The 72,089-nt window shown below is 41.0% G+C and overlaps 1 protein-coding gene across 1 annotated transcript; it reads left to right on the top strand.

Annotated features, from left to right (window-relative positions):
• Positions 1-15,047: 15,047 nt before the first annotated feature.
• On the top strand, positions 15,048-26,760 carry ATP6V1G3 (ATPase H+ transporting V1 subunit G3). Its single transcript, XM_068406910.1, has 3 exons — positions 15,048-15,129; positions 23,320-23,420; positions 26,587-26,760. Exons 1-3 carry the CDS (start codon positions 15,048-15,050, stop codon positions 26,758-26,760), a joined length of 357 nt encoding a protein of 118 aa, XP_068263011.1.
• Positions 26,761-72,089: the final 45,329 nt, after the last annotated feature.

Below are 72,089 nucleotides of genomic sequence, written 5' to 3'. Positions count from 1 at the left end.
TCTGGATGAACAATGCAATTGTGTGTGGGAGGGAAGTGGGAGGAGGAGAGCACAGGAGAAAAGTAGATCAGGAAGTAAGAAGTGGTGATCACTCAGAGCACTGTAGATGAAAGCAAGATGCTGGTAATAATCTCTGCAGAGAAAGCACGAACACTGGTACACTGTGCTTCACTATATCCTACTCCATCTAGGTGTCAGGTTGCTGTACTCTACACTCGGCTCTACAAGCATTTGGGAGGTCCCAAGGTGTGTTCCAAAGGGGCAGTGATACACAGGATCCTCAGTGTGTGTGTAACTGTATATAGAAACATGTACACGAGTATGTACACATGTATGAAGTTGCAAAATAGTTGTCATTTTTAGATGGAAGGGTTATCAGGCTAAGAGGATCCTTTACATGTTCCCTGTTTGTGTAACATGGAACATGGTTTGTGTTCCAAGTTACATGAAAAACTTTGATTATATACTTGTTTTAAGCAACTCATACTGTCCAGCTCAGCAAGGTTAATGTTCACATTTGCTGCTAAAATTAATGTTGATGGCATTTAAAGGGTCACTTCTTGGAAGCTTTAAGCTCCAAGAACCAGAGAAAATACATATCTAGCAAGAGCCCTGATAACTTAGATTTATAGCTTGACCTTGAATTATGAGAAAATATTTTAGAACATTACAGATTTATGATTCTTCTTCCTGGAGACCTCCGACTGTAAAAATGAGGCTGGACTTCAAGAAGCCAAGTTCACTTCTGGTTTTCTTAACAACAAGATGGTGTCCTTGAGCTGTAGGAATCTTGTAACAATTCAACATAAGCCAGACAAGCTTTCAAGTAAACTATGTGCTCCCTTAATTGTCTCATATCTAAAGGCTTTAAATCCAAGATGAGGTATGTACTTCCTTATGTCCACAACTGCATAAGAGACACAGAGCTAAAATTCTAGCTTTTATTACAAAGCTTTCTTGAGATTATGATATTCTTTTCCTACAGAATCCAAACTTTAAAAATACCTTTTCTCCTTCCAGATTTATAGCCTACAAAACCTTTGCACTATAGCATATAGGGAATTTTCAAAGTATATCAAACAAAATAGCCATTCTTAGCTACAGAAGAAATTCAGAGGTAAATGCTTTAAAACCTTATGGCCTCACTCCCACATAATGTGTAAACAGACCCGTTGTCCTGCAATCAATAAAATCTACTAGAATAGCATTTCACTATAAAAACTTAAATACAAATGTTATTCACTTGACAGCTTAAACTGACAATGACAGACACGATTATAAAGAACTATTTCCTCTAGTTAGGAGTCAATATGAAAACCTACCTATATGTTATTGCATCGTTTTCTGTTACAGAGTTTTGCACCTCTCCCTTATTTGTAAAAGTATAGGGAATCGGAACACATGATGAAGAAGCAGAGAATGAGAAAACTAAGTTTGTCAGTCTAGATGAATAAAGAGCTAAAAGGGGGTGTTATTGCTGTCTTCAACTACCTGGTGGGTAGTTATAGAGAAGACAGAGTCAAACGCTTCTCAGAGGTGCAAAATGAAAGGATGAGGAACAACAGGCACCAATTGCATCGAGCAAAATTACGACTCTATATTAAGAACCAAAAATTTCACAAGAACAGTCATCCAGTGGAATGAGCTGCCCAGAGCAGCTGTGGATCATCCATCCTCAGAATCAAAACTCAATTAGAAAAGGCTGTGAGCAACTAACATTGAAGTAAGCTCTGCTTACTCTTGGGCAGATGATGTCCCAAGAGCTTTGCTAGCCTAGGTTATTCTGTTACACCATTGCATAAACACAAACCAGAAGAGTTTCACCAAGTGCTTGGGAAAGGGGATGGGAAGTTGGTTTCTGAAATTTGGGGTTTTTTTGTGGGACTGGGCTTTTTTTGTTTTCAACAGCTTCAAAAATTGAAAGTTTAGTTTACAGTTACTTTCCCTTTCTTAGTTTCTAGGAGTAACCATAAAAATCTCAGGGTTTATTTTATTTTTTTCTTCAAAGTGTTGCTAGGAATAGATTTCAAATTATCAGAGGTTTCCCTTTCTATTTAGGGCCACTGACTGACCCTAAGCAAAATGTATTGAGGCATTAGATGTATTTGCTTGAAATACCTGATATTGAAATTCAAACAGTTCTTCAAGCAAAATTCCTAACAAGAAGTGTTTGTGACAGGGAGTCTACAAGATTTACTTTGAAGAAAAAAATGTGTGTTTAAGAGACCATGAACCTTCAAAAGAACACCTCCTTCAAAAGGCTCCACCTCACAGCTACAAGGGGTTTTCAGAAGTTAATGTATTTACATAAAGTGGAAAGACTTGCAAACTGTACAAGGCAATTACTGAAACAGTGGTGTGGTATTGAACAAAATGGTCCTGATTTTCCTTGTTTTTTTTAAGGAAATCCTTTATTCTTCATCTACACTAAAACTATAGGCCAAATCCCCCAGTCCTTACCAAAAAAAAAAAAAAAAAAAAAAGAGAAGTCATTTTACAGACCTCCTGTCTTCTGTACAAAGAAAATGAATACTCCAATGAGGTGAAGGGAAGGAAAGGAGCTTGAAAATACAGTCCATATGGAAGGAAAAACTGCATTTAAAATGCACCCCATAAACACTAGAGAACTATTGCTATATATTTGAGCAGCTTTTGCTGACATTTATATAACTATTTGTATGTGTCTATACAGACACGTATATGCACATGTATACACACACACTTCATTCCACATATAGCTATCCAGATAAAAAGCCTACCCCTTCTTATTTTTAGTCATAACAGATTGAAACCTACATACTCTTTGGTATCATTACCTAATAGTTCCCTGAGACAGTGCTCCACAGTCTCTTATTGCTACATGTTTCAAATCAACTTTGTGAACATATTAAAACTATATTTCAGGAAGAGAAGGGTAGAAAGATAAAAGATACAGATAAGCAGTAGTGTCTAGTTAGGCAATTTAAAGTGATCATTGCATTTATTTTTGCTTTTTGTTTTAAAATATTTTTTTCCCTTTCTAATTTATGCATAAATACTTCTGCCTTCTGCATCCCACCTTTGTTTCTCCTTATCTCTGGAATTAGTCCTAAGATGCTAATTCCCCTTCAGGGAGAGGGAGAGAGACTTTAAAATTATTTTTGCAGCACAGAGTAGGACTGGTAGAGCTTTTCATCAACATGTGCGTGCACATGCACACATGAGCACATATACACACCAACCACCACACTTCCACTGAGGAGTCTTCCCTGATCTGTAACTGCCAGGAAGGACTGAAAAAAAATTCCACACTGCAAAACATGGTAGAATGAGTATCTGGTATTTTTTGTACAGCAGCTCTCTAGATTTCATCAAGGGAATCTCTTCCCACTACTGTAAACACAGTAGTATCGTTCAGCCCACACACAATAATACATTTTAATCTGGCAATGCTTTCTCAGGTGACAAGAACATCTAAGAAGTAAGATAAGGCTACCCAATATCTTTATTCATTCCCATTCACCTCCTTTAGTAACTAGGAATTTTTAATTAATTAAAAATTTGATTAATTTTTGAAACTATCTTAAATAGTTTAAAAATATTACTAGCCATCAGTTTCCACTAAATCAATTACACTAGCTGAATGCTTCATACTTTTTAAAATCATGTTGCGTATTTGAAAAGCAAAAACACTAAGAATCCATTTTTCTATACATCATGCCCAGCATACAAATGCTATGAAAAAAACAAGGTTCTGTAGCTGCAAATATCTACATAGCTAACTAAGAAGATTACAGACATAAATATCTCCTAATTATTCTCTGCATAATTAACAAGTTAGCTCTGAAATGCTAGGATTCTGAAGCGACATTACTTCTTGTGGACACTTGGATGGTGAATTCTGAGGATGGTTATGACTGAGTAACTGAATCCAGCTTTCTTTTAATATCTACAGTTTATAGATTTGCATACAGAGCTACAACAAAGCAGTGTGCAGAATTGTGCATTAAGTTTGTTTGGGGTACCTTAAATTGATTTATTTTTCTGAAAAGCCAGTCCTCCATAATTAATACTATTCTTTTCATTTTTTTTTCCTTAAACTTCAATTTGCTCTTTTGATTTTTGGATAGATAAATATAGATATTTCCTGCCTATTTGATATGGCGTTTTGGAGATAAAAATATTTCCAGTATTTTTTTGTTTCCAAAAATATAAGTATATATTTCTGATACCATTATGTTATCAATAATGATTCCATAGATGATAATATAAAGACAGCAGAGGAACTTCAAGATACCAGAAACTATGCAGTAGAAAAAAAAAGGCTTTCAAAACCAATCTCTTAATCCTGACATATGATTTAAGATAACAGCCCAATACAATAACCAAATTGTAGGGAGAAAAAAAGATAGGTAACATGATCTTCAAAGTCAGTACCAATCACTGATAGAGACCTAGGCACACTCCATACTGAAACTGTTAGAAATGCTTTCCATTTTCATGGCATTTCACTAGAAAACAAACAACAAGAACAAAAAAAAAACACCCGTGGAATGAAGTCTACGAAGTTTTTTAGTTTATGATTTCAAAAGTGAAGTAAAGGTTTTCATTTGTGCCAGTCTGGAGTGACCCTAACTGCCTTTTATCCCCCAGTCATTCCATCCTTATGGGAATCTGAATTATTTCTGCTTTGAAACATTCTTTTAATGTAAAGGTTTCCTCCCAACGCAGAGCCTACTGACACCTTCTACTAAAACTCTGAGCATTAAGAGTCTGTGTAATCACTGTGGTAAATACAATGAAATCTTCCAGTCATTTCCCAATACTTAAACTTTCCCTTGCTCAAATTTCGATATCTGCCACTTTAAGGTTTCTGTGCAGAGGCTGTGATTTAATAACATTACTGAAAACCATAGGCCTGAAAACATTTGAGTCGGCTCTTGGTGATTTCATAGGAAGAAATACAGCCTCTCAGGCCTCTCCATTTTCCCATGTGGATATTAGTGCAAGCTCAAGAATGCTAGGTCTAGGAAGCATTTAGAGACTAGACATATGCAGCAGTTTTCCGATTTTACGTCCCTTGAACAAATGCTAGAAATGAAACTTCGCTCATTAAAGTAATGTGGGTGCACTGCTTGTTTCCCACTGCTGCCTGCAGCTGTTAGACAACCTGAAAGACACCATGCAGTACAGGAAAGGACAGGCTCATCTCTGCATCCTCTCTAGACCAGCACACAGATGGGCTGTCCATAGACCGTGTGGCAGAGGTCCTTTCATGCCATAGCACCCATAGTTCTTGCCTCTGGGGACTGAGGATGCCTCTTTGCTGCACCACTAATCTGCCCTCTTCAGAGCTCAAGCAAACTGCTGGTAGACGAGGAATTAAAGCATCTTCATCCTCAAATGCTGGTAGGATTCAACAGGCTCAATCGTGTTCCTGCAGAGAACTCTGAAGGTTCCCTTGAAAAATTATTTTTCAGGTCAGTTTTCTAAAATAAACATAGATTCTTTGACAAGGGAATGTGTTAAGATGTTATTAAGATTTGTGAACCCAATAACAGCACAACATACACCTAGCCACAGGCATAAGTATATTTCACACAAACGTTCAGTTTGTTGGTAACAAGCCTATCAGATACTGTCTGGGAGGGGGAAGGTTCCCATAACCAAGTCATCCCTTTATATTTTTAACCTGCAAACTTCAAAACAGCAAAAATTTGTATAGAGGAAGTCAAAGTTACTGTAAAGTGTCAAGTTTCTGAACTTCTTACCGCCAGCTCCCCTCCCACCCTTTAATTCACATACCTATTGACACAACTTTCTATGCTGTAGAGCCTTGTTATTTCTTCAGTATCACCACTGCTGTAATAACAAGCATTTCACGTACTGCAGAACTGCAAAAACAGAAATGTGAGAGGATCAGAAGAAAACACTGATATCAAAGGTATGACAATGAGAGGTAATTTATACTGGGAAATTACAGGGAAATTACACTGTTCTACCTGTAATGCTTCAAAGCTGTCCCCAGTGTAATAACACATATTCCCGTTTTTTTCTGAAATTTATAGGACATAGTATGCACATTATGAAAAAATATATCACCCTGTTGCTATTAGAGTCATTTGCACAACATCCAAAAAGCTTGACAATGTAACACAACACAGTTTTTTGATGTACACAGGCGAGTGCTTCCCACCCCACCTTGCTGCCACTCATGAGGAGAGCGCCTTGTCTTGTCATCACCATTTCTATCCCTGTCCTTCCCAGGTGGGATTCATAAAAATACAGCTGTAGGAGTGAGCGAAAGGGCTGGCAGTGCTATGCATGCAGGTGGGTGCAGAAGCCTGCCTGAAGGTTGTACCAAACACAAGGCTATGGACAGCCAGCGCTGAGAACAAGCTGCTGGCACCTACAAAATGCAAGCGCTTCTCTCCATGTTATCACAGGTTATTTCATAAAGCCAGAGTCGTTTTTGTTCTGAAGGCAAGGAGGAGTCAAGTGGCCAGAAGAGGTAGAAAATAATAATTTCTGAGATTCTCAGTACTTTGGCATAAGGTGTTCAGCCCTACCTAGAAAAGGGGAAGAAAGTGAAATGGACAGCTGAACTGCTGTAATATTCTGAATACTAGTACACATATCTACAATCACCTCTGCTATTAAAAGGAGGATATCTGAGGCGGCTTGGAAGGAAAAGATCCAGTAGGGCACACCAACAGAATAAAAGCTATTACTTGTTAAGCCTTTACTAAAGAATTTCAATGGATTTAATTTAATTTCAAGAGGGTTTTGAGAGCCAATACTGTGTAGCCTTTATCAAGGGTTACCTTACCATAATCATGAAGCTGCTTTTTTTTTTAGTGTATCTTTTGAGGTTTTTCAAAGCAATGATTTTTTCTTTTGAGAGACTTCTATTATACCCTGTGCCATGCTCTGAGAGAGGAGGTTTAATCCATGCTGCTTCTGCTGTTACCCATAGTGTCAAAAAAGAGCAATGCAAATATTCACAATATCCTCAGACAGAAATACAGAGAATACTGTCATACTTTCATAGTAGTCTAATTCCAATTGTTTCTCTAGAAAAAGAAATCTTTCCAGGCATTTATTTCAAGATAAATTAGGCAGCTGCTCAGAATAACCAAATTGATAATAATTTCTCTATATTGTCATTTCTAGGAGCTCCTGTCTGACCATATATTTTACTAGACAAAACTTTTCATATTAACATTAACTGCATGTTAATAAAGTTCTATTTTATACTAAACCATAAATAATTAAAATTTAAAAAGTCATCCACCTTGTTCTTGTGTTGACTCCAGAGCAGCCAGATCAGAGGTCAGACATTCCCCTTTAAAGTGCTGCGTGATACCAGAAATCTCGTGGCTCTCCACGGGGCCAGCAAACACTCCCTGTGGGCAGACAAGGAACTTCCAAAATGTTCCTACTGTACAATACTTTGTTCCTCTTTGTTCTTTGCATCTCCCAGGCAAAGTTTGACCCCAAAAACTTCTGTGAAACAACCACAGAAATACAGAGCCAACCTCTCCACACAGGAGCTGTGAGGGAAGCGTACGAGGAGCTGTGAGGGGAGCGTACAGTGGGCCCTGCTCCAAGATCCACCATTAAAAGCACAATTCCAGTCAGAAACACACCTTTTCAGTCGATTACACTTCCAGGACAATGATACACATCATCTTTAACCTGTCTCTGGATCACCACTCCTGTTATTTTCCATCCCACACAAAGGACAATCTCCAACAACACTGGGCCAGAAGTTTAGAGCCGAGTCCCACCCTTCCTCTGCAGAGGTGTTCTGAGGGCCCCAGCTTCTCTGCAGCTGGCTCCCACCAGCTGCATCTCCCCACCCCAATCCCGCTACTCAGACCAGGCCCGTACACCCGTGTCTCACTGCCTCCCCTCACACCTTCCCCCCAGCCCCATGCCTGACTAGCAGGCGGCCTGGCCACCGGCCTGCGGGAGGCACAAGCAGCCCAAGGAGAAGGGGGGGTCTCTGCTGGGCCCCAAGCGTTACCGAGAGGCTGGTTGTCTCCTGCGTTTAACCGAGAGCAGATAATCTACGTGGTGGCCTTTGGATCCAGTGGCAATGGCTTCCTTCAATGTGCAAGGCCTCGCAGCCCGTGTATGGTGCTGCTTTTCTGTCAGCTGTAAGCGTTAGCTAGCTCTAGCTCTCTGATTGCAGTTCCCTTGTTTTCCTTCACAAGTTCCACCATAGTATTTGTATCTTAAAGAGTACCATATGCATAAAGTAATGCTTTAAAAATGATAGCACTGGATTAGAAACACTGGTTGATGACGCATCGTGCCATTGCCCAAAATATTCACCAGAGCTGGCTTAGAGAAAATAATCTGATGTGATTTTTGCAGTGGCAGCCCTGAGAACATAAGGAAAATCTATCAGGAAGGCCTTAGGTACATGTCCTTGCTGGATAAAGCAGAGAAATTCCTCACAGCAGGAAAACGTGAAGCGTGCTGCACACAGACATGCTGGCATTTTTTACACTCTGCACGCAGCAGCATAAATCAACCAGCTTTTTAAAAAGTCTGACACTAGAAGTCAGGACACATTCAATGTGCTATAACTGTGCTTAGTTTAGCTAAGCTCTGAAATTACTTGCCAGCGAAGTGTTTGAAAGAAATGCAAAACTAATGGTGAATTTCGACCTTTTTTTCCAAGCCCGTAAGAGGAACAAATGCTTTACATAAAACATACGGAGATCCTCACCAGCAGAATCACTTTCTGCAAAGCAAAACTCAAATCCCTATGAGTTACTGAGGGACTGGCTAAAAACAACAACAAAAAAAAAAAAAAGTGTGTTTACTGCATGAAGGCTTGACAGGAAAAGTCCTTCCCCCTCCAAGATGAGGAACTGCCTGACATGCAAGACTTGCTACTCTCAGCCACATGAGGAGCGAGAGAAACCGAGAACAGAAATACTGGAGACATGATGTAAAGTGGTGAATAGGCTAAAATTAGTTAATGTTCCGATTGCTCTTACGAAGGGAGGGTAAGTTCTATATTTTTTTTTTTATTAAATGAAAAAAAAAAACAAAAATCCTAGAAGGCACTGAAAAATGAAGAAATAGAGATTTTAAATCTCAATGCACAACCACATGTTTCTGCATGTACATGTGTATTAGCATAAGTACACGTACAGGGTTCTTGGTTTAGGAAAACTAGTTCAAAAGCAGGTCTTACAAAATAAGGAGAAAAACACCCCCATCACCTTCATAACTGTATCAGGAACAATGCTGGGAAATTTTAGAGGGACTAGAATAGCTAAGGCAATGTCTGATCTTAAAGACGGATTACCAGTATTTGTCATTTTTCCACACCAGGTTTTGTGTCTTCCCTTTCCAAATGATCACTTGCTTTATGTGCACTGAAAAAACACAGCTTTCCTTCTTCCTATCGTAATATTAATATTTTCACTAGAAGAAAGGAAATTCTTCTTATTCCTTTTATTCACTTTCAGATTAAACTGGTGTTGCTCAGAGCTGGAATGAAATACAATTAAATGACTAAGTAGAAAATTAAGATTTTGTCAAAGGTCAGCAAATTGGTTAAACGACCTTGAGCTATATACAAAGCAGCAGCACATAAGTACAGTACAGAGGACTACAGGTTCAGCTCCTCTAGGCTGCAAAGTTGAACTATTTTCTTTGTGGTATCTTTGTTGATCTTGGTAAACCTAATTTGAGACAGCACTGAAATTTTCTGATATACTACACTTGGTTTTCTTCAAGTGAATGTTGAGCTGTGACAAGGATGCAAGTTGCTGGTTAGCCTACATAGTTCAAACTATACTCACATGACTCCCCACTTCCCCTCGCCTCCCTGCCTGCCTGCACACATACGCTGATGAGGCTGCAAACTTCTTTGAGGGAAGGCAGCAATGCTAAAAATCATCAAGAGGATTTAATAAGGGAAGAGGCATGTTCTTTGTGCAGAAGGTTGGGAAAGAAGATAGTAAATAAGCTGCATTGGGAAGAGAAAAAAAGAGGAAACATTATTTGAAATGAAACATTGTGTGCTGGGTCTGGCTGGGATGGAGTTAATTGCTTCATCACAGCCCACACATTGTGGGCTTGTGACTAAAATTGTGTTGATAGCACACCAATGTTTTAAGTGTTGCTGAACAGTGCTTGCAGGGTGTCAAGACTTTCTGTGTTCCTCACTCTGCCCCTCTCAGGGTGCAGACTGGGGTGGGCAAGGGGCTGGGAGGGGACACAGCCAGAACAGCAACCCTGACCGACCAAAGGGATGTTGCATGTCACGTAATGCCAGGCTCAGCAATAAAACTGGGGATTTGGTCTTGCCAAAGTAGCCACTATTTGGAGTCTGACGGCATTGATCTGCATGTGGGAGGTGATGAGGCTTCGCCTCCTCCTACCCCTTTCCCTCACTTTTTAAACTGTTTTTATCTTGACCCACAAGTTTTCTCGCTTTTGCTCTTTTGATTCTCTCCCCCATGCCACTGTGGGGGAGTGAGCAATCTGCTGGGTGGGGGGTTCTCACCATAGAGTAAGAACAGGAAATAATCACAACCATACTGATGGTCAAGTTATAAATCAACCTGGAAGTTTTAGAGACTATGACTTTTTTTTGCACTTTTTTTTAAAATTATTATTTACTTTACCTGAATGTTCACATGGGCAGCAGAAAAAAAAGGATACATATTTTTTCTTAATTTTTCCGCTGGGAGTTGAAGAGATTTTTAAAAAATAAATACACAGTTCACACTGGCTTTCTCTGAATGCTAAACCAACTATAGTTGCAAACATAATCACTCATCTCTAGACACAGGCCAAATTTAGGAAAAAATAGGAATTGATTTACAGATAGATGTTCAATATAGGGTAGGCAGACTGCTATGTCAGCTGAAGCTGGGGCTGTGTGGACAGACTTGGCCAGCAGTCAATAAGCTCATTGAGATGGTATGGCAGCAACCCACCTCTGGCAATATTTTAATACTTATTCATCTTTGCCTACATATTTGTTCCCATGTTTTTCAGGCCTCTGGGTGAAATTCAGGCTGCTGAGGTCAACTGCACTGGTGTCAACAGAGCAAGAATGTCACTGTCAGAAAACACTGTAGCAGGAATCCTAGCTTGCAGACATAATTACAACTTCAGTACAAAGTTCATAAGTATTTTTCTTTTAATATAAGCAACATGGTTGTTTAATTCAGAGAGAAAAGGCCATGATTTTGAGAAATGTGTGATGGTTTTCACTGCATACATTTTAATTTATACACAAAGACCTTCTGACATTAATGTTGACAGGAGCCCACTACTCTTTCTCAACATAATAGATCTTACTCCATTTGAAGGTGCTCCATTTTCATCAGAAAAGCAGTCCCCATCGTGAGGTAGGAAGCTATGCAGGTGTGCACCCTGCTTTTCCTTTCTTAGGCTTTTCTAGAGCAAGAAAACAAAAGGCACGCACTGACACACAAAAGCATCCCCACCACCTGCCCTGCCTAACATGCTGCTGATTTCAATGCTTTATCATTGAATCAATGTTGCTGCTTTCAAGCTGTAGCCTGAACAAACCGTACTATTTAGTAGTCATAGCAGCTCGTTTGGAAAGAATATTTTTTATAATAAAAAAAGTGATCAAAAAAACACGTGTGCTTTGGGAAATACAGCCACAGAGACAATGCATGGGAGACCTTCAACTTAAACAGATTTCAGCAGAAACTCTGCCTGCTGCCCTCCTACATACAGAAGAGCCTGTGCACACTTAAACCACAATAAAAGGATGCCACAGCACTGCCTTTCCTGCTCAGTGGTAGACAGACTGAGAAGTTGCTGTATTCATGCTAGGTAAGGCTCAATCTGAGTAACAGCAAGCAGATTTTCTTCCAAATAAAATAATCACCTGAACTACCTGGGGTGAACTTACCCATTGGCCCTGACCTTCCCGCTGCAGAGAGAAGACAGCAGCTGCACAGCCTCCATCTAAACTAGAAATGCCTGATTTAGTGTTTCTGCTGGTTAAGCTGTGGATGAGCAGGGGGAGCTCAGCAGGATCTCTCATCCCTTGTAAGACTCTTCATTTCCTTGCTCCACAGCTTTGCTTTGGGAGAGCGAGAATGCCAGAACTGAGCCTGGTTTTCCCTTTCTGTCAGTGGGGATAACCAGAAAAGGCCCAGGAAGTTCTGGGGACCGAGATAGCTGGATGAACTGCTGAGAAGAAAAAGAAGGAGTCTTAAAAAAATAAAAAAAAAAAATAAATAAATAAATAAAAAACCACCAACACAAAACAGCAACAAATTTCTCTCTGCCCTCTCTCCCTCCAGTAACACTCTCTTCCCCCCCATCACCAGTCACCACATCAGCTTCTCTTCTCTAATTACATGAGTCTGGAGCTGACTTGGAAAGAAAGCCAGCAAATATGACACAGAGAAGTTTCTTATTAGCTTGTGTGATGAAGTAGGAGCCTGTTTGTTTGGTCATTTGATGGTTTAACCTACTTTATTTTAATGAATTATCCATGAAGTGGAATACACAGAGGTGCCATGTCAACATAGTCTGAGATCATCACTGTCATCATCGGACAAACTTTGAAATTAGTTCTAAGTGGCAGTACTTTGTGTGGAGTCTAACAAACTGTGTATAAGCACCAGCCAGAATAAATTACCGTCTTCTCCCCTGCACAGGCATACCAGTACCTGCCTGATGCCAGAAGGAGTGCCAGCGTGGCATGCCACCACACTGTATATGAACTAACTACAAGGAAAATTATAAACTGAGATTTTTTTCATTCAGAAAAACATTGAAATATGAACTGTGACATCTGCACCTCAAATGACCTGCTTAAGAAACATATGAATTTTTCAACAATGGAAGATTTTGTAATTTGTTCAAGTGTAGATTTTTTTTCCCATAAAAATTCATCATATAGAAAATTTTTCTGTGAAATACTAATTAAAATTAACAGATTGTAAATATCAAAATTCAGATCATTACTGAAGTGCATGTAACAATTTATAGCATTGAGAACTGCTCTGAAAAATCAAAGGGTCTAACCCCTGATGCTTTCAGCCAAATCCAGAAGCTCTGAAACAGTTTCATTTGCTAGCAGTTTTGTAACATTTCTTGTAGCAATAAGATTTGCTTGATAAGACCCTTTGCCTGGAATATACTTTTGATGTCTGAGACAAGTCTGACATTTCCGCTTCCTATTTAATTTTTAAGTAACTACTGCTTTAAAGTTCTGAGCCCAAGTCTCCTGCCCCAAGTAAACCAAATCTCTTCATTTTTTACTTTCATTTTCCACTTCTGCTTTTCTTTGCTGGTCAGATCATTTGGAGCTGAGCCCCAGTGGCACAAGAGGCTTCCTAACCCTACAGTTTCCACATTTGCTGTACAATTGATCATCACTTCCTCTTTTATGTCTGAATAAAATAAACTTCAAGGCCATGAATTAAAATCTTTAAAAATAGTGCCATGTCTGCTCTCTTGCAGCTAGAGCAGACCTTTGATTTCAGCGCTGGAGACGAGGAGGCATCTCACAGTTTCCGGATGAAGGAAGAAACCCGGTGACTAATATACTGTAAGAAACAGCCATTTTCCCAAGAGGGAGCCTGGGTGGAATTTGACTCTGCAACATCACAAATCAGAAAACAAGACAACTTCCTTTTCAAAGTCTCAGTGCTACTGTCATTCAGAGCACAGCTGAAGACAGTAATGGGGTAAGAACCTTCTCCCTCCATTTTCCCTCAAGCCTGCAGCTATTTGGGAGGGGGATTTCATAACAACAGTACACATTTCCTCATAAGGACCAGGTAACAGCCTTGCAGCAAGTAGCATGGCACAGCTGCCCTAGGAAGCCCCAGAGAAGAAAGAGCCCTACAGCAAGGGCCACTATCAGAGAGCACTAAATAATTTTTATATATACACGTACTTTATTTTATAATATATATGCAGAAATCATATCTACATACATATATGTATAAATATATATCTCTCTATATATATAATTGCAGCCAGAAAAAAATCTATTTATATCAGAAGGTCCTGACACAGCTGTGTCAGAAGAACTTGCAATAAATATGCTTTACTCATGCTATGTAGTATTTAAAAAAAAAAATTATTTAATTACGCATCTTGACGTGTCCCCCTCCTGTGCAATGGCCAAAGTACCTGTGACAGTGGGATTTGTTGTTTTTTTAATAAGGATTCAAAATATGAACATGCTAGTTATTCATGCAGTAGCTCACAAAACACTTTTTCCTACTGTAGGGAACGGGATGTGCATCTACAGCCACACTCACGCATTCATTTGAGTGTTGTGTGTGTTAGGACTTGAAAGTAAGACCTAGACCACCAGTCATACCTTCCCAGGGTCTGGATCTTAGGGCCAATCCCACAGCTTCCCACCACTGCACTCAGCTCCCTCATGGCAGATTATAACACAGAGCACAGCTCAACCACCAGGTGCTTTTTTAAACTTTAGTCCCTGATGAATTAATTTCCAATTAAAATTTTTTTTTTAAAGTGAAAAAACTCTAACAGATAATGTTAAGAAGTAACACCAACCAGAAGCCTACAACCAGCTCACTGCGTTCAACCAAAATTACTTGTTAACTGAGTCTGATTCTTCACATTCAGGGGAAATTTTAAATAGAAGAAAATTCCAAGAAACTTTTTCTTTTCTCAGTCATTTTTTTTTCTCAGTTCCCCTGACAAGATTAACTATATTCTGCATCAGCAGTAAAAGATAAAAAAAAAAAAAAATCCCCATTAAACTACAAGCCACTTGGAGTGCTCTTCTTTTCCCAATGTGTTAATCGGACACACTTCAGCTTTTTTGTGACCCTGAGGAGAGAAGAACATTCCTTTCAACCTCACTGCTGTGTTTTTCTGATTGCACTGCCAGGCCTTTTTGCCCAGCAGCAATCCAGGCCGAGCCAGCTGGTTTGGTGCAATCTGGAAGGCTGTTGTAATAACAGACAGAACAAAAGCACAAGGAAGAGCCTGGCGGCTGTATAAAACTCCCTCCGAGCTCCGGTCCCTGCAGAAGTGCACCAGCCTCAGCAATCAGCATGACCAGCCAGTCTCAGGGAATCCAGCAGCTTTTGCAGGCAGAAAAACGTGCCAAGGACAAACTGGAGGAAGCCAAAAAAAGTAAGTAGCTCTCCTGGTTTTACCGTAGTTTTCAACTTACTGTAGTTTTCAGAATTACAGTGGCTCACGGAAAAACAACATGATTTCATCTGTATACATCTCTGCTGTGCTGCTCCTGTTCTCTCTTCTCACTTGCCTGAGTGCTGTGCCTTGACTGCAGCTAGGCATTTAACCAAACCTGAACATTCAGAGTTTGCTTAAAATCCTGTGTGCACATGTGTGCTTGTACACGTGCCTTATTACATTAAACAAGGTTTTCTTTGTTATATTCATCCTGTCAGATAGATTTATTCTTGCTTTATCTCAATGCCAATAACATCATTACGGCCTTCCTTAGCTATTTAAACTAGAAGCCTACATGCCTCTGGCTGCCAGCTCTGGAGGATGAGACTCCAAACTCTCTGTTTCTCTTTATAGGTCTTGTATATATTTTTCAGTGTTCCTCTTTACTTATGAGATCTAGTAACTTGCCTTCTAATCTCAGCTGAGCTTCAAAAAAAATTATATGAAAACAAAGGGAGACTTCAGCACAATGATGGTAATCAAAGTCATGGTACAATCACAAGCACTGTCAGTACTGTAATAGGTCATTCATATAAGTCTTATTACACGGTACAAGTAATCAGAAAGGGATTAAATATTCAACTTAAAATTTCAGTCTTGTTTACTGAATGCCTAAATAAATGCCCAAGGAAAAGCATATTAGATAACCAATAATAATAAATGCAAATATTTTTATTCTAGTCATATTAAGCAAAAAATTAATAACAACAATATAAAAATGAAGGTGTCTGCTAGAATAATTAAATCAAAGAAATAATTCTCCTGGCAGAATCTTTCCATTATCTATTTCCTTCATTTTCTGCATTCATGTTCCAGTGATCTAATGCAAAATATGGTGATCTTACCCTCCCAAATGTAGGTACCAACCACATGAGTCACTGACGTGCATTAGCCCTGAAACATTAATACTGTTTCACGGGGTTATCCTGATTTAGAAACCAGGAGCAGCAAACAACGTTGTCCTGCAGGACTCAACTAAATGCATGAAGATCACGTCACGTGCAGCAAGAGTGTGATGAAGGAAATATTTTGTTTACCATGGAGAAATACAAGCTAAACAAAAATAATTTGTGTAGTTTCTGTGTCCGTTCTACACACAAATCAGCGTTTTTGTGTGTTGATTAATTATTAGCGTGACATGTTAATTTGTACAGCAGCACACAAAAAAATAAGTAGAAATGCAATACCCCTTCCCTGAGCACCCAGCCACTGCCTGTGCCTTGTAAAAGCAACATAGAAAAAAACCCAAATATTCTCCCTCCTTCATAAAACAGAAGGCTCACAAAAAGGTGTTTGGGGTTGCTGTTCCCAGCCTGAAAGCAAGGAATAACGAAGAAGCGATCTGATCCTTATACAGCCAAATGAGGTGCTCTGGTGGGATGGCTGTTCCTGGACAGAGGAAACGCACTGTTCCCCAGAGCAAGAAGCAAGAAAGCGTATGACCTGGAAAGGCACAGCCCCCAGCCGAGGGAGTGGGAGTTTGGTCTGAACACAGAGTGCAGAATCAGGTCTTTAGCTATGATAGCTTGATGTTCATTGCCCTTTCCTTTTGGTTCTGATTTTTTTGTTTTCATTTGGTTTGCTTTTGTTCTTAAAACCAGAAAAGTCATACTAGCTTTTTCTAAAACTGCCAGTTAAAAAGAGGTTTCATAAATTAAGAAACTCAAAAAATGAAAAGCTTCATTATAACATAAAAGTAATAACCAGAGACAAGTGTCTTGCAGAATCCAGACATGGTTACAGGTGCATTTACTCTACTCCGCAAAAAACGCACTCCCTTGTCATCAGCTTAGCCCCACACAGAGTGCTTGTGATAAGCACGGGTCTTCTTACAGACAAAATATCTTCCAGACCCCTCAGAGTCAGAAACTTGTATTAAACCACTGCCTACACTCACCAGTGTATTAGTGTTTAGTAGGAGTTATTCAGAAGCTACAGAAAAACCGCTATTAAGAATTTTGCCATCAGTAAAAAATATTTAGAGTAGAAATATTTCATCAGTATGACCTTCCCTATTACTTTTAAAGCCAAACATTCTTTTGCCTTTACAAAACTTATGAAGGAAAATTAAAATTTCTCATAAAAATTGGGTCGGGGGAGTGAAAAAGATGGAGGGGGGTAAAGAAGACAGAGCCAGACTCTTTCCAGTGGTATCCATTGAAAGGGCAAGAGATAATAGCCCAAATTTAAACATAAGAAAACAACACTATAACCCAGGAACAGGCTGCCCAGAGAGACTGTGGAGTCTCTGAGAGATCAAAACCCGCTGGATATGGCCCCCATCAAGCTGCCCTTGCTGAGCCTGCTCTGAGCAGGGGGTTGGAGCAGACCATGGGGGCCCCTTCCAGCCTCAGCAGCTCTGTGAGCTCCTGTTAAAAAACTCAAGCATTTCTAAGAGATTTTATTCCTAGGTATAGCAGATCAAGGGCAAAAGTTCAAATAACTACTGACGTGCCATATTCATCTACAGCCTAAAGACTTGGGTGGATCTTTTTGTTCATGTTAAGTACTGCCAACAGTTTCTCCTAGGGTGCAAACAGCAAAGCTCTCGTGAATTTTAGATCTCATGGATCACACGAGCAAGGTCAAGCCTTAAAGTTGCTGATTCTTGTTTTTCTAAGGACTATTCCACCCTGGATTTTGTAAACCAAGCATTATAGCTAATCTAACAGAATAATTATACCTAGACAATCATTATTATATTCAACATTACAAGAGGTTTGCAGTGAAGCTACAAAATAAAAATTAAAATTTTTCATGTTGTCCTTAATTTCAATATGTTTCATAGCAACATTACCACACCACCTTAGATACCTAACCATACCAGCATAAATTAAATACTGTGGGACAAGGACAAAAGAGATTCTTTTAGTGTCAAATATGGTTATGCCAAGTCAGAATAAGTCCAATAGCCTCTTCCCCAGAGTGATTCTGCAGTTAGATCAGCATTAGCCTCTTCCCCAGAGTGATTCTGCAGTTAGATCAGCATAAAGGATTGCATAGTTTGTCTCTAAGCGTAAAAACTAAGATAAAAGGAATTACATGAAACACAATCAATATATCCAGTGCAATCGGTTAACCTGTGCACACACAGTTTGGAGAAACAAGACAAGGACATGCTGCTTCACCCCAGGAAACACCAGCCCAGATCCACCTGGTACCAGTTCAGATCAGCAGCTTCTGCTCAGGGCCTGACACTCTGCGGCTCTGGGCTGCAAGCGAAAGCAATGAACCTGAGCAGCGAGTGCTAATGCAGTCCTGTCCCTGCTAAACCGTACACATGACCCCTTTGTCACCGCACACAGCCATTGCACAACACCACCATGCAAATCAACTATTCTATTTACATTGCAACATGAGAAGAATGAAAGGCAGGTAGTTCATGGGACACACCAGGAAAAGTCATTTTCAAGGAAATGTGATTAGCAAAACTACCCTTATGCAAACCCTCCAGTGTTTACAGTTGATACTCACATAACCAGCTCAAAATGTAGTGTGAACACACATAATATTGTATAAACAGATAATGGGCCTAGTTTTTACTGACATATGTGCAGCTATTTGTAATGCAAAATCCACTTTGGAGAACTGAAAAAATAGCAAATAAATAAAATTATATTTATAGACATGAAGCAAATCAAAAATATAGTGCTAAAGCTCCTCTGTACATTCTTTTTCATACTTCTTGATCAATAACCTTTATCCTGGCTTGCCATATCTTTCCTGTGTCATTGGCTGATGTCATTTATACCCAGCAAATTATTAATAGTTTGTTGGTAAATGCACACATGTAAGGCTGCAACTAGTAAATTGACTAAACACAAACCAAAACAGTCTGCAATCCTTTGGCCTTTTATACACAGCACTGCTTTATCTATCATTTTTGCTTTAAGCATAATTTGGATCCCAGGCATAACTGAGCACTGTCAGAGCCAAGGCATCAATTCCAGAAAATCCTTTTGGGTAAAAACAAGGGAAACAAATGTGTCATGAACACTGGGTTTAGCAAAAATTATTTTCCTATAGATTTTTATATCTTGGCTTGAATTTCTAGTGCCTAATAAAACAAAAACTCAGACGAAAGGTTTCAGGAAATCAGATTAAAAACAAATGTTAACCAAAATAAGATATTGTAAACAGAATTATATCCATGGCACTCTCTTGGGTAATATCCAGGAGATATTTTATCTCCTGAAATAGCTATACGTACTGATCAGCTGCTTCTATTGTATTTCATTAAAAGTGCAAAATAGTCTTCTCAAAATGAACATCCCTAAATCCCATTTTGCAGACCACTTAACACTCTTAAAGACAACTGAAATTGTCCTGTTTAAAGAAAATAGGATTAATTTTTGGCAACTTCTTTATATGACATGATTTCTATGCAGAAATTCAGCTAGAAGCCTAGATGATATGTTTGAAAACAGAAAGCAAATTTTAGCACAGCAGTTTTTGGAAATTAAGATAACTTAGTGTTTGAGCAAATCAGAATGCAACATTTTTGCTTTCTACTGTCTTTTTCTTGCAAGATCTAAAAAACTCTAACAACCTAAAACCTCAGCAGTTCTTTTGGAACTAACCAGAGCTCACTATTTCATTAACACCACAAAAATACCTAAAAAGAAGAATACAACCTTTCTCTATACTAATAATGCCTTCCCAGGCTAAATAAGAAAATCTAATACAGGGCTGACTTGTTACAGAAAGTTGGTTAAGATTTGGCCAATTTAACATGATGCCTAGAAATTTATAGGCTATCAGCTACCATAATCATGGATAGGAGTGGACAAGGAAACCAGGCATAGCACAGCCGCTTTGCTGCTCCCTGTCTGCAAGGATGGAAAAGAGGGACAAAGGGGCAGCAGCAAACCTGGCCTGCACATCAAGCCCTTTGGGGCAAAAGTCTCTTCAAACTTGGAGCTTTCTGTACCTTGCCTTTCTGATCCTAGAGGAAATGTCGTAGGGACAGGTTGGTTTGCCCATCCTCCTGTATTTCTTGCCCTTTTTTTGCATGATCTTGGCTGAATTTCAATGCTCTGCCACCCTTCAGTGGGTAAGGTTTGATTTCAGCTCAGCTGTGTTCCGCAGAGAATCCCAGACAGAAGAGGAGTAAGACTTTGAAAAGGCAATCCCATATTGCAACTAAGGTAGCAGACAAGAGGTTAATAACAGACTGATTAATTAATTTTGGTTTGTCTCTAGTGAAACAGCAGGTTAGGCTCTAGTTTCTGCTTAACTTCCTTAATCAGGTGCAGCATATGCACCATCGCATATGTTGGCAGTTGCCGATTCTGTCCACGACGTTGTTGAACTAGCAGTAATTTACTCACAGCTTTTCCACTTAATTAAATAGGAAACGGCAAGTTCCTGCTGTGCCAGTCCTAAAGGCATCATGGAAAAATGAAATGGCTGCCACCCTACAGTGACACCCTATATATTGTGCTTTCTCCAGTGCACTGTCAAGAGCTGACGTGTATATATATATACACTTTTTGGTTCACTAGCTACATTGTCAGGGGCAAATGAACTGTTGTTTTACAGTTAATCTCTTTCCATTTTGTGCATTTTAAATGGATTTACTTATCTATCTGGTGGCCAAATATGCAACATATTTACTACAGATGGCCCCCGCAGATGGAATTTGAAATTAAAATCCCACTGATTTTGAAATAGTTTAATTTGCTATAGAGATCCAGTTCCTCAGCTGGTGAAATTGGCAGAGCTTCATTGTAGTCACTACCCACAACTTCCAGCTCCAGAGAATCACCCCCCCGGCTCAGCTCCTAGAGGAAAACTCTGTAAAAGGCTGAATCAGCTCCAGATTTGGAGAGAAGACCAAAGGAACCTTCAAAATACAGACCTAAACCTGGTCCCAAATTTTGTTGTCCAGACTGATGTCAGGCTCCTACTCAAATCTGTCAGTTCACACATACTGGTCCCAAGACTTTATACAGTGAGCGGCAGAAGCTGAGGGAATCAGGCCTTATCAAACAAGTACAAACTCTAGGAAAGTACACGCTAGGTTTTAAACTGCCTCTCTGCCCCTTTATACATAAGCATAGTGCCTCAGTGGCAGAAGGACTCTGAGAAATATAAATAACTACAGAAGAGAGCACTGCACTGATGAACTGAGAGTCAGTAAAGCTATCTGGTTCCTCACCAGGTTGCTCCTTCCTGTAAAAAGCCTTCATACAATCACACACCCCAGGTACCACTATAAGCACACCTACAAAATCAAACGGTCCAGGAATCAAGACTTTAAAAGGAAATTCACACTTCAGGCATCTCTCTGGTTCTACTCACCAGTCTGCAGATAATGACTTCAGAAGGAGCCATCAACTGGGCAAATAATTTACCACTGGATCAGGCATTTTACCCAGGCTTTTGCTGAATCTCAGATGTATCAAAAACAAGTTTTCCTGCCAAGATTCAGCTTCTTCATTGTGACATGCTTAGTAGCAGGAGGTTGTCATATGCCACACCTGATAAGTCTTCAGAAGCCCAGCACATGTGTAGCCAATCCAGTGTAGCAGCCTAGAGAAAATAAATCAGAAATACTAGTGCTCATCTTTCTAGCCTAGTTGGAGAATGTTCCTTAGGATTTCAGAAAAGGTACTGTCTTCAACTTTTGTGCTTGTATTGAGATTTAAAAAAAATAAACAAAACTTACAAAAGTATTCACATTGCTCAGTGATGTTAATTAAGTAGGTGGTTACAATTAAGTAAATAAATGGATGTTTCACACATCAGATCAAGATGACTTTTTCAGTTGCCTAGCCTTCACTCCCATTCTTGTGATATCCTAATGTAAGCAACTAAGCAATAGCTTTTTCAGCAATTGAAGACAATTCTCCTGTTAAGAAAAGGGAACAAGCTTATCCCCTCCCACTCCTAAAATTCTAGCTGTACAGCAGAAAGAGATCCCAAAAATCAGCATCAGCCCAGGTGTCTCAAATATCACACATCAACTTTCATTCAAGAAGTTTACAGCCCCAGCAGTCAGAAAGTGACTTTTCTTCACAAAGTAGTGTAGCAGAGTCCTACAGAGATCCATGCAACTTTACCAACTTTATACAAAACAGGCAGACAGAGATGCACCACCGTGGAGTGGTTATATGTTCCACACTTGCTTCAAGAACAAACTTAAGCATCACATTCCCATCAAACTTTTTCTCTTATTCTTTACATAACATCCCTGCTAGACCTGGGAACTACCTTATGCCAAGTCCTGCAATGACTTATGTGGGCTTGATTTGACAAACCCTTCGCATTTTACCTAAGACAAAGTAGCTATTTGCAGTGAACAAAATTAAGTATGTAAACAAGCCTGTTGAGAAGGAATGCTGTAGTTTCCACTACAGCCTAAAATGCTACCTCTTACAGATCACCCTCCTGTTCAAACATGAAAAAAAAAAAAAAAAAAGACTTTTTAATCACTTTCATATTTTCTATATATTGGTAAAGAATACCATTGACCTCCTTTTTCTCTTAATCACTCACCTCTGCATTTAACAGATGTTAGGGGAAAAGGGTGGGGGAGAAGAGGACAAAGCCTGAAGGCTGCAACTCAGTTTGGTAGTGGTTAAGACATATCTTGGAGTACTTTGGAAATGTGCCAGCTCTAAGCAGAATCCAGTTGGTGTGGGATGAAGGGATTCCGGCAGCCAATCAATACAGCAAATCTTACAGAATAACATCTTTTCCCATCAGTGACAAGTAAAATCTGTTATCTGGCTGCTACTGCTGCTGCTGAAGGAAAGATATATATTTATTTAAACACCGAGCTGTGATTAAAAAAAAAAATCATTTGTGTTATGAGAAAATGTGTAGTTGCAAAAAGACTTCTGTTGTTAGCAAACCAACAAGCTTTTCATTTGATGTGTGCTTTGACACAGGGAGTTGGTCTCAGGAGATGGGTACTTGCATGACCGGCTTTCAATGAAAAAGTACCCTACCTAAATCACTTCGGCTCTTCTGACCATTCTTGTGCAAATAAAGCTGCTGCTGACTTTGCTCCAAGCTTTGTCCATTTTACTATGCCATGTAAAATACCTCTGATTTAGAGAGATTCATCTTTTGGGATACAGTGACAAGTGTGAAGTAAATCCCTGTTTCTTCCCCCATTAGGAAAGGGAAAGAGGCTGAAGCAGGCCAAAGAAGAAGCCATAGCCGAGATAGACCACTACCGGTTACAAAGGGAGAAGGAATTTAGGAACAAGCAAACAAATGTAAGAAACCTGCATGTGTTCTTTTGTAGTGTAAATGTGCTCAACGGTAAAACAAATTGCTTCACAGTGTTACGTGGAGACTTCTGCAAACCAACGTGATCATACTGATCAGACACAGAAATACCACCTATGATGTGCATATGCTTCATTTTCACTTCTCCTCAGGCTTTGAATGCATTTGTAGAAGATATTGTGGACTTTCACCACCAAAAATGTCCAGATTCCATATTTAGTTCCTGCTTGTTCTTTGAAGATGTATCTCCCTTAAGGAAAAATACCTTTGGATTCACTTTAACTCCAAACAGACCTCATTCCTGTCTTGAAACTGGAGGTTTCAGTAAAAGCAAAGATTTAAAATCTTTCTTTCTATTTCTGTTTCACTTTAGCTGACTTCTTTGACTGCATACATGACTGCATCTTTAATGAACTCAAATCACCAAAACTTTAGAGTTTTCACTATATTTTCATAGTAAAAGTGGCCTGACTGATATTTTCACATCTGAATTATAGTACATTTTATACTTTTATGCCATCTTGCAGTTTTCTCTAGTATTTTCATGAAGGTTCAAAAACCATTCTCTTTTTACTTGGTGACCTTCCTCTTACATTTCTGTTCTTGTTTTTTCCCTTGCTTGTTTTGTGCAAAAGCAAGGAAACTACATGTGCAAAAGCTGCCACAAAAAAAAAGCCAAAGAGGTCAAATAAAAACTGTTTTACAAACCTGTCATGGCAGTCACACTTCACATAAAACATTTTCCAGCCAAGATCACAAGCCTTAGGAATAGATATACACACAAAGTCTCTAACATACACTGCTAGCCCCTCGACACACTGTCACACAGCCAGGCAGAATTGTTTTATATGTACAATTTCAGATGTTTACTGACACTAAAATAAAGTAAAAACACCTCTAAAATTTGTTCACCTTTTCAGTCAAGCCAGACTTCTTGTTTTAGGTCTGAAATAGCAGAAGAGAAGAGATGTTGCTTCAGTGTGAACTCAATTTTTTTCATCACAAACAAAATTAAAGCTGCAGGGAAAGGCCACTGTTTGTCGACTGAACATTTCACACAAGCAGGACAGAGCACATATTGCTCCTCAAATAACAGCATGTTGTACAAGATCATTGCAGTCCTCCTTCACATTCCCTGACCCCATTATGTTGAGCATTTATCTACCCAGACAAACGTCATCATTATTAACCTGTGCCTGAAAGGCAGCCAGGAGTTCCAGCTAAGCCAATGCAGAGGGAAGTCTGATGCCCAGTTCAGTTTACTGGCTCAGATACTCAGACACAAGTATTTTTAATTCTTTGTCACAGTCTCATTAATGCTATTCCTCCTCTTACTTTGTGTTGCTGTATCCAAACTGGGGCAAATTTTCTCATAGTATGAGATGTTCCATATCAGTCCAGAATGAACAGCAGCAGCAACACAAAATAAAGATTAATTTGAGGTTAGAGTGAAAATAAGCAATATCTTTTTTCAAAATACACAAAATTTAAGCCCGGATCTCAAGCCAATTTTGCTAGTGCTCATGGTATTTGTACTCAGTGTCTGAGATCACCAAACTCTGGAGATGTGAAGCCTAGTTCTGAATTTTGTGGCTTCCAAGTCAATGTAACATTTTAGCTACTTTGGAATGATGCTAGCATAAAACCAGTATGGGCGAAATAAGGGACAGACCTCCAAGGTCAGCTGAAGTCATAGACTAAGCAGAACATTGTCTGCATTCTGGCAAGAAAAAGGTCTTCAAATTCAGAATCAGGAAAAGGAAAAAAAAGTGTATAAGAGTAAGAATCTACTATCTCAAGTGACAGCATTAACATAAACTGAGAGAGCAAGTTCCCAGTCTACAGAGGCTCTTCTTAAAATTATAATACTTTTCTTGAGGTTTTTCATAATTATTTAGTAGCTGGATAACATGCAGCCATCTGGGATCTCTAGAAAGTTATTGTCTCCAGTGGAAAAAATCAGCTTTATAAATCTGGTCTAAGCTGTACAGTCTTTCACATATGAGACCCTTACAATATGTCTGAAAGCTAAAATAAAATGCCAGCTAAAAATAGTTCCTATAGAAAACTATAATCTTTTCCTTATATTTACAACTATGTCTACGTCCTGTATTTCTTCCAAATCCGAAAGTGTTTTACATCTGGATACGGACAAACTTCTTACTGTGTTGCCAGGTACTGACAAATAGAATTGCAAAGGTGATTTGTGCAAACATCTTAACTCAGATGCTTTTCCTTCTTTCAAGGACTAAGTTGGGCTGAAATCACATGGAAAATAAAGCTAATGACTCCTCCCCTGTTACTGGTCATCCTCTGAGTATCCCACTAACATCACAGGTTAGCTTCAGCTGCTAGTCTACCCCAGAGAACCACAGCAGAATATGTTACTTACTCCTTTCTTATTCTGCCAGCATGCAGAAATGTCTTCTGCTCTGCCCTGTGGAATTCTTTAGCTGGAAACCAATTTCCCTACTGGTATTTGAAGGACTTTTCCATAAGGGAAGAATTCAAGGGATGTTGGGGCAGTGGGGGAGGAGGGAGCAAAGTCACGGATTTGGAACGCATGCATCTGTTTATAACATAACCTTGCTAAAATGTTCAGTGAGTCCAGAGTCAATTAAATTCTAAGCGAATGTCCTGATATTAACTGTGCCAGAAGCTGTCTGGTATTTCGCCAGATAAGAAAATGTAACATTAAAAGACCTTGTCTGAGGCCTGTTGAGGGTTATAGATCACTAACTGCTGAAAACATTTCAAGTACTCTGAAACTGTAATTATGCACTGTCAGGAAGGCTTTCCCATGTTTTGCTCCTTAGCCGCACTCACATTCATTCTCAGTGAGGCCAAACGAAGCACACTCGTGATAGAACTTAGTTGACTAGTCATTAAAATAGAAAACAAATTAAAATGAGCGATACAAAAGACAAAACATGTACTATGGTGTTCCCACAGTGAGCCGGGAAACTTTCATTGCATGGGGAGGGTTCCCTTTAATCCTGTTTCCACGCGTACAGTTCAACCTAGACCATACCCTTACTGGTAGGAAGCACTGTGACATGTTTGCATTATGTTTATGCTAGATGATGAAGGAAAGTACAATAAACATAGTCATATATAACAATTTAATTTGCTCAGAGGACTTCTGCTTTTCAGGTAATGGGCTCCCAGGGTAACCTCTCTGCTAAAATAGAAGAGCAAACAGCAGAAACCATCAGAAACCTCACTAGCAGCTACCACAAGAGTATGGAGAGCTTGATGAAAAAGCTTTTGAGCACGATATGCGACATCAACCCTGAAGTTCACCCAAACTTCAGACACGCAGTTTAAGATTCATTGATGTGCTGCGGAAGGATGTTTGTAAATAGTAGCCTTCTTTCTTGATAAGCATAAATATTTCCTCATTTATTGTTTCTGTATGTGTGAGAAAAAAAGAACACTAAAGCCAAAAGCACACAGTTCCACATAGGCTTTTGACGTGACAACAATTATACAGGGTTTCACGAGCATTTGTTGGAATATTGTTTCCTGTTGGTAGCTAAGCCCCTGTCATTTAGATGGGGGCAAGCTAACAACAGCAGAATAAATGATTACTTGACACCAGCAGCTTTTCAGTGGGAGTCTTTATTCCTTTTCTCTTATAAAATGTTCTGTACTGGGATGTGGTGTTGCATAAAGTCTGTTTATCCCAATCTTTATTGTACTTCAAGTCATGTGAAATAGAATATCACAAAAACTTAAAATAAAGCATTTCTGTTTTCCTTATGACACACAGAGTGGTCAGGTTATGGAACATACAGGAACTCTGTAGCTTTTGGTCAAAAAGAACAGGTCAAAACATTTTCAATTTTTCTATGCTAATTTAAAGCAAAATATAGCTGACTTGTACAGAATTATGTTCAAAAGCCATACTCAAAGTACTGTCCTGTTGTTTAACCACAAACTTTATACAGCTTTGTTAAGTCTGAAAAATGAGAACAGGAGTAATCATTATTTATGAAATTGCTTTGGTTCAAGGTGCAGACTAGCACATCCATCATTATCTATACAGATACACCGAAAGCACAGGAATCCGTGGGCTCAAACTCTACGCCAGTTACACTAAATAGTACCTTAATCCACAGGTTGTTCACAGAAATCAGGTCATTTAGAGCTCACTTCTGTTACCCTAAGTTACCTCAAGTAATATTTCCCTCTGCAATGGCACAGATTTCCCTTGGAATAAATTCTACTGAAGTTAGGAAAATACAACACGATCTGGTGCGTTCAAGGTGAAGCCCATTAAATCTGATGGGAGGCTGACGGGAAGCACCGATGAAGTGGGCATCTGGCACACACTTGCATCATGAACCCCCTTAATTCCTCACCTCCACTACAAAAATTACACTGAATTAGAAAAGCAGCTTGAGAAACTGCAATGACTAGCAAACAATAGCCATGATTTTCAGTCCACGTAGACATAGACAAATCATTTCAATTTCACAGCAGCTAGTCATAGGCAATCTCCTGTTCCAGCAAGGTTTACACAGCTGACATGCTGTCGTGTGTAAAATGACCATAAAGCTGTAGGCAACTCAATGTCAGCAAACATGACTCCTCAAGGCTGTGCCTGATGCCACATAATCTCCAAGCCCTGATTGTTACAGTCTCCTGTGCTTGATTATGTTCTCTGGGGACACAAGGATGCTGAGGAATGGGAAAGAGACTAGAAATCCTATTGACATCAGCTGAAAGGCTCATTTATTTAGGAGTGCTTTGAATCAAGTTGTGATAGGCTTTGATTTACTGGGCAGATGAAGGAACTCCAGTCCCAGCCTACGCACACGAGCCAGCGCAGGCACCCTCCTGTGTGGCACAGGGCAGTTGGGATCACCTCATTGCTCAGGCACACATGCCTCCGGTTTGGGTCAGGGCTGCAGTCCCAGCATAGAGCTCAGCTGTGAGGCATGTATTTTCTGTGAACTTAAACAGTCACCAAGGTGGACACTCATCTCTCACAAGGACTCACTGCAGTGTTCAGGACTGCTCCACTTTCCCTTCTGGGCTACCTCAGCACCCTTTCCACCAGTTATCACTTCTAAACATACAGAAATGTTGCAGGTTCAGCTGCAGAACTAGAGCAATGGGGTTTCCACTGCCAGCTGGTGGGCAGGAAGCTAAACCAGCAGCTTTTCAGGAGGGCAGCAACACAGATTACATGAAATAACGCTTTGTCTTCCTGCATTGCCCTGCTTCTTTTTTATGACATTCCCTCTTTCCCTTATTCTTGCCAAAATCTGTCTTCTGTCACCAACTGCTTCTCTTGCAAAGCTTCTGTCCTCCTTTCAAGGCTACACCTACCCTTCTGGTCCTAATGGCCACAACACCTCTCTTATTAAATCTCCTTTAAAATACATTATCCCATTAAACCTCCTTGACAAAAACCGAGCACATGGTGGGGGACAGCAGACATCGCCAGCAGCGTGGACGAGCACTGTCTGGAGGGGACGGTGCAGCTGTGCCGTCTCTCACGAGGTGACACTGCACAGCAATCACAACAATGACCTGGCTGTAGCCTTGCTATCACCTGCATACCTGAGACACAACTGGGTCTTAAGCACTCAAACCTCCTGAACGTGATTATTTTCTTGAACTGTGGCCAGAATGAAGAGCTACCGCTCATGAAAAAGGAATGAATTCGTTATAATTAGCTCTTTGATCTTGAGAGATATAAACCCAAGAGCCTTGAGCACTCTGCACATTTGCTCTTTTCTACATTCATTCCTACTTCTGGACAGGGAAAGGGTGGTTTACCACCACTTTTATCTGTACAGAGGTAAAGGCCAAATTAGACTTCATGTAATTTGGCAAGATATTGGTTTTTTTTAAATGAGAGTGTAAAGTACCAGCTGCATCAATGGAATATTGAGGTGCCAAGAAAATGCCTGCTGAATTTACAAGTGCACAAAATATCTTGTATATGACATTTGCATATTCAGGATAACGGCGAATAATCATTTCATACAAAAGAAAAAATAATAGACAGCAAGGATGTTTAATTTCAAAATAATCTCGAATGCATAAAAAAGTAAAAAATGCTTACTCTGTAGTAGCAGTTACCTACCTCAGATGATTACAAATGACTGGTTAGGACACCTTGAGCAAAACAAGCCCTCAGGTTTAACCAAACATCAGTCCGATGATGTCTGTAAGGGCCCTGACCACACACTCCCTTTCCTCCATGACATGCTTTTCACCGTGACTCACGTTCCCAGCTTGTCCTCAGCCCGCCCAGTCCCCAGGGAGGTGCCCAATGCTGCCCCCCGCCCACCCAATTCCCTGCCTGGGGTGGGACAGGCCTGGCTGCCAGGTCCTGCCCTGCCATCCCCTGCGGAGCATCCCCAGACCCCAGGGAGCCCACAGCCCTCACGGTGCCCTGACACACTGTTACCTAATATGTACCAATGCCATTGTCAAATAAAATGGCAGCATCTCACTTACCACAACACAAGCAAATCTAAGAAATAGAAAGCCACATATAGATAGCATGCATACCTTTGTAAAGCTTTTTTTTCATAAATACCTCTGAAATCAGGGTCTCAGCAAACACCTGCAGAGCTCCTGTGAAGCTTTACATCTCTCCAGCCATGCTCTTCCCTGGAAGCAGTGGTTACCTGGCCATAACACCACTTCAGACAGAGGGATTTTCTTCACGTCACTGGAAACCAAACTGTAAGGAGTAACTATTACCCTCCCCTCCCAGTGATAACTGTACACAGCAACAGTGATTAGCACTTTCAGTATTTCATTTAGTATCTTCTAATTATCAATAAATCAGTAATCTATAAAATGAATGGAGCTAATTCAAGGTCTATGTCTGATCCCATCAAAATCAGCTGCACAACACCCACAGTGTGGGACACTAGAACTGAACAACAACTCGGGGAGTTTCCTAGATTGGCCAAATTTTACACTGACTTACAAGAGAGGGTTAACAAGGCTCTTGCTGTCTGAAAGAAAAGAGCGGTATTATACAATAAATTCTAAATCCACTGATTAAAGTGTCTCAAACAATAAGTAGTGGGAAAGTACTACTTGTCAGACCAGTGGAAAGAACAAGAACTGTTTTATACGGCTCATGACATGGACTGGGCTGAATTTCTCTGGCTGTTTTCCCTCAGTGTTCTCCTTTAAGTTATAATATATGAGGACATAGTGATGTGATTCCCATTAATGGGTGATGAGGGAAGATCTGTGAACTCATGCAGGTCAGATAGAATATCTTTCAAGTCTAATAAAGTAAAATGAAACAGACATGAAGAATTAATACTGTGCTCTATGTAGAGGCTTTCTGCTGACTTTCCCATTAATTTCTGAAGAGTTTTGGAAGCTGAGATGCGGGGAAGTCAGAAGCAGGTGTTAATCTATTCCATGGATTACAATGTTAACTAAAATCAGATTTCATTCCTTTTATATGGTTGCATCAATTAATTCTTCCATATTAAAATATACTTGGAAGTTCATATAATCTGTAAAACAAGTTGTTCGTATGTTTTGTAAGTGATGTACGATCATCATGTAAACAATCATATGTAGGATACAAGTATATGCGTGAAGCTCTTCACAGAACAAAGTATTTCAGTCTCTGACTTAAAAGGTTTTGTAGCTCAAGGGCTGTGAGCAATCTCTCTCTATAAGGTGGGATGAGATGACCTGCTGTTGCAGAGCTCAGGAACTACAGCAGGAGAGGTGATAACAGGCTGCCACGGTGTACGATCGCTGGAGATGTGAAACAGCAGATACGTACTGTCACAAGCAGATTTGCCCAGAAGCATCCTTACTGCAGACAAAGCAGGAAAGACATCTACGTGGAAGGATTTATTGAGTATCCTGTAGCAAGGGGCTGTGCCGAAGTTTCGGTACATATCTAGGCAGGGTGAGACTTCAGACCGAGTCTGGGGGTAAAACATAAACATGTTTTTAGGCTACTAAGCAATACCTTCCCTCATTTGCAGTGACACGTGCTATTAGCTATACTGACAGGCAAATTATACTGTCATCAATTAAAATAGAGCTATTGTGAAAGAGTAACAGTTCTTAAAAAAAGAAAGAATGACCCTTGCCTTTATGGTCCACTTAATGGGAAGACATTACCTTCAACTGAAATTTCTCCTAACAGCAATTGTATCAGTGAGTGCTGCATCATTCAGCCATGGATTTGTTTTTTCTCAAAATAACAGCATGCAGACTAATCAAATGTTATCTAGACAAAATTCTTCTTCAATCCCAGCCACCTGTCAGGTTCCTACTCTAGGATGCCCTCATCAAAAGACTAACCCATGGGAACGGTACCTGTGTAGCATTTCATCATCGTCTTCTCCATACCCTGGGGCAAAGAACATTCCCTGATCATCCAACAACTGAACGGGGAGCCAGGTGCTACTGAAGGTAAACATAAGGGAAGGAAAGGATACCAGGCAAAGGTTTTGGGGTGAGAGCAGCAATTCCAGTTCTTTTCTATTCCAGGAACCCACCATAGTCCTGTGTTAGGTAGGAAAATTGAATGTTATGTAAAGTAATGTTCTGCTTCATGTATACAATGCATACACTTCAAAATAATTTTCTCCAGTTCGTCATGGAAATAGAGGAAATGCCTGTTACACAATACACAAGTGTCATATATTCCTGCCAGGTTCACAGTGGCCTGTCCTTCACAGATTTGATTATTCTGCATTTTATGGTAGTATAAGGCACTTCAAACCCTGAGCCCTCCCCAAGGAATGTTAACGCTTGTTAGAAGTACATGACCCAACCAGTATTACTACAAAACACTTGGAAAATGTTACATCGGAGTACCATTAATACACTCTATTGCACTTACAGGACATGACTGCATGCGGAAAATCTGATGACTTGCAAGCTTATTAACTTACTGAGATTCCTCGTTGCTTTTATGAAAGATATGCCACAACTGAATTACCTGACCCAGGGTGATTCCTGAAAGTCCCTCTTGCCTCAGATATCTGATTTACTTACAAGTACACTAGACTCCCATATGCTACCAAATTTCCATATCACTTTGGGAAATACAGAAATTTCGAGTAGAGCTGTGCTCCAAAAAACTGCTATTTTGGTTAAAAACAAGCTTTCCATGAAATATCATGCCAGAAAATTATCTCAATACTTGCTAATAAATAGACTTTGCTGTAAGAAACACTGTTTACAATTCAATCCACTTGTAACCAAATAGCATAAATATTGGTAGAAAACAGATCAGCAATGTCAATATAACCTAATTTGTATAACCTCCTCTGTATATATCATGTAAATATTTATTTTACAATCCTGTGGCATTGTTTTTATTGTAGAAAATAGATGGACAGATAAAAACAGATACATAACAAATGTAACAACAATGCACGTGTCACTTTGGAAAATAGATCTAGCATTTTGTGGCAGTCCTCTTTTCGTTCAGACTTACCTGTGGGAAATAGTGCAAACACATGAGCAATCCCATTGCCAGCAGTGGGATAATTCATACCCGTGCTTAAAATTAAGCAAAGGTGAAGTGTGGTGGCAGCTCAGAGAGCAGAAGTGAGACCTACCAGCCAGGACAGGCTGCCAGGGCACCGCGGGTGCTGGAAATTGCTCCTGCTGTGAATTCTGATCCACATCTCTTCTCTGCACCCAGCAGCTGCCCTCCGCCTCGCACCAGCACCACTATTCTACTATCCCAGGAACATACACCGGGACTCTCTAATAACCTCATGAGCTACTTTATGACCTACTTTATAACCCTGGCTCCACATGCATGAGGAGGATGTATTTTACCTCTTACTCGTGGTTTCCCAGCTGTTAGCAGTAGTGAAGAACGTTTAAGAAATGAAATAATTGTGTCTTACATCAGATTAACACTTCTTAACAACATATCGACTAATATCAGTTTCAAGGAAAAAAAAACAGCGTTGGTTCCTATTAACACTTAACTGCTCTGTCTGCATGTGCCATGGGAAATGTTTCTTGTGGCACAGGCTGCCAAACCTGTTCAGTGTATTTTCCCTAATGGCTTTTCCATTCACCTCTGGAGTAAGTAAATTAACATTCAGTGCTTTTTTTTTTTTAAACCATTTTCCTTCCATATCATTTCTTAAATACCCTTTGGAGTCACTCACAAAAGTGACATTGAGACAATAATGCAATCCAAGATAAAGAGTTTGCAGAATATTCACATATTTCCATAAGTACTTCCAATTCCTATTAACTTACGCAACTTTTACTTACAGGTACATATGTATATGAGCACAAATATATCCCATATGTATCCTTTATACTAAAAAAGTAATTTTCATTATTCATTCAGTTTCCGGTTTCGACCATAATTCTTTATCTACCCTGGAAAAAAAAAACAAAACAACAAACTGCTTTCCTACCTGTTTGTCTCAAATTCAAGCCTGGATGATTCATTAGTTTCCACTTAATCACTGCTAAAAATAGCCAATATTCACCATAAAGGTTTTTGACCTGACGGAGGAGAATGCTCTCCAAAGCAATTAGAGGTTTCCTGGAACTTTTCCTTCCAAACTTTTGGTTATGTAGAACCGTTGAGAAAAACATCTTAGACTTCAATGTCAGCTGCTGGGAAACACTGCATGTTGGATGATACCAACAGAGCAGCAATCAACCCAGTTTAGTGACAATCTCTGAGCCCTGCATCGGCATATACCTCCAGCACTGACTGCGTTGTGTTGTTCCATAATGTCCCAGCACTTCTGCTGCTCTGCTGATAGCACTGCTCCTGTCCGAAACCAGATTCAGTAAGAAAAACACTTGTGATGGAGGGAGTTGCTAGATTAACAAGGCACAAGAATAAGGATAGTGTATGGTCGCTGTTTGTGCTAGGCCTGTGTGCAGTCACTTTGACTCCCGAAATAGCCCACTGTCAATGAAACGGGCTGCAGAGTACACCAGAGAATTAAAGAGAATTTCAAAGCAGGAGTGCGTTTCAGTAAAATTGGCATTGTCTGATAAAACTTTCCATTAAAAGTTTTTCAATCTACTCAAGCTTTGAATTGTGATGCTGTATTATTTTCAATGAGAATAACTTTAAAAGAGAACTTACTCTGAAATACATCGCGATATCCCCTGGAACCCCCCCTGCTTGGGCAGAACAAATGGATATGGCCATGTTCAAGGCAACACAAAAATTTGTCATAGCTTTGATCTGCACAGAAATTCAGTAATTCCACAATATAGCACGGTGCTTTAAAAATGTGATTCACTTCTTTGAGATGTGACTCGTTCAAGCACTAAGACCAATATTTATACTCTTTGGTGGTTAAGAAAGATGTCATATTCAGAAGAAAATATGTTCTACACAGAAGCATGTGGACTTGTCAGCAAACACTGAATGCAGTCATATATACTAATGTGTTATTAATTGCTTTGTGGATAGTAAAATCAAATCCCTGATGTGCTTCAGAATGAAAATATCTTTCCTCTCCCTGAAATGGTGAGCAAACTTGTATCCAACACACAAACATGTACTCTAGCATTCCTCAAAATCTTGTGCAGCTTTTAAATTAAACTTGAGATTCATTCTCTAACACCACGTGGGAAAAGATAAGATTATATGTGTACTAGTTAAGGCAGCATGTAACTAAAATTCAAAGCATTAACAAAAACTGCACTATGCTGTTTATAGGTGAGATGTAGGCATAAAGTTTAATGAGCCTCTTTGTTTTCTCACCCCCCTGCGACTTATTCCAACTCTTTTAACTATTCATTTGCCTTGTAAACTTCAGGTCCATGAGAGGTGAAGATCAGTTTGAAGGTGCATACAACATAACGAGCGTGTCTGAGTTTGCGTTTCACTGCCTTGCTTCCACTCAGCTGCTCTTGTGAGGCTGGAGCCTTGCAGAGTACTAACAGCAACCAAGTTCAGAAGTCAACCAATAAACTGGCACTGCAGCAATTACAAGTGTTTGCATAGGAAAAACATCTGTAGGACACGCACAAGCACTTGCTGACCTTATAGGCTACTACTGGAGTTCAGACTCCAGCAAGTCTATGAAAGAGCTGGGAATTGAAAAAGCAATCTTAACAGAGACCTATAAACGAAAGGAAGCACACTGCAAAAACCTGGCTTTGTAAGAGGTCCAGTTCTTGACTTAAAACCTCAGGCTAATGCCCTAAGGAAATTGCTAGAGACGCAATATTCAGCTCCTCTGCCCTGCCAGGGCTTTCACCAAACATTGGCATGTCCTATATTTTTTGTGGATTTGTTCCAATATATCCATGAGATAGATTTTTCCAAAGATCATGCAGATGTGTTGCCATGACTGAAGGACTTGAGGTCATCTCTCCATAATTCTAGACACTGTATTAATCTCCCTTTCACGGGCCCCCTGTTGAAATTAAACATATCTACCACAGTAAGGAAGTATAGATGCCAGAGTAATTGGCTTCCTGGTTAATCTCTTTCTCACAGCCACTAATGTCATTGTGAAGAATGAAAAAAACAAAAACATAAAAACCCCAAAGCTTTCCTGGCCTCTTACTTTCATCAGGCCAACATTTTCTCTCACATCAAATGTAACCTGTTTTTCCTTACTTCTAATGTGTATCCTAATTTATCCTACCATAACCTCCTTAATTTCTACTTACTTTATAGATCCAGCTTCCATTATCCTCTAATTACTTTTTCAAATCAGCATCTTCATGCTTTCTCCTGGACCTCTCCCTTCTCTGACAGGAATTCCTCATAGGCGTACTCCTCACTGATTCATTTTCCTCCTCCAGACTCCTCATAAGCAGTTTTATTTTGCCACAAATCCTACCAGAAGAGCATGACAACCATAAAATAAATTGTGTTATGAGACTACTGAAAATCACATTACCTAATAATGTCTCAATGATTTCTTGTTTTCTCATACCCCTATTCATCTACTGTCACGCACTACAAACTCCTGTAGATGGGAACCATCCTCCCCTCCAACCTCAGCCCTGAGTCCTGCCCTCACTGCAGTCCTGGTCCATGACTGTGGTGCCCAGGAGTTACCAAACACAAATCATTACTATTAAACAACAGAGTCTGTGGTTCTGTTGTGCCAAGCCCTATGCAAACTGAGGAATAGTAGTCCCTGCCTTGAGCTGGTTTGCAAGTCAGCTGCACATGTTTGGGCACCGATGAATACACTCAGAGCATTGCCCACTATTGCACAAGTGAATCTGACTTTCCTGAAGTATCACGCAACTACTGTTTACAGTCTGCTTACGTTGACACAGCTGTACCAAATCCCTTATGACTTGAACAAAATGTTTGCTAACATCAGCTTAGACTGCAAAGAGGGGCAGGCTGAACCCCATTTGCATTGTTTTTACTGAAATACTTAAATTTAACAGGTCTGACCTGGATTAAAAATAATGACCCTTCAAATTCCAAACCTTCTTCATATAAATACCAGCTGTCCATTTATAGGATGATTTGAGCCAGTTCTTAACTCGTAGCTGGCTCCCCACCACCTGCCATTAACAGCTTGTGCAAAGCTGAACCTAATTGTACAAGGAGAGGAGTAAACCATCAAAGTTATTTCTTAACCAATCTATCATGCCCATCTCTAAGCATGCCACTGCACTGCTGGTAGGCAGACTGATCTGTCAGATATACAAAGAAGGGAAGGGTCTACTGCTTCGCCATTACTGCTGGCTAATCTTATTAAAATAACGATATCTACACAATAATTAGAGGTCAGAAATAATGGGTACGGCTCTAGTTCTGCCCTCTTCCTTTTTTATTTGACTCAGTATTTCAAGAGAAAGTGATCCAGGGGCCTCTAGTTCTGACCTTTATCAAAGTCAGAGATCTGCAGCTCAGGTTTTCTAATCTTACCTTGACCCTTCTTCCATCACCCCCCCCCTTACAGACTTCCCAATTACCTCAATATTCGCAGTACTCCCTAAAGCACCACTGCAAGGAACACTATTACCGCTTATCTATTTTATCTATTAACCTTAGGAACATCAGCAAGCTATTATGGGCAAACACTGTGCTTACAGAAAAAGGACAGAAAACGGGCTGTGCTTTAAAGGTGTATGTGGAAATTGTTTGTCATTTAGGATACATTTTGCATTTTCTTCTAAAGGAAAAAGAACTAGATATTTCAGAACCAAAGCCAATGTATCTCAATTAAGCCCCTTGGCTGTTTTGCATTCGGTGAAGTACTCATATTTTTTAAAGATGTTTCTACTTGCTTGTATTTATCCCACACATTTTCTGTTGCTCACTCCTCATAGAGAGTGCTTCAAAAGGCAAGAGCCACCTGGGGATGAAGATGTCCTGGTTCTCTAACTCTAGCCCCATACCCTGTTTTCCGGGTCGACTGCCAGGTTCTTCGGTTGGTGATGCTGTGCATCTGCCTGGGGATGGGAAACAGACTCCTGGAGAGCAGGATGCTTCGGGAGAAAGAGATAGTTCGGGAGAGACGGAGCAGTCAGCACAGAAGAGACAATAATAACAGGAGACAGTAGTTGAAGCTGGAGGAGAGATCTGCGGGAGCAAAGCTCAGCCCCGTTCACGTACCATCAGTAGAACCAGCAATTTACCAAATTATTTATTTATTTTCTAATCAAAACGTTTGGGGCTTTTTGAAATCTGAAATTCAGAAATATCATCCGTAAAGACAGCTGAGATCAGTTTTTCCCCTCTCACTGGTGGTTTGTTTGGTTTTTTTAAATTGCAGATTTGGCCATGCAATCCGATTGTGTAACATTGCTTATTCCAGATAAAAGGGGAAAGAATTTGTCTGCTTCACAAACTCAAAACATAACATTTTGATCTGTTGTTTTTTGTTACTGCTATTTTTTTTAAAAGGAAAAAAACCTCATAATCTTCCCGTTTTCCAAAAACCTCAAAATGTTTTTGAAAACTATGTCTCATTTTGAGGGGCAGAGCTGCAGCAGAGCACAAAAATGCTCTGAGCACAGAGGGAAGGAGAAATCCTCGGGGCTTTGCAGTACATTTGGGGTGAGATTTCAAAAGCCGTGCTCTTCCTCAGCCTCCTGCAGAGACAGGCACATATCCCAAAGTAGTCAGGGTGAGTCAGAGGTGCTGAGCTCCTCTGATGAAAAAAAAAATCCCAGGTATTTGGTGCTTTCCCTGTTTAAAGCTGTTGTTTAACCATATAATTAAATTTTATTTTGAAATAGAGCACAATGCTATCCCCAACTAGAACTCGGTGCTAATTCCATCTCTAATCAGTAGATGGCACCATGAATTCATCCAACAGGATGGAGACCAGAAAGAAGTATAAATTTATCCCCTTGGAAAAAAAAAAAAAAAAAAAAAAAAAAGGAGAGAGGGGAAAAAAGTGTACACCCAATTTGACACACATAAATCAGGAATTAAATTCAGAGGGTGTAACCTTCCCCCCATTCTACCCCTCCAAAAATAAAATTGGCTGTGGAGCATGCTGTGTTACACCCCAATGCACAAACAGCAGCTATACCCAAAACCTCCCCGGCCTTGCCCCGTCACTGACCTACATTGTCTCATGACCTCCTGTGAAATTAAAAAACAAACAAACAAAAAAACCCCACAGAAACAAAAAGCCCTCCTTTTCCTCTGCCCTGCCCTTGCTCTGCACAATGGCGTCTCCAGAGGAGAAGACCTCCCTGGGTTGGGAGGAGGACCCAGGAGCAACCCACCAGGGAGCTCAGAGTGAAGCTGGCAGGCAGGGTTGCAGGTCCAGCCCCAGAGGTTGAGCTGGTGTTTGGAAAGCCTCACCTGGGGGCTTCTGCTCCACAGACAAACCCCCTTCAGCTCTGATACCGCAGCGCGTGTGCGGATGCATGCGGGGGGTCCGTGAGCCCATCCAGCAAACCACAGGCTGTTGGCAACTTTAAGGCTGAGAGCGGACAGGTAGAGAAGAGTTTGAGACTTTTTTCTTCCACCCAAATAGCAAAATGTCTACCTGGGAGGCGGCCTCACCCTCTCCCTCACCAGTGCCCCACGTTCCTGCCGGAGCCTGGCATGAGGCAGCAGCCCCGCAGCAGAGCCCTGCTGCACGCAGCGGGTGCTCGCCAGGAGGGAAGCTCTGTTCAAAGGAGCAGTTCAGCATATCTGGGTCTTTACTCTTCTCCTGGCCCAGCCATGCCCATCCTAACCTGCGCTGGTAGGGTAACTGTTCAGAGAGGTGTGGAGCTGGCACCCAGCCGGCACCTCTTCATGCCCACCGGGCTCCCGCAGGGCTTCGCTGGCAGGTGCAATGGGCAGAGGGAAGGCGTGTTCCTGCATGCACGCCAAGTGGTGTGCAAGATGTGCTCACTCCCAGCAAAAACCTGCTGCCTTAAATATGGGCTCTGCGTGCTCTTACATTACAGTGAGTGTGAAAATACTGACTGTCCATCTGTTCCTTAAAGGTTTCTTTCTTCTGCTGCATGTTAGAATTTCTCCCCAAATCTTCTTCAGCAGCACAAATCACATCAGTGACATTTACAGGTTAAGTAAATAGCACGCTGCTGACATCATCTAAGCACAGTAACAGGCACAGTTAGGTTGTCTATGGATAGCTTTAATGCTATGGACTTCAAGCTCCATTTATCTTGTTCTCAATGAGCAGTAATTAAAATCTGCAGTAACAGAAGTATTGTTCTGAGAAGCAATAGCTCTACCATGCGAAGCACGGAAATTTTGCCAACAGAAGAGAGAGTTCAACCAACAGTTTCCACCATGGCACAGAAGTGAAAACTCTGACATTTAAAATTTAGAGAGGAAAGCAGCGCAACAGTAAAAAGACGAGCCTACCTTGCATTGCATGGGGTCACCTCGTCTCAGGCCCAAGGAGGAGTTGCTGTAAATTTTTGCCATCTCAGGCTCTGCACATCTGGTTGTTGCAAAGTGATTTTTCTTCCTGGCCATTCCTTATTATTTTCCCAGCCTGCTAAGCAGACACAACTCAGGAATTACCAATACCGTTGGCAGTGACACAATTCATTAAGTATGAGCAATACCAGCTTGGGTTTTGCATTCAGACAGAGCTCTGTAATGGCAGCACAAGGGGCCTCGCTTGTTGAGCAAGAAGGGCTTTATGTCACTTGTCCCTAGAGCAAGGCACAAGTGAGCTTGACTGAGAAGGCAGCGAACATACTGTCAGAAGCCATACTCGCAGGGACAAGGCAGAACAATGGAGATTAAATGACAGAGCAGAATCAAGGAATTAAGTCATCCCTGAGGCTCAGATATTCCAGGCTTCCCAGCAACACCTGCTAGAGGCACAGGGGAGGACCTGGAGCGAGTCCCTGCAGAGGTCTCGCTGCCTGTACCAACGCACTGAGGGAAAATCTGCACAAATCGGTTGCAGCTCTCCTAACAATCACGGGCCAGGCAACTTTGTGTCCACCTGCACGTTCACTTTTCAGCCTGTTTTCCAGTCTAAAATCTGAACTGGAAAACAACAGTAGGATTGAGTCCAGCTTTTTTTTTACCCTTTTTCTCTGCACACAGGCATAACTCCTGCCTGCCCTCCTGCTGGAATAGTGTAGTTCACTTGCAAGTGGTTGTAATGGGAAAGGAAAATAATTGTTTGCTATAAATCGAAGGAGGTTACATAGGCCACTTACACACTGCTAACCTGGTAATTACACTGTTCTCCTGAGGGATGGGAGGAACCCTGAACCCGTGCCTGCCCTTTCAACAGTGTGCCCAAATCACCGTGGAAGTGGACTTGGCACCTGAGCATCTTTTCCTCTGGGTACTCTTCCAGCTTACATGGACCAGTATAACATTTTTTGGCTGGGAAGATGGTAACAAGAGATTTAGGATTTTCACCTGAGAGAGATGACCTCAGCTCCAGCCCTGGTGCCAGGGAAGAGTTAAGTTTTCCACATACAGGGCAAGAGCTTGAACAGGGAAAACTGAACCGATCAGCTCAGTCTGTAGCAGCCTGATAGCTACCTTATCCTCCCAGGCCAACATGGAGACACCTTTGCTCAAACCCGTGGTCCGAGACAGATGGAAAATTTAAACCTTGATATTGTCTTTCCCAGATTTGTGCTGGGAACAGTCTAAATGCTTGTGCAAGAGTGATCAGCAACGTTTCAAAGTCTTGGTAAATAAGCTCAAAATTACGGCAACTTACTGCTTCATTATAGCGAATAAATACTTACTTCTGGGGAGTGATGTTTCAGGCTGGCTGTGGATTTGGGAAGGTCCCTTGTTACTTTTGATGCAGTTACACATGGGGATGCTGGATGTAGTTCACTTTATAGCTCTGTATGCCTCTTCTGCTATGTGCAGCCACTACCACCCTGCCTTTTCACATCATCCCTCGGTTGGTACAAAGCTCAGAAATCTTGTGGTCAGCTCTCAGCTCTGTCAGACATTGCAATTTTCATCATGAATTTTTACTTAGTTTTTTCCACCTCCTGTAAAATGGGAGTGACAACAATAGTAATTACTTAAAACTAGAAAACTAACTGCACTCATTCATGGGCCGTCTCTCTGTGCCCCGTTTTCCAAAGAGCTTCAGGTACAATGAATCCATTCTCCTGTTTCTCCTTGTTACTTATTTGATTAAAAAACATCATGGCAAAAAAAGGGTTGCAAACAATTAGCATAGTCCTGTTGCCAGTGTCCCATGCCAAACCTCTGAGCCTCGCAAGGAGTTTCCTCCATGCCACTGATGCTCTCCATGGATACAGGGCTGTGCCCGTGCAACAGCAAGACAGTAGCTAGGTTTGCATGGTATCAAGGACTGTGGGGTCTTAATTAAAACCTGCGGCCTCTAACCCCCACCAGGTGCTAGAAATAATCCTTAATTGGTGCCAAAGCGTCTATAGGCATTTCAATGTCTTCACCAAACCAGTCTCCTGTGCCTGCTTATAACAGAAAAGTAAGTTATCAAACAAGAGCCACCACCTGCTTGGTAGTTAGTCGAAATACAGCAACCCCCGTTGCTGCTCTGCTCAAACAAAAAGAAGGGAGTTGTGTTACACAATTCAATAGCAAGGAGAAAGCGGCCAGCAGCAATATTAACAAATTTACGTAATTCATTCACACTTGTTATCATATGGGATTGTTTCTTTATACACTCTTCTCCTTGCCAGACATGGTTTTCCTAAACCAATTTTCTCCCAGCTTCAAGCTGGATAAAATATTTTTAAAACTAGCTGCTTAAAAGGAGAGAAACTATTCTCTTCAGCACGGTTTAGGAAAATTCACATTATTTGTGCCATGGTGTATTTAGTAGGATAGTCATTAGGAAAATTTTGTTTAGCCAGAAAGATATGTTTAAGCTAGCGACCAAAATACATCTTTAAGACGTCCAGAGTGCACGTCTGCTGCCTTGCTGCCTCTGCACAGCTCTGCTCCTACAGTGCAACCAAAAGGCTGGCAACCATCCTTCTGCCACCCCATCACCCTTATCACAGAATGACATGCCCTTAGCACCAGCCTATGGTTTTCATAACTGCTGATATTTCCAATTTTCTGTGTACCTGCAGCTGTTTGTTTGTTTATACAGCTTCTATATTATTAGAGGGTACAACGACCGATCTCAAGGCTGAAGGAGTATTTTCAACCGTAAGCACTGCTGTTTGGCCCTTATAAGTGGAGCTAAGGTAATTCAGGGAGAATTTATTTGACAAATGTAAACATGACATGTGTGAATTTCATTAATATTTCACCATGACGAAAACAGGTCAAATGAATCAGGTATGTATTGCAATTTAGCCTCTATCTGGTGATAAGCAACACGGCCTTTACTCAAACCCACACCTCTCCTCTGTTCACTCACTGTTTAAAATTACCAAGGATATTTCTTTGTGAACAGCTTTTTACTCACCAGACCTTCTCTCAAGAGCTTACTTACATATTTTGATTTGTAGCTGAAGTCTGAAAAAAATTTTCCTTTAAGGTTCTCTGTTCGCGCACCTCCCTGCTACCGAACGCACAGGGTCCCCTCCAGGGCCCTTTCTCACCTCGTGGCTCCCCTCGCCAGCTGCAGCCGTGCCCCATCCTTTTCTGGACCGCCCCTTGCATGGAACTCCACAAGGTGAGGGAGGAAAGAAGTCACCTGGTAGCAGATCCAGGCCTGACTGCATCCCCACCAGCCACAGAAGATTATGAAACAAATCCCACCAGCCTCGGCACGCTTTGCATCCACCAACTAGTACATAACAAAATAATCTTCGAAGTGTACCTGGGCTGTGGAGCAGCCAGAGGGTTTGACGTATATTCACAAAACCATAGGAGCTCTACCACATGTTTAGTACCACAGCCTGGTGAATTCAACCAGAGAGACATGGACATCTTCAAACCTGTGCAACTATGGAGCCTGCAGATCATCTCCTACCTACATTATGCATTTCATTGCAAAGAAGCATCTAACTCCTCAAATGCAACACTTGAGCTAATGTCAGTATTAACCTAGAAAATGTGTAGCTGTTAACAGCAATTTGAACTCAGATTTCAGAAGCAAGCTGAAAATATTAATACTAACAAAAATGCATTTTATGACATATTCCCACAACTAGTTTTAGATGCCTCATAGACCCTTAATGGTTTGGGTTTTTTTCTTGGTGGGGGTTGTCTTCTGTGTTTGGTATATATTCTATTTACAGGAAGGTTGAAGACTGTATGCCAATATATGCACTTGCACATATTTCTTTAAATATGTTCCAGGAAATGCCATACTCATGAACTGCTCTGTAATATAATCCTTCAGACTGGAGCATTCATAAGATCCTGAGAACAAAAAAAGCTTTTTCAGCAGGTACAGTTAATCAGGAAGCGAGTACATGCCACATTAGCATCCCCTAAGGGTTTCTAGTGCTCAGCCAGAGTACGGCCAGCTTGTTGTTTTGCTGGGAAAGCTGTCATAGGACAGACGTCCTCATTAGAGCTCCATTTTCACGTTCTCTGGAGTCTGGAGCAGAAGCTTTGCCATCTCATGCTCCAAGACCTTTTACCAGTTGTAAACCAGGACAGACTTGAAGGAAAATTCTCAGCCCTACAGTCCAAAAGTTCACAGTGTAAGAAGCAATTCACACAAAGGATAAACTGTGAAAATGCATTCTTAAGAGAGTTTTATTATCATTTTTTATTCGAGCCTGGTGCTGGAGGTAGACATCTTTCTTTGACACAAAGCCCCTTGTCCCACTACCAGTGTGAGAGCTCCAGGGACAAAACTGCAAATTGGTTCCAAGTCTATTTTAGGAATGGTTTAACAATCAGAAGAAATGTGATATTCAAAATCAAATGGCTAAATTTTTCAGTATTAAAGGTGATGGGGTGAGACCTGCTCTAATAGCACAGAATGAAGAACGAAATGCAAATATCTTAGCACGGAGAAGCTGTGCATGGTCCAGCGCCTGCTGAAGTCCACATGTTTCTGCTTGCTGACTTTGGTAGGGAAATAAGGCCATAGGGGAGCTGCTGGAGGAGAGAAACCGGGGGCTGGGGCTGGCATCCGTCTCCTGGCCCACCATGGGCAGCCCACACAGCATCACACGCTGCAGTGGACAATGCAGAGAGGTGAGGCAGCACCCTTGCTGCAGCACGCAACCCCCAGCAGCCACGATAAACTCCAGCTGCCTGACAGTCTCAGCAAGATTATGCACCTGGGCACATGTACCCAACACCATCACATGAAGCCCCCAAAAAACAGTAGTTTAAGGGACACAGCAACTCTAAATATTGTGCTTTCCTACTCACTGCTGGAGCAGACTCAGAACAGGATAATGAATGACATCAGGCTGGCACAGAAGGCAACAACCCTCCAAACCTGAGGTGTCCCTCCCTGGGGCCTGGCGGTGCCACCAGGATGCAATACAGACGCTCCGGCTGTGCCGACGAAGGCTGTACCTGTGCGGTACTGCTGCACACAGCAGCTAAGCGTGGCCCGGACAGAGACACTGAAATCCAGTTCGTCTCAAACTGTTTCTAACAATAAGAGAATACAAATATACTCACAATATATGTAAGCAAACCTAGATTTGTCTACAATTAGCAGAGAAAGGTTTCTTAGTATTTTACGAAAGCTATTTTTGATTGGTATGGGTTACTTATTGTTCACTTGCAGAAGTGGAGGGCTTTTACAGCTCTTTTGCCATAGAAGTAAAACAAACGTTATCAAGTGACAGCATAACTCAACTGCATCAAAGAGAATGGTCCAATGCTAATTTACATGAGCAAAGGATCCAGGCTCCAGGGTCCTCTGTGTTTTCAAATTAAAATGGACACACTGCAACCTTTTAGTCTAAAAGAGGGTAGGCTGGTATAAAACGTACTGAAAACACCACTGCTAGTTCAAAAACCAGCTGTGCCTTTGTACTAGCTTTTTTGTAGAGCATATTGCATGTATTTTCTTGGCCCAGTTCATAAAAAACAATGCACCCGACCATACACACACAGCGGGCATGAAAACTCAGCCACGTGCTGGCTTTGAGTGTGTCTGCACGTGCCACTTCTCCAAAAATCCAAATCTAAATGTCATCGGCACTGGGGGGCAATGTCGGTGCTCTGAAATGTGTCTGCTTATGGGAAACCTGTACTACTCTGCTTGTCCTAAGGGTTTGTCTACATATGGGAGATTTACGGAGGCAATTATACTGTTGTAACTGAGCACTAAAACCTCTGCAGTCACACTGATGCAACTCCCTAGTACCAACGTACTCATGTGCAGTTCAGATTACATTGCTTTGAAATGCAATATAATTATTATAGCTGCATAATCATAAGAGGAAATCTCCCTTTACAGACAGCTTCTAGAAGTGAAAGGCTTTTCTATACCCTGGAAACAAGACCAGGCAGATAGAAAAAATCTGATGATACTGTATTTGTTTCTCTGATTAGCTGTGTCTCTGTTAACAGCCTGCATGTCAGGCAGCTTGGGCTAATGAAGGGGGCACAAGTTCAAGACAGCTAGTGTCCTCATCTCTGGTTTTTCACACGTTGAGTGACACCAGGTAACTCACCTGTTCTTGCCTTTGGGTTTGTTGGTAAAACCAGCATTTTTTCTGGCAAGTCAATAGAGGAGAAATGACAATTTAATACAGTCAGTGTTTAATTTCCCAACTCTGATACTTCTTCTTAACACTGACTAAAATAAACCAAAACATCTATTGCTCCCAGTGTTCCACATTACCATGGTCCCCACACAAATATGACTCCTCTGCTCAATGTATTCAGTCCCTGGCACTTCCAAAAGGTTTGCATATTCAGAAACAACTGTCCGAGGCTCAGAACTGAGCTCTTCTGTGTGAATCTCACTGGTGTAATTCTCAGAGACAGGTGAGGAAGAGCCAAAGACACATTTGAATTAACTTCCTCTGAAGCCACAGAGGAAGGAAAAGTTGTTTCGGGCATGGTGTTTTACCTGCAGTGCTGCAGAGACGCACATGGTAACTGCCATCTCACATGTCCAAAAATAGGTCCTACAACACTATCTTGCCCTGCTAGATGAATGGGATACACCATAGGTCTACTACCTGTTTTAAATGATGTTTAAAGTCTATTTGCTGATAGGTCAGTGTTGGGTCTAGTCTCAAAAACAACACTTGTGTACTTAGAAGACTCACCTCGATCCAAGAGCTTGTGCTGTGTCACTGCTACCAGAGCATGACAGGCTGCTGCAGTTTCTGCAGCACCTCCCAGCCAGCCACCGGGTCACGGGAGCCCATGTGCCTCTGGAAACCCCAATACAGCATCTCACACTCATTTATCAGCCTCTGCCACGGCTCCCCATTCCCAGTAAAGGCTTTATTTGGTCTCTATAGGCACGAATCTGAGGTTGCTTCTCCTTATGCCCCCTCTCAGGCTCCATTGGCACTAAGCTGGTGCAGTACAGCAGTCTGCTGGTCTGAGATGGGCCACCTTGCCTGGGGCAGGAAAAGCAACAAATATGGTCAGCTATGAGGAGAAGAAACCTCTCTGGTGTGCTGCCCTTCACTTCTTCAGCACACTGTGCAGGCCCGAACTAGTGGGCTTTCAAATTCAGGGGATCAATAGTGTCATGTGTTTGAGGGCTGGATGATGCCTGGACTGTCCAAAATGACACCAGGCTTCCTTTGGGGTAGCTAAGTCACAGCCTCCTTTTCTGAATTTGATTTTCATTGCTTGCTTAACTGACAGATGGGAGCTAGGGACAATCTTCTTTCTTACTTTCAGGTGCCTGCCAGCACACAGGGATGTGAGTACAGCTGCTGGAGACTCCAGCAGGCACCCAGCCCAGCGAGAAGCAGCAAAGCCAGCACCTATGAGTGCATGCTGGGCCGGGACCTCCACAGTGGGGACAGGTTGGCCTGACATCAAAGCCGTGTCTCCGCCATGCTGGGGGCACCACGCCATGTTGCAAAGGCCCCGTCAAGAGGACTGCTGCCCTGTGCCCTCCGCTTTGGTTCTGTACCCTGTGTGATGCCCTACATTGACTACACACAGCACCCGGCCCGTGTTTCACAAGTCCTGGCACGCAGGAAGCATTTCAGAGACAAAAAGTCATGAGCAACGTGAAAGCTAAACAGATGACAGCTTGACATAAACGAGAGAAAGCCAGTACCCCTTCAGTCAGTTTTATCCATCAAGAATATGTGGGAGCATTACATGTAAGGGAAAAGGGATTTCAAGTTTAACTCTCCAGTGAAGACAACACTTGGACCCTTTCTGCATTATCATATCTTCATGTTTTAACAGAAAAGTCACCAGTATCCTGAAATGCTTAAGTTAGCATCTGTCTCAAATATTCACAGCTTAATAAAGTATAGCTGTCATATGCTGCAAATATTTACTTTACATAACCAAATGATCAACTCATGATCTTGCAGGCACTAAAACGTGCACACGCTTACCTGATAAAGAGAAAAAAATCCACATTTCATCTCTTAGCTGGTGGACACATTTTAAAATCAGTATTCATTATTCTCAGCGTATCTAAATGTATGACTCACATAAGCGTCACATCACAATCTAGGGACCAAAGGTAACTGTTTCAACTTCATACCTGTGAATGAGATTGCTCATATTTGCTAATCTAAACAAATATGCAACTCTTTGAAGGCATGGAGGATAATTTGAGACATTAAACTGTACAATGGGAAAAGAGATCGCATGAGCAAAGAGATGACAAAGACATGTTAGATCAGCATGACATGGCTATCTCACTTTTGGGGTACTTTTCTTAAAAGTACTAGATCTTCAGGTGATGCTGAATATTTACCTTCAGAGAAAAATCAAGCCCATCTGAAGGTGCCAGACAAGAAGCCTGCCCTTGCAATAGAAGGCTTGGTTTTCACTTCTACTGCGCCAAGAGATGTTCTGCCTCACCTCAGCAAACCTGTAAAACATTATGATAGAAGGAGCATTATTCCAGGGCATATGGATATCACATCACTGGGAGTCAGATAAATATTTGGAAGAGTCATCAACCGCAGCGTGAACACTAGTTTCCTTTAGGGTTTTTCTTCAGCTTGTTTTTAAATTTGGTGCTTCCTTACTTTTTATTCTCTTGCTTGGAACCCCAGCCCTGAATGAGAAGAGGCGTGGGTCACCCAGGGCAGCATCTTGAGCTCCACTGCTACAGGTGGCTGTTCCAGGCAACAAGAAAAGTAAGAGATGAAGGGCATTGTGCACTTTTCAGGTGTAGGTTGTCAGTGAAGTTGCTACGCATGACACTTTTTTGGTACGGGCACGCGTTTCTAGGAAACACTTTGGTAAACAACTTTGAAGTCAAAGTGAAAAACTACAGCCCGAGTGCTATTTTTTTGCTTTTATCCACCATACCTCCACGACTGCACTAGTCCATTTAAATGGCAAAGCAGTGCTGAATGCAAACAGCCTCCTTCTGCAGGCTGTCTCCACAGTTCAATTACCAGTGCTTTAACAGTGCTAATTAGCATTCCTCAGAGCTAGATCTCTTTGAGTGACAGGTAACCATGGAGAGTCACAATCCTGTAGGTGATCAGCAAGAGTCTGACTTTTCTTTTTAATTAAAAATTAGAAATGCCTTAAACAAAAATAATAATTCACTGATTTATGCTATTATCCCAGGGTTGCCAAGCTAGTGGAGAATAACATTAGTGTTGTAAAAATGAAACATTTTTAAAATGAATAGACTAGGGCGATAGAAAGGAGAGCAGGTTTATTATCTGTAACAAGAGAATGTACTCGTAATGATGGTACAAAATAGTAGACGTTTCTCCAGAGAGTTTGGCATGGAGACCAAAAATAGGGCACTTTCCTGAATGTGGGATGGGATTGGCCCCAATTTATTTTAGATTTTAATAAGATAGATAAATACTAAGTCAGTTGCACAAATAGAAATTTCATAGGAATATCATTTCGGTAAAATTTAACCATGAGTTATATTGAGAGATAGTATTGCATCTGGTCCAAGTGAGAGCCAAGATTGAAAACTGAATCAGCCAGATAGTCAATTAGTGAACATCATTTTCAATGTAACTATGCCATTTCCCGCCAGCTAATGATCTAGTTCTCTTTCCAGAAACAGACTCCAGCAGCAAAAAATTCATAGTCATATTTTTGAAAACTGCAGTGGGTCCAAATCAGCAGTGTTGACCCAACCTAATCTGAATATTATTAATCAACAAATAATGACAAAAATTTTTAAGCTGAGCTTGCCAAAGATGGCGGGAAGGATATATGCATATTGGTAACTATGAAATATTTTCCAAGACCAAGTCATCTCAACTCAGCAAGCTCATTACTTACTTGTAGATTCTAATGACAATGATTGTATATAAGACAATAAAAGGAAACAGATGACTGAGCAAACATTATTCTAATAAAAATTATCACAATTCAGAACTCTAACCATTGTTCACAGGTAAAATCACAACTGTTAATTGTGAAGCATCAGACACCTACTGAACAAGGTTTTTTTAAACCTTCCTCTCATAATTTTTTTTCTACATGCAAAAAAATAACATTGTTAAATCAATACGGTTCTCTCTGCTATGGAGATATTTATATCTTTAAAATTAAAGAGTATTCATGCTAGTAAAATTTCTGTCAGATTGACCAGTACTATTTCCTTTTAAAATCGGAATGCTAACCAAAAAAGTTAATTTCTACAAATGTGGTAGGAACACTTTCCTAAAAATACAGTAAAAAAACCCAGATAGATTTCCATCTTACCGATTATAAATGTATAGCAGGCACTAGTAACATAAATACCTAATTTTCAGCTCATTTATTAAATATTTTAAGCTTACAAATGGATAACAAAGTATCTATCTATAGTTGTCAGGATAGGCAAATAGCCAGGGCTAATCACAGTTTTACTAAAATTTATAATACAGCCAAATTAAAAAAAAAAAAATATGAAGACAAAAAGTGTCTCTGAGTCCTAATATTAATCTTTGCTTTTTTCCGTATTTACAAAGGTATCAATCCCTGACAGATTTTTAACTCCACTGAATGCTCTGAACTTTTTATTTTGGAAGGAGAAGTTTTACAAGCAGACAAATCAGGGAACTGGCTTTGTGCCGTCCAAAGACTTAAGAACTACCCAGCCCTGCAAGCTCTTATCCAAGAGGAAATCTCAGCAGAGCTGGTAGCACCGAGCTGACTCAGTCTCAGCCAACCCCGCTGATTCCCAGTAAATTCAGTTTGACTCCTTACTAGTTATCCACACACACATGCACATCTCCAAATTTTTAGGTCTTGTAATCTTCTTCTTACCCTCATCTTTCAAGGAAATAGTAAATTAAGATTAATAATAATGCTATTTTGTTCCAAATTCAGTCTGTGTATGTACCCACATAGAATGGTTCATTCAAATACTGTAAAGTTTAGTCACCAGCATCAACAGAAAATTCTTAATAAAAGGCAATTAATTGGTGGAAAATAACTCTCAAAATAAAGGCGGCCTGCTTTTGAGACCAGGTTCTTCAGCTTGTCTTTAAAGCTGTTCTGCTTTCCTTAATCTCTACCACGATGCAAAGGGAGCGAGCATAGGGAAAGAGACAGCTTACACAGGAATGGGGCAGGAAAATAAACCCACCACTCTGTGGAATAACAGCTCTTGTCCTTGTTCTTGGAAAGAAACTCTCTCTCTTATGGATCTGCTAAAACTACCACCTACTTAAACAGAAAGTGGATTTAAGCAACTACAAAAATCACAAAGACTCCCTCAGTAAGTCCCAAATTTAAAGAGTTATCAGAAAGTGTGCAGAGTTTTGATTAGAAATGATCATCTTCTCAAACTTCAAAGAATTTTTTTTTAAAAAGTGTTTAGTTCAGAGTTACTTTAATTTAAAAAATAGAAAAATTAAACCTTCTCTAGTATTACTGTGCTGTTTAACACTTTATATCCTGCTTGCTTCACTCACCTAAATAATCACATCCCAGAAAGTTTAGATTTCAAAGATTAATTATCCTATCCAAAGATCATTCAGTTTGCCTCAAGACCACCTTCCCTTCACATTGGTAAACCAACAAAGATATCAATGTGTTTATACCCTACCAACAGGCTATAAGCCAGTCTTTGAAGCACCAAATCTCATTTGAAATACAAAATGAGCTCTCTGCTAACTCTTAGCTGAGGGATGAAGTTCACTGACAAAGGAAGCTGATAACCCCCGTACCCCCCAAAAAGGGCCACCAGAATTTCTCAGCAAGGTCCCCTGATATGGTAGCCTCCATGCCTTGCACTGTGACTGTGGAGCTGGAAGGGTTGCTAGCTGGGATCTCTTGGTTTCTTTTGCAAAATCTTTCACAAAATCTTGACTGCTCTCATCCTTCCCAAAATCAATGCAAGCAATCAGATTGCTTTCAGCAGAACTTGTATCAAGACTTAAACATGCTCCTGTTACCGATTCTGTGACTGATTCCAGTGCATATTTCAGTATTAGTAATATTTATAAAATTTCAGAATTTTATATAAGCTATTATTTCTCCTTTTCCCTGACAGGAATCCCCTGGCTATGAAAATTAAGTGGCATTCTTCTGAAACCACAACCACACTCTGCTTCTCTTCTTTCAACTCTTGCCTCATCAGCTTAAAAATAAAAATAACCTCAATCTAGTCTGGTCTTTTATTAGTCTACTTGTAGGTAAGCATCATGGGGTAATATAAACAATATTTTCATTTTTTTCTTCAAGGGGTCCATAACTCTTCACCAGCTTTTCACTGTAGAGATGGCTCCCCAAAAGCACAAGTCTTCACAGGTGGTGCTTTAACATGCTGCCCCTGTCCCTGCTGTGATAAACTCATCTTGCTTTCACTATTTCTTAACATTTCAAAATGTCTACAATTTGATACAACCCATTTTCTGAATCACATTGTTGAGAGTACTATAAATCTGCTGTTCAGAACTCCCTCCGGATGACTGAATAATTATATAGCTGAAAACACTTCCTTCAAGATAAGAAGCAAAATGTACTGAAAATATTAAATTATTAAAGCGAAAAAATTGCTCTACTGAAAACAGAGCACGACAAGAAAACCTATCTGATAGGAAGTTATAACAGCAAGTTTGTCATTTACCACTGAATTATACAATGAATTTAATTCTATAATACATGTCTCTTGCTACAAAGCCATGCTGAACAGAGTTCTCGTCCCCTCTCAGGGGTTAAGGGATTGCCCCAGGAGGTGTGCAAGCCAGACTCCACTGCAAGCACACTGCAAGCACAGCACGCAGGGTGCTGGTGCTCTGTCTCCAGCCGCCATGCCGGTCCTCTGCAGCTGACTACGGCAAACCAGGAGATAAGCAGCAGAGGCTGCTCTGCAAGATGTTAAAGTTCAAAGTGTTACAACTGGTACCTGTACACAATCCCTACAGGCTCTGCACTGAGCCACATATCAGGACTGTCATCTTCTCTTAATCTAAATAACACTAAACTCTATTTCCATCAACTCCGAAGAGCCATCAGGTTGCATCCTGCAGCCTGAGCTCAGAAGCAAGGTATACTCTAGATGGCGGGCAATGAATTTACCTTGTTCCTGACTCAAACACAACCCAAGAGGTCAAAAGTTGAGTGTGGCACTCACTGTTTATTTGTTTTCCTGTTATATTTTGTGTTAGGTCCATTTTTGAGTCATTTTATAAAAACAGAAAGCTGAGACTGGATTAACGATCTGCTCTTGGTCTCCTTTGTGAATGCACACATAGGAGTAGTATTATTTACACATGGCTAAATTTGGTTTAAACACGCACAGCACAAGGAAAGGGAAGACACAAGTCAGACATTGAAGAAAATAACTTTTGCATCTCTTTTTAAAAGTTATTGTTGGAAAAGCTGCTGGCAGTTGCAGAAGCCCTGCCTAGTTTGGCTACTTCTTTCAGACTCAGCATCAAAATGGTAAATTTCAGCGCTGTCCAACATAGATGCTGCCTCTTGACTTTCCCCAGGAACAGAATAAGAATTGGTAACTAATGAAAGTGTACTATACTTTTTCCTTTGGCAGCAGAGGGGATGAAACACATCTGAAAGCCTAGAAAAAGTAGGATGCATCTTTTTATTCCAAACAAGAAGAATTACTTGCAAAGAAAGGAGACGGTATCACAAGCTCACATATTGACTTTAAAATGTACGTATGCAGGTAGCTGTGCACATGCTACAAGTATTTCAAATGCATAGGGGCTAGATCTAACTTTCAGTGATGTTAAAAGGCTATTTGCTACTTATTTCAGCAGGCCATAAGTGATTTTATATTCAGCAGAATGGGACAGAATGTGTTTCTCTTAGGTACAGCAAACCGAGTATCTTGCAATGAAAGGATGCATTGTTTTGTTCTAACTAAAGAAAAATAGTTGACGAGTGAATAAGAGCATGATATAAAGCCTATTGAAGTCAATGGAAAGATTCTCATTGACTTCTCCAGGCTTTGGATCAAGCCTCAAAAGAGCAGCTATTTCTCTCTGATACAGTGAGGAATCAATTCCCTCTCCCAGTGGTACTCTAAATAATTCAATATTTTGTCTCAGATCATTTCCTAAGAAAAATGATGAGGATGTTGTTTAAGTGGGTGATACCCTGAAGTGACAAAGTTTACAATGCATTCAGCCGTGTAAAATCTCCTCTGTGCTGTATGCCCACAAAAAGACAGGGCAGAGTCAAAGCGACCCGCAAATGCCGAGGAGTCCCGACCCACTCGCCGGCCACAGAACAACACACGGTCACTTTTCTCCTCTTGCTGGCCAGAAAGAGCAGTATGAATTTTGTTAAATCTTGAGGAATTCCTGCACCACGACAATTCTTTAAAGAAGCAAAATTATTTTTTCTTTGCAGTAAAATGACAATCTATTTGCACAATTTGTTTTGATGCACACAGAAGGGCAAGACTTGCGCTGCTGACTGTGTTGTTATTTACCAACACAAATTATACTCCCGCCATTCTCCAATGCTTTTGCTTTACAGAGCAAAACAACATGCAAATGATATCTTCTTTTTGAGCTCACATTGTTCCACATGAAAAATGAATCAGTAAAAAGCAAACCAGCATTAGATTGAGGAACTCCGCCCCAAGCCACAGCAAAACCTTACTAATTTTTTCTCTCCTGCCATAATCAGGTGGCCTCCTGCACACCTTTCTCCTGTAAATTGGAGAAGCCTGCTAGGAGTTGTTTACGGACAGTTCCAGCATAAGCCGCAGCATCCGTGCTGTCTCCCACGCACAGAGGCTGACAGGAGCACAGCCCCGCTTGCGGTCACGTTTTCTTTCGGCCGGCGGCAGAGCAGCGCTGGGAGGTATTCTCCCCATTTGCACAGAAGGACAGCAATTTGCAATAAGCCATTTTAAGGGTGGGAAAAAAAAAAAACCCCTCTTCTCCACTCCTACAGGCAGCTACCTAGCAACAGCTGACAAATGCATAGGATGAAATCGGTACTGAGCTTTGGCTCACGCGATTATCCCCCTTCCCTATCACTTCTGATTGAGTTACAGCTGTGGGGAGCATCTCGCCAGCAGCACCTCTGATGAGTGCAGACATGGCAGCTCCGGCACGTTCGCTCTCTTCCATTCCCAGCACAAAGCACAGCCACAGTCCAGTCTTTCCTCATCATCTATGGAGAAACACTCATCAGCATCTGTCCAAGCATGCTACTATTTCCCTCCCAACCTCCTTGCTGAATGTATATATGTGTGCTCATACCCTTGCTCACTCTGCATTTCAACTGACCTGGATTACAGACAACACTATCTGCTTCCAGGACCAGGTGCTACCTCAGGTGCACCGTGGTGCCAGTCCCAAAAGCTTGCCCTGACTCCTCTGCAAAGCCTGGAAATCCTCACGCACAGAGAGAAACCTGCCGCAGAGTCCAGCTTCCCCTGCCAGCTCTTCCCTAAGAGCAAGAAAAGACACGGGCTCTTCCCCTCACTCAGGGCTGTTCAGTGACGCTTTTCAGAGATCAGCTGGGTATCCCTGCCAAAGCCCACCCGGCCAGGCCACCTGGCTGCTGCTCACCACTGGCATGGCTGGGACAGCTGCAGGGCACAGCTGGCAGCCCAAAAACGCTCATGAAATCATCCTCACTGGTGGTACAAAATATACACGCTGTCCTCTCAGATGCCAGGAAGCGTGTGGTCTTGGCAAGGCCAGAGTCGGGATCCTCAGCATCCCTGCTCCAAAGTTTGCCTAACACCACCATATACAGCCTTTTTTTTTTTCTCCATTGAAGTACTTCAGCTCTAGCGTTTGAGAAGATTACATTTGCTAAATTGAGCTGCTTCTCAAAGAGACTCAGAACATTCCTGACATCCTTCAGCTTTGTCAGAAAGTGATCTTTTGGTTTCTCATGGTATTGGGAGATTTAGGAATGATGAATTTCAAAGACATATGATAATAAACAGATAATGAAAAATAAACACTGTCCAAACTTTTAATCAGATAAAAAATTATCTGTAGATAGCTGAACATATTCCAGCAATTTCCATTGTTGCTTTTACATTATGGTCCCCCAAGTTGCCTACTTTTCTGGAAAAGACTTTCAAAAACACAGAAATACACCATTAGTTTTGTGTCTTTTAATTTAAAGAGCTTTCCCAAATCTTCCAACTCAGATTCCTCCTCCCAAACTGATTTTTGATTAAGCAATTTGTTACAACACCAAGGGGGATTTGGCAAAATACTGTATTTAGGACTCATTGTACAAAAACCATGAACCACCTCTTTGATTTGCTGTGTATAACTACAAAGATGACTTAATATCAACATCACTCAGTCATCTGAATTGCTGTAACAATGTTTTGTGAGCAAACTCTAAGACTACAAGCAACAATTTTAATTTTTTGTTTTAATTAGCATTTTGGTGTTTTTTTTAAAAAAGAGCAAAAACTTCTTTTTGCAGTTTTTTTAATGAGCAACAGACGAGAATAAATATTGTAGTAGAAGCTTTCTTCTAGCACAAACAATTTAATCTATTTTATATATGAAGCATTTTACCTTTTTGCACAGAAATCTAGGCTTTACACCCAGAAGAGACATGACTCTCCCCACCACCAGACACGAGCACCAAGCTCAGTATTCACCCCCTTTCGTTCTATGTTAGACTCCACAGCTAGACCGTCACACCAAAAAGACCACGACATGTATTTGTGTGCGTTGCAACAGCCTCGGCAACAAGGCACAGAGAAATGCCTACGTGTGCCTTCGCCCTGAACCTCCAACCATTTTAATCTCTTCAAAGAAGAGGATGAGACTGTCACAGTCCCATGAGTAAAGGGGAAAGACAGCACGCGAATTTCATAGTCATACACATCTAACCACAAAAGAAATTAGCTACTAAAACACCACTTCCTTTTCTAATGAGCAATTTTATACAGCAATGAATAAAGTCAATTTGAGAGCTGCTATTCATTACAAAGAAATTAAAAATGCTCAGAGCACACAGAAAGCAAATTTATTGGGGAAGACATTGCATCCAGCTCTCAAATGCATAAACCCCTGACTGAGACAGGGGAGAAATGTTCAGCTTTTTCTTTAACCAACCCTGTTTTTGTGTTATTAAACACTCGCCCCACTGGTGATAAAAAGCGGCAGTGCAGGAGACCCCCTGCTCTTTCCTGCTCCAAACGTGGCTCCGTGCCTTTGGGAGGCTCCCAGACGGGTCCCGCACTGTCAGGACTATGTGTATACCCGCTCTGCTGCGAGACACACAAAACCCCATTGCAGCCCCTTTGATTCTGTACTTTCTGTCCCTGCCTAGGTAACTTTTCAGAAGCTGACAGAGCCTTTACAATTTAATTGGTGTTGACACCTTTTGAAGCAATGCCTTGAGGCGCCGAGGGTCATTGTCTACTTTTTCCTGCTTTTCTGCGGCTGCCTCCACTTGGCTGCCTTGCAGCCTGTGGTGCTGTGGTGGCCCCTGCACTCTTCATTCATGTTTGTACTTGTACTGGGTCCTGTTACAAGGACCCTTGTTAAACGCCCAGCAGGCAGCACTGAATAGGGATTTTGACTATCTGGGATTTGAAGGCCTCTAGCAATAACGGAGAAAGCCCTGTAAACACAAAGGTATCCCAGTAGCAGTGGGGCGTTAACATAATCACGCATTTATGCCACAGGACCTCAGGACCGAGCTCCTTACTGTCAATTCACTGGCTATTAAGCCTTGGTAATTAGGTGGTTTCCCGTGACTTTTCTTTCTTGGGATTCACCAACTATCATTTTCCATATGTCCCTTTTTCCCAGAGCAGCTATACACCCTCACACATTCAATAAGATGGGCAGATGGTACCACGTACCAGCCTCTGAGCAGCCAAAGCCAATTCAAAATAAGTAAAAAGGTTCAGTGTAGCATTCCCAAAGCTGCCCAGGAAACCTGGATTCAAAATTCACAGAGGTCCCACAGCCTCGTGATAGCAAACACACCTCTCCAGGTTCAGCCCTGCAGTGCCTGCGAGCAGTGAAACACTTATGGGCAGTCACATCCCCAAAGCAGCACTTGCACACAAGTCCAACAGGAGAGAGACACTTATTACCAGCACTTTGAGAACCTTCCTTCACTTCATAAACAACTTTTAATATGCTTTTCAGTGACTTTTTCAGGTTTAATTAAGGCTCTCGAATTGCCTACTGAAAATGCAAAGGATTCACTCACTTTATTCAGTCCCAAACATCAGTCAGCTTTGGGCCGCATTGTAGTAAAACTCAGCCTCAAACACTGTATTAGACAGTGAATGAATAAAAGCATAACCAACTAAATGGAAAATAAAATTTCAGTTAGGTAAATTCGAGATATTAAAGCCTGGACAGAATTACTTTAGTGGCAATTCCCTATTTGAAAAATTCCGTCTCCAACCAAGATGCAGCCTCGCTAAGTCAAGCTTGATGGCTGGGCTTTGCATTTTCCAGCGCTCTCTTTGCACATTTAGAGTCTGCTTTTCCGTATTCATTCTGAATTCCAGCAAGTTCACCTACAAATGGGACTTGTAATTCCAATACGATGCTACCACCTGCTCCTGCTTTCAGTATCCCTTGGTCCTTCTCCACCTGGGGGATGCTCATCGCTGTGTCCATGATCCCACCAACCCCTCGCTTCTACGCAGAAACAAGCAAACGGAACCAGGCCCCTGCGCACTCCTGCACCCCACAAAAACCAGGATCCGACTCCAAATCTTTAGTCCTTGTTACCTGTCTCCCCCGCAGTCACTCCTGCAAGCCTCTCACTCACAGCCAGCTGCAGACATCCTCCTTCCCTCTGTCCCCAGCCTGCCTGAAAGATGGCTGCACCTCCGGGCTCTTTATTTGAACCAATGCCATACCCTATACATTTCCATTACCTCAATTAACGCGTGACTGTAAGAGTTGCCAAGACTCAGAATAAAAACAGCTTTCCACACACTGACAAAGCTGCATTCAGCTGTGATAAAGGACTTACGTTTCTTATGCTCTATGACATCCCTTTGCATCTTTCCATGACCTTCTCTTGCATGGCACACGGGGCTTTCTGGAAGTACATCAAAGTCCAACAATTGGGGCAAAAATAGCCCTGTAGGAGCAGTGGAAGGAAGGTGTGGTTCCAGAGAGGCCAGGCTGGCCTGGTTATGAACAGACACTATAGAGAGTTTCACAGAAACCACCCCGATGACAGGTATGCTGTTCCAATGAGCTAATGTAAATAATGCCAAGAACAGCTTCCAGCTGCAACACACTTCACGCAGCTCTGACTGGCTCAGCCAGGAGAGGTTTCCCTTTGGCTGACAAGGAAAACACCATCTGCAAAGCACGAATATCCACAAACAGCATTAGTGGTGACAATTCCCTGCGCAGACTTGGGGAGAGAGTCACCTAGATGAGGGTTGATTACATCTGGCTAGGTGTCTGCTTCCTTGAAGACTAAAGTCGATGAAAAGGTCACTGTAGGCTGAGTTAAGAGCACATGTTGAGGCAGAACCTTGCTCTTCTTCTGTTTTCATCATCTCATTCAGAGTCTGCAGGAGGGGACGACAGCTAGTAAATAAAAAGTAAAGAAGCTCCTCTAGACTGGCCACTCTCTATCATGTAAGTTCAGCTCAGGTTGTTCCTTGCAATGATTAAACTAAAAATACGACTCTTTCCTCATGGAGACCAGGGCTTTACAGAGTCCATTGCAAGGTACAGGATGTTATCCGTGTACATGAAGAACCACCATATCTGGTCAGATGAGAGGCTGACCTCTCGTTTTCTGTAAGTGCCTTTGTGCCCTTTCATTTAATAGCCTTTAGTTAAGCTTTCTTCCATCACTGCACCCAGCCTCTTCCTGAGTCCGTGCCAACTTCTGATGCCCACCACTATAAAAGCCTCATTCCAGAATCGTGATGCTCACTTAGAGTACCTGCTGTTTTCCTAACGAATCATACAAAATAGCACAAAGCGCAGGAACTGTTCCCACAGCTAGAACACCTTGTACACTTGTCTTATTACAAAATGCTATGGAGAAAGCATGAGTTCTCTCTCTGATATGTTCAATATCCTCCTTTTGTATTTTTTTTTTTAATTCCACTATATTCTCCCCAAGATGGAAGGAGCATACCCTTTTCAAGGACTTCTATGCATAGAATATGCTGAGCCAAAAGAAGCCCTGTGTCTCCCCTCCCTCTGATACACGTTACGTAGTAGCTCTCTCCCATGCACCTTTCATGGCCAAACACTGGCAGGCAAGAAAGGACACCCCTGTTCTTTTTAACAGCTAGAGAGGACAGGTTATATTTAGGCACAGCCTATGTCCTGCAAGGCACAAAAGCTTCCCCAGCATCTGCTGCTCAGGCCTGTATCCTTGGGGCCAAATAGTCATGATGATTACAATATGCTCCAAAATCTGCTCCTTTTAGGGAGACAGGGCTAAAAAAGTCAAACTAATACTTCCCTAAATTTACAAAGGGACATTGCTCTTCTTTGGGTTGGATTTCTATCTGTGCCGGTTATCTTCCAGGAATTTACCTCTGATTTACAGCACACTGAAGATGAAACTGTTCATCTCTGATAACTGACTCAAGTTATCAAAAAAACAATACCAATCCTGTGGGGTGTCGGAAGGGGGATTACAAATGAGGGAAGAAGCCGCCCCAGCTGACTGGACATGCTTCATAATCCTTTCCTCTCTGCAACCCGCATTTGCTCTTTATTAAAGCAAAAAATAATAATGCAGTATTTACTTGGTGCACAGCGTAGCTGTAAAATTAATCACTGTAGCTTAGCGTGCTGAGATTCTTAAATGAGAAGCCCTATAAAAATGTAAAGTTTCCTATAAAGAAAACCCCTCAAAAATTGCCTAACTTCGTGCTTTTGTATTGTACCTTATGGCACCAGTGGCTGTATGCTACCTACAGTCCTGATTCAGCAAATTACTTGGAAGTAAGAATATACCTAAGCCAACAGATATTAAAGCATGTGTTGATACGGTTGACTTGGGATGGACTTAAATTGGTGCCCTATAGACTGTGTGCTTCCATATTTCCCGTCCCCCTCCAAGGGAGTCCAAATCACCAAAGGAGCCTTCCTTTTTCACTTGCAGATTTCCAAATGCAGCTCTCGTCAAAGTGCGAGCCCCTATTTAATAGTACCTTACTTCATGAATATCCTTATGGGTGTGAATGAGTGGGCTTACTGCACAGTAGGTTATTGTGAACAGTAACTACATCTAGGATTGCTGATCTAGAAAAGCACGATCCCACCCTCACCAACAGCACTTGCCTGGGATTTGCCCCAGGGTGTAACACATGAACACACATGGTGGTACAAAAGACAAATGCTGTATCTCAAGTGTTTCTTTTGTCTTCTGGGTAATTCAGTTTCATCATATGAATACATACTGTTACAAGTTGATAATCCCCACAGATCTCCTTTCTTCTAAATCAGATACGCTAGAAGAGGCAAATACTTTTTGCCCTAATTTACAGCCTTAAATAAAGTTTAGGACATAGGGATGGGATGAGCACAGAACATTTCCTCCCCACTACAGATACTATTTTCACTTTTCCAATCTCAACAAAAAAACCGCATGGGTTAACTTTTCAGTTACAGGGAAAAACAGAAAGCAAAGAGGGCCCTTAGTGAGGTACAATAACATGCGCAGGTTTTCTTGGCTCAACTGCCAGCATTGACACCGTATCCTTCAGCTAGCAGTCTGTGATGAATGGTACCCAGTAGCATTGGAGAGAGCAACAGCAGCCAGGCAGCATGGGTGACTGCGTGCCCTCCTAACTGGCTGATGAATCAGGAAACTCAAGAGACTTGGAGTGTGAGAGCTGGAGTGGTGAATGTTTTCATCTTTCTCTTTTATGATCTTCCCTTCTCTGTTTATATCAGACATTTTAGAGACAGAGCTTTGCTACAAACTATTAGCCCAAGGCAGTTGGTTGGGGAAGTGAGATTTCATGGAAAGACGGAGTACAAGAAAGTGTGAACAACTGGAACTACATGTGATATTAGTGGTTTGTTGTTGAAGGATTTTCTGTTTGGATTGTAGTTCAGACAGTTGCCTTGATGTACTGGAATGAAAATCAGCACCCAATGTGCCTAAAGACAAACCACACTACTGTCAAAAAACGCTCTCCTTTTTATCTCCCAGAATCTTGAATTTGAAATGAAAAGTCCCCATTCACCCACCACACAAAAAACACAGCTTGGCAATCACAGTACTGTGCCGTACCACGCTACAGAAAACAAGACAAGCAGCTCTCCCCAAAAAGCACCAAAGACAGACACTGCTCTATCCAATTGCCCAGATACTCTGTCACACTTCGTGATACTGTAGAGCCTAACTTTAAGCAATCCCATCTCTGGTAATGACCAAGAGCCAGGGAAGCACTCACTCAGACTGACCAGGTGCCAATCTAGGGCAACGCTACTGAATTCAATTTTTATTCCGTATTTTCCTCCATACAGTAGAGAAGAATATGGTATTTTCCCAAGTATATTGAGACCCATATGTGAGCAATGCTTTAATCTGTGTGTGATCTGTTTGTTCACCTGTGCTGCAGCTTCAGCTCAGTCTGGTGTAAACTCTCTATGCACCAGGACCCGTGGATCCACACCAGCTGAGGTTATGGGCTAGTGCTTACATACTGCTACGGGCTGGAAGCGACATAATGTTTGTCATGTACTTAAAATGCTCAGCTTCAGGAAAGCTTGTGCATGAAGGTTGTGTAACGGCTCCCCAGAAAACAACAAAAAATTGCACACACACGGGTGCTCATTTAAATGGCAGTAGGCAGTCTACAAGTACCAAGAATTTCTCTGGTCTCTTAACTAGCTACAGCTCTTAACTAGCAAGAGGAGAAAGCTGGAGCAATGAAAACATCTTTCCCAACAGCATGTGCTTGGGATGGCTCCTAAAAAAACACAGACAAAAATCCACACAGGGAGTCCATACAGGGAAAGGGATATCCGAGGGCATCCCAGAAACACTTGATTTCTCTGATGGTATGGCAACCTCACTCAGATGTTTCAATTTAAATGAAGATGAGTAGTGATGCAATGCTATGAGGTCCTGCACGGTATTTGCTCGGGTTTACTGCCAACACATCAAGGTGGGAGCCACTATGTAACTGAGTTAATTCCATGGGCACATTACAGAACCGCATTAGATGGCTGAGTAGTCTTGCAAGAGCTCTACAACTGACCAAAATTAAAAATATTTTCTACAGCTTGTTAAAATATCCCTTTTTGTCCCTTTAATTGTGAGAGTACTAGTTGTGAGCCTTCCTTCCTGTCAAATAAAAGGTTTGTTATCCACTTGGAGGCAAACCAAGCTGCCTACTGGGACAGCTCTGCAGTGGAAACGGCTGAGGAACAGAACTCCCAGTGGTGAGGAACTGAGGGCTTTAACAGAAGGGAAATGTTGTTTTCCTTACTAAATTTATCAGTTTACAAAATATGTGATCATAGAAGGAAAGGGGAGTTCCCCTTGTTAAATATTTACCATTAAACCTCTGCAGGGACTCCCACCATAAGTCAGGAATTAAAGAACAAGAGAATTAAACTCAGTTATTTCCTGCACCAAGGTATACACGAGGCCTGCAAGGCTACACCTTTGACGGGTGTCGCTTCCTCTCCTCTTTTGCTCTCCTTCATTGATTTTTATTAAATTATTTCATATGAAAACTTAAGATCTTTGGACAAAGTTTTAATGATTGAAAACAATGTTCACATTTAAATACATAGCTTGATTTTCAAAAGCATAGGCTACAGTTAATGGATTTACAAACTCAGCTTTATCATCTATTAAAGTTATTTTTGCAACCCTTTTTAGTTCGTTTTTAGAGTGTTTTATAGAACAATTCCATATTTTGTCTGCCCTTGCTTTTATGGGAGAGAGAAATTTTGACTTAACCAAAGTGACTTCCAGGACCTTCAAGCAGATGGAATGGAACATGTTCTACCAAAAAAAAAAGAAAACCAAACTAAACCAAAAAATCCACAAACAAAAACACAAAGAAAACCACCATTTTCACACTTAGGTAGAAAACATTTGAAAAATTGTAATAGTAAATCCCCAGACAAAAAGGGGGGTTGTCAGAAACTTAGGAGATATTGAATGATGAACACTTGAGTGAGGGATTGCCACATTAGAGGCAATCTCACCTGCACAGTCAACAAAAATGATACAGGTGATACACCATGTCCATGACTATTAATGACATATCTTTCTATTCTACCTCAACAAGAAAAAATAACAATAAAAAGTCTTCCCTTGGTCTACCACACCCATTATAACATTTTCCCATCACCTTCCAACGCTCTACGCAAAGAACCCATCAGCCAACTGCATTCATCCAGGGGAGCAGCAACAAGAAGGAGGAACCAAGACATCGGTGAAGACAACAGAGGATGACTACAAAATCCAGCAGCTTGGCCTGACAAATTGCATGTCAGCCTGTGTTCAACAAGCCAATATTCTGACTGGTGTGGGTCACCGTAAGCAAATGTCATGTTCTGTTTATTTCTACAGGAAAATAATGGAAAGAAGGAAGAAGTGTCTGAGGAGGCCGACAGAGGAACCCAGCAAGAGTGACGAATGTTTTGGTTACAGTTGCAGGTAGCTCTGGCAACCATGAGAGATTCCAGGAATGCCTTCACCCACAGCTCTTGCATGTAACAAAGCCTAAACTTGTCTGGAATATGTTTAGGTTTCATATAGTTCAGGCACACCTCATTTGTAAATAGTCTGTGTCACTTTTAATAGAAATACCTGTTCTCAAAACAAGTCCAAATAAGGCTGTCAGAATGACTTCAGACAGGAAAATCAAGCCTTCCCACAATTCCAGTAGATGGTGAATTTCTGCAGCCTTTGGCCCTCAGCCTGGTCCCAAAAGCAAGTCCCAGCTCTGCAGCACTAGAACGATGGAAGTAGCTGTCAATGGTTGAGTCCTGAATTATTCCGACAGCCACAATGTATTGTACGTAACATAAGCATAAGAATCAGTGCAGGACTTGACCCATGTCCACTAACCTGACTTTTTCCTGGTGGTATCGTATCTACTGGTTCAATTTGGGAACCAAGTACAAGCCTTTTCTCCAGTAACTAACAAGAAGGCACCAGCAGTAGGGAAGAGGAGAAAACATTCTCATTGATCTTGTGGATCTCTCTGTTACTGTGGCACAAAAAGTGGAAAGATTAGGGTCAAACACAGCATTGAACAAATATAATTTCTGGCCTTCAACTTCAGTCATGCAAGGACCACCCTTTTCACCTCCAGCTCTGTACGATTTCAGGCCAGAGCAGCTTGTTGTTGCCACTTGAGTGGTGCTACATGGAGTGGACAGAAATTCATATTGAGCAAAGCCCATATGCAGAACAACCGCTTGTCCTCCTGGTCTAGAAACCCAATATGCTGTGGATGTGGAAAATGCAATTATGGCACCCTTAGGAGCCTCAAAGGCTCATTCTTCCAAAGCAAGGATGAGGCACACTGGAAAATGAGTACTCACTAGACTTATTTTAACAAGCAAAAGATATCAGTTAGCCCTGTCAGTCCTGAACCTTTTCAAAGCACTTGGAGCTTCATTTTTCTGCTGTATCTCTAAAGTCAAACTTCCAGAATTAACTCCTAAATTTGCATGGCAATGAAGCACAGGAAGAGACATACATTTATCAATATAACTTAGGAAAGGTAAAATGATATAATAGAGAATCAATCACTGTTGAAAGTAAAACAGAAGGGCTAAATAAAAGGACTCCACCTGCTTTTAATGTGAACCCACAACACAAGGGAGAAGGTAAAACTCAAATAGGTACATACGCTCCTTTGAAAGGCTAGGTCTGTGCCTGAACAAAAGAAAGAGGCTTTCCACTTACCTCCTGTGGTATCAAAGAGCCTATTAAAAACCAATAAAATATTATGAAGCTTTTTCCCTTTGTGAAAAAGTGCAATTAATATCTTTCAGCAGATGATTATTGATTTTTATAAAGCAATTTACAGGCTTCTAAAGTCATGATTATTCAACCCTCTGGGTGCCAGAAAGGAAGAGTTTTCAGAAGTAGGAATCGTATTCTCATTTCCACATCAGCATGGCCAGAGTTTACAGACTTCTGATTATTTTTTTTTTTGCCCCCAGGATATTTTTGTGGTCGTTGATGGTGCAGTGCTCCAGCACAGGATTAACCCTTTTATTCCCCCCACCTGAGACAGATTTTTTTTTGTGACCTGTTCTTGAAGTATATCACCTGTCAGATATTCATCCACTACTCACAGCTGGCAAGTTGGATGTTCAGCAGAGTAGACTTCATGTCAGAAAATCAGCAGCTGCTCATATATCACACTGGTCATTAGTAGAGGATCATTCTGGACCTTTGCCCACAGCACCTTGCTATGGCAAGAGAAAGGCTATAAAACCCTAGGCCCTGTCAGCTGTTGTCATTTAGGTGAGAATTTATCAGGTCTCAGAGTGCTCTCTGACTGGATTATTATGAATAATGAATGAAGCTTTATGCCACACTGAGGCATTAATAAGACTGGGATGACTGGGAGAAATTCAGTACAACATCATAGCAGTAACTTTCTGCGAGCGAGTACACAGCTGGCGGGCTTGCTGGATTTAGCTTGTGCTAGATACTGCAACTGAAATGAGGAACTCAATTATTAAGCAAGTAGCACAATGTTTTTGGTTTAGCCTATGGGTGGTATTACTGACCTACTCGTGGAAAGGTTGCAACAAAAGACTTTCTACCCTTTAACCAAACTCATTCTGCTCTTAAGAAGCTGAATCAGTGAAAATCTCCCAAAACAAAACAAGCAAATGTTAATCTTCATATTTACTTTTAATCCAACTTAGAAAAACATACATATATATATGTAAGAGCAACCAGTTAACAATAACTCCCTAAAATCTTCTCACACAGAAGTCATCTAACCTGTTGGTGATACTCTGGGGATATTAGTCAGGACTGCTGATTTTCTTCCTGATTTTTCCTCAGTTCATTCAATATGTATCCCTACAGCAAACAAATGAGAAACAGAAAAGGACGGAGACAAAAAGGCAGCCACTGACCTAACCAGGGGAAAAACAAAACAAAACAAAACACCCAAAACCAAACAACAACAAAAAAAGCAGATGCACAGCAGAGACTAGCAATAATCAACCTCCTGGTGCGGCGGTCCCAGCTGCACTCCAGAGGACCAAGCCCACAGAGCTGACAAGCACTCAAGGCTGTCATTTATCTTAATACCAGCATCACTAGGAAAATTATTTTATAGGGCTGGACACACTTTTACGGACTCTTTAATATCTTAGGTGCATAATATCATTAAAACCTTAGGCTCTTACTACCTCATATTACTGTGTCCTCAGAAAAAACAGAAACTGCATGGTCTCTTTCAAGTAAACATGTTCTCTCTAAATTAATTTTCTTTTTTTTTTTTCCCCTTTAATTTGGCATGCAGTCTCCAGCAAATCCTTGCTAATATTAGGCCAGATCTTAGTTCTTCCAAATGGCCCTAAATAAGGATGCAGCGAAGCAGGACCCTGCCTGAAGAGCACCAACTGGAAGCACCAAGTCTCAGAAACACAACTCTCTTTCTCAGCTAGAAACATATAATTCACAAAGAATATTTCAACTTATTACTCATGCACGGGCAGGCAGTGCTAGGACTTGGCCTAACTCTCACATCAACCACTCTAATTGTTTTTACAGCAGAGCCACTGATGCCCAGCCAGATTATGAACACAGAGAAACTTTATCTTTTTAAAAGGGAACATAGGTTTTTGGCAGAGGCTGGACATAGGAAACCCCCATGTGAAGAGGTTCAGCTTTCAGCTTACTCATACAGTCAGAACTGGAAAACAGAAGAGCATCGTGAACCACAGCTAATGGCAGACTGAAGGTAAAATACTGATCTTGTGGGCAGCCTTCGAGACCCAGAGATTGGGACCAGGGACAAACTTGGGCACACGTTCACAGTGTGACCAGAATTTTACAGCTATCACGTCAGAGAGGTTTAAGCAGCTTTCCTCTAAAATATTAATCAAATTATCAACTTGCATACAATATTAATGTTACAAGTTTTTAAATACAGTCATAATGTAGCAGCCCTGATTAGGCAAATTAAAAGGCCTTGACTTGTCCCAACTCAGTTTCTGCTTTTTGGCCCCAATTGCTTGGACCTGACCCTCACATAGGACTCATTTTCCAGTACAATATTCAAGATCTTATTTTCTTTGATTATTTAAGAAAAATCTGACCAAGAAAAAGAGGTAAATATACCCTCAAAAAAACCTCAGACTTTTTCAAACAATATATAAGAAAAGTTCCTAGGAGAGCAAATTTCATTATAATAAAAGAAGCCAGTACGATTCTGATTTGCAGTGACAATATGGCCCTTTCCCCATACTTTTGCTCCTCTTTTACAAAAAGGAAATGATAAAGACAAAGATTATGACAATGTCTTAATTCCTTTAGTACCTAGAAATAATGTAAAACATTTTATTTCCATTTTTTTCAGTGTCAGACCTCTAATTATAACAAAACTTAGTGTAATGTGGAACTCTGAAACCACACGGTACAACTCCTACTGAAATAGAAAGATTCCCACAGATTTTTCCTTTCACTGGATTTAAAATATTTATCATTAATACCACTCACTGTATATTTTGTGGATGATAATATCTTCATATTCTTACTGCTTTGATCTAGAATGCCTCATATTTGCATGCTGACACTTCTGTTATGTATAGGGAATTTAAAGATGATAGTGTAGTCATGTATGGTTTTTTAACCTGAGGATCTTTTCATATATCAGTCTTTCTCACAATGAGACAAGAATGTAAATAATCTATGCTTGATTTCACATTGGTGAAACAAGCTTTGAAAAGCTGTTTAGATAGCCAGGAACCAGAAAACTGAGTTTTCTCTCTTATTTTTTATTTAATAATCTTTATGACTTTGGATGGTTTTCATGATAGAAGGAAATTCTGTATGTTCACAGCATCTCTTCTCTAAGAGCCTCCTCTTTTGCTAAAACCAGACACAGTCCTATTTTGGATGAATAGCAGCAAGAGTGGGAGTAAAAAGCAGAGCTCCCAGTCCTGCAGTTAATTAAAGCACGATGGCTTGGGGGTTTTTGTTTGGGTTTTTTTTAAGGGGTCTGTGGGAACCTGGGTGACAACAGGAACTGGGTGTTCACCTCACTTGAGTTTCCTGTCTGTGTCACAACCCCGCTGAGGCTAAGCCGTCTTTGTAACACTGATGGTTAATAACATCTTGTTTCAGTAGATGTCTACTGAGGGATTTCCCCATTCCCCATTACTGCTTTCTCCGATGGAACTTCCCCACATGGAGTTTGGGGACGGCAGGTGCTGCTTAGCCCATCTCGGACATGTATCCAGGCCTTTACCCCCATGGGAGGGGTGCCTGATGGGTACTGCAGGGCTGCAGAGTGGCTTAATCGTGGTCTCTGCATCATGATGCTCTGTACAGATAACATGAGAACTAACACAGTATCCCTGATACCCCTCCTCCCACCGCACTTCCTTCTGCCTCCCTTGGCTCACAATCCATCCTCATTTCCTAAAACGTAATTTGTACTCTACAACAAATTATGCACACATAATTATTTCCACTAAAATATTTAGAGGGCAGGCCTGCAAAAGCCTTGGGCACTAGCGCTGCCCACACAGCACAAGGACTGTTTTGCAGGGGCAGATGCGGGAGCCCACTTTGCTAAGGGGACAGGCATGGGCTGGGGCGCCAACATCACACCCGACTTTTCCGAGCTTGTTAAAAGACAAAGAGAAGTGGCACTTTGGATACCAAGCGATTACTTAGAGCACATTTATAAATGAGGTTACATATCCTTAAAAGACATTGTCCTCTAAACAGTGGTATAGGGCTAGGAGAAACCTGGTGGTGCGTATCCTCCCCATGTCATAAGCAATGCAACAGAGGCAAGTGTGTTCGTAGAATTGGCAAGAGGTTAATTTTGGTTTCTTCTGTGTTTTTTAAAATACCCACTTGATATTTCAGATGTCTTGCTGCAAAGTAACATCGTCAGCAACACCCAAGATGTGAGAAATCAATAAAACATAACTACACTTTTTTTTTTTCCCTTTTTTTTCTTTTTAAAAGTCACTGCACTGTGGTAGGTGAGGGTTCACCCGTGCAGTTACTCCTGAGTGATCATAACATTTCAAACTGTTCTCATGTTTAACAAATGATTACCACAATTCATTGGAAAATTATATTCAGAGGCAAACTCATTCTGGAGGGTCTCAATGTCCAGGACTTACACAAAGCAGAACAGAGTGATTCTTGAGGAAAGAAGGGAAGAAAATCTGTAATTTGTGAATAATGGCTAAAAATACAGCTTTGGAGGCACTGGAATGATTTGTGAGTTCGGTTGCATTTCAGCTACTGAAAATAACTAAATACATACATAAAAGTTAAAGTTGCCTCCTCTGCGCAACGCTGAATCTTCAAAGGGGAAATATCTTACCTTTTTTCTGGTGTGCCACTGTAATGGAGCTGATACCTTTGGAAAAAAACCTCTCAACAGAAACCCCCCAGATCAGCGTTCATGCTCACAGAAAAAGCACGTCATACACACAGAGTAGGACCCTTCTCATTTATTTGAGCCACCCAACCTTGTAGAGAGTACCTGTGAGCACCAGGGAGAGCCAATATAGCCATACATCCCCCATCCCTTTTGGAAGAAAGTTCCCACTAGTGAAATTGTGACAGATTCAGGAAACAAACCTGCCCACTCATCCCCAATCCCTCCAAACAAATCATCCGGTACCTTATGGCAGAGGCGCCGCAGTTTCTGGCTCACCCCAGGGCTAGTTTTTGCTGTCAGTAGGGTTCTGCATCGTTCCACGGGGAGGAGCTCTATGGTTTCTCCTTCCCTAATTTGGGCCAAAAGAAGTAATCAAGATCTAGTCCAGCTGAGTTTCCCATTGCGTGTGTCTTTCAAGTCTTTACAGCAGAAAGCACAATTACAAATTCTTATCCCAGAAGGAAAATATACAAATCCCTATAGCTCTGCTACTGTAGAAGAGCTAATCTGCATTTATTTTATTTTTTGACCAGTTGGAACCTGTAATCTGTTTTCTCCTGCTTGCTGGAGCTATTTCCCTTTTTTTAGTACTTCAAATTTTGGTTAAGCTGAATTTCTGTGAGCTCTGTCATTAGGCACACACTCCAGTTTTTGTTTCGGGGTGAAAGCTACAGGCAGTCACACTCACATCTCTCATTTTAAAATATGAGACTGTTCATGCAGGGAGACAACACTACATGTTCTAACTTTTAGGCTGCTTAATCTAGGAACATTGGTATAATAACCTTTTAATTGTAATTGAGCTAATGGACGCATCTAAGAGCACAAACACTGGCTAACTAGCTTTATTTTATTATCAGCAATAATGAGTAGCAACCCACTCATTTTAAAAGTCGAGGTATGCACTGTGAAGTTAATAAGAACCTAGAGTCAATTAAAATAACAACAACTAGGGCATTTTATTGATTTTTCAGCTTCCTCCAGCTACCTTTTAAATGTAGCAATTTTATGGCACATACCACACTGATCTTGTAGCTTCCAAGGAACGTGATCATTTCCATTTAAAAGCTGTATTTACTTTACTATGATTGAGCAAAACATGCTGCTTTAAAAAATCTCTGGCTTACTACTATATATGTCTAATATATGCCATTTCTTCTTTTCTGTAAATCTTAAACCATTTTTCAAGCTTAAAATTTCTTAAAACTTGGATTAGAAGAGTCTGGGATAGGTGGAAGAATAGAATAGTCT

The sequence above is a fragment of the Nyctibius grandis genome, chromosome 8 (genome assembly GCF_013368605.1).
Source record: "Nyctibius grandis isolate bNycGra1 chromosome 8, bNycGra1.pri, whole genome shotgun sequence".
NCBI lineage: Eukaryota > Metazoa > Chordata > Aves > Nyctibiiformes > Nyctibiidae > Nyctibius > Nyctibius grandis.
This window is presented reverse-complemented; position numbering and strand designations above follow the sequence as displayed.

Coding starts and splice junctions, on each gene's coding strand:
- ATP6V1G3 (XM_068406910.1), top strand. CDS start 15,048: ATGACCAGCCAGTCTCAGGGAATCCAGCAGCTTTTGCAGGCAGAAAAA. Junction 15,130..23,319: donor ACTGGAGGAAGCCAAAAAAA/GTAAGTAGCTCT, acceptor TTCCCCCATTAG/GAAAGGGAAAGAGGCTGAAG. Junction 23,421..26,586: donor TTAGGAACAAGCAAACAAAT/GTAAGAAACCTG, acceptor TCTGCTTTTCAG/GTAATGGGCTCCCAGGGTAA.